Source organism: Pyxicephalus adspersus, chromosome 12, assembly GCF_032062135.1.
Source record: "Pyxicephalus adspersus chromosome 12, UCB_Pads_2.0, whole genome shotgun sequence".
NCBI classification, from domain to species: Eukaryota; Metazoa; Chordata; class Amphibia; order Anura; family Pyxicephalidae; genus Pyxicephalus; species Pyxicephalus adspersus.
Window position 1 is genome coordinate 5035052 of NC_092869.1, and position 62064 is coordinate 5097115.

Below are 62064 nucleotides of genomic sequence, written 5' to 3' on the forward strand. Positions count from 1 at the left end.
TAACTTTTAGGTCTTAAGGGAACCCCCTGCTATAATTACTATATCCACAGCTCACAGTATATTAGTGTGGTGGTCTATGGGAAGAATGCCTCTTACATTGCTTGGCCAAAAAGATAATTGGTGTTGGTTCAACTAAACTAAAAGACACAAATTACCCATTGCTTAAGGAACCCCTAACAACCTCTGGAGGAACCCTGGTTGAAAAACACTTGTTTATACGGATGTATTGTCAGTAAGGTGGTGACCACATATTCTGTATTTGTGACTGTAAACAGTTATGGCTTCTGTAGTGGTGTTCGCACTTGGTCCACGAGAAGCCAAACCTTGTGATAGAGAACAGAAGACCCAGCAAGAGCTGTCCATGTTGAGAAAAGCTGAAGCTCCGTTCTCTGTTCTGTTGTCTGGTTACGTTGTTAGAATGAGTTGGTTTCACTGTAGGGTAAAGTGTCTTCATGGTGAAGGATGACATGGGTAAAGGTAGACATTTCAGTAGGCTTCTGTGTTCTTTCTTTTTCCAAAAATAATATTTCAGGTGCCTCATGTATGGAGTTTATGGCTCTAGGACCCGTGCAGTACAGACTTGGTTAAAAACCAAGCATGGTTTTTGTGACACATTCAAGATGTTTTCCACTTTTAGATATCTCTGGTAGAAACCATTTATTCACCAACTCATGCTATTAGCAGGGGAACCAAACTTAGTTCCTCCGCTAATTAGCTCTAATACAATTGCTGGCATACAGCTTCAGAACTTAACCAAGTCTGGAGACTTTTTTTTGGTGTTGCAGACCTTTTTTTTGGCCTTAGAAACTCATATTGGCCAAACTTCTGGGTGGCTTTGTTGAAACAGATAACCAGCTGTAGTTTTCGGTAAGACCCAGCAGAAGCCATCAAAAGTGGAAAAGCTCGTTAAGATAGGTGTATGAGATTAACAGTGACCAAAAACTTGAGTCTTGGTCATTTGTTTAGTATCTTGGCAGGTAATACATCATGGAAGATATAGTCCAGTGACAGCTGAAGTGTCGGGAAGATTAGTAATGGCTGTTTTGCATCCCAAAGATAAGATCCAGGGTATTACTTCCAAATTATCAGTGACAACCATTTAACTGACTGATTGTGGAACACTTGGCCATTGTCACATGACACATTAAGCCTATTGATTACCAGGTATTGAGGGTTTCCTAGCTCCTACAGAGGGAAAAAAAAGGTTGGGGATTGCTCGTTTTTCCAGTGGTATTTTGTTGGAGAGCTCTTTTACTGTTCTCCTTGCAGAAATGTTCAGGGTTTGCTAGTTCAAGAAAAAGGCAAACAGACCTCAAAACATTATGAGCCGTTTCTATTTTTCAAGAAAGATCCAGTTGTAGGTGAAGGGGGCAGATCTAACTAAAATCATTCCCACCATTCTTATGCTGACCTCAGGCAGATTTAGACCCATAAGGGGGAACTTTGCAAGAATGTAAAAAATAATTAATGCCCTTTTAACGTCTGTATAGACAGCCCTGTGTTTATACGCTTTAAAAGAATTGTGTGTTTCTTTAAACAACGTCCCTCAGAGAACATGCTGGGCCTAGGCATTGGACTGAATGGAGGTCTTGTTGTCCTCTATAAGTTGAGGGACCTGTGGTCTCAGTTTGGTTGAGATTCCTGGAGATCTGGTCTGGATTAATAAAGTAACAGGCGAGCCCCCGAGTCAATTTCTTTTTTTTTTTCTGCTCCGTGTCTGCTGTAGGCAATAAACAGCCTACAGTCCTTCGGAGGTACAGAATTTTGTTTAGCTGCCTGTAATTTTGTTAAAGAGCACCAGTCATAGTAGGCAGTATTCTGCCATGAAGTCCACCAGAACCTAACAGATTTATAATGATGTAAACTGTGCTTTTCTCCTGCAAGAAGCAACTCTTAAGTCTTTGACATGGCTCGCTGAGGCATTGCAGGGAATACCTTTAGCTGCCAGTGGCTTGTCTTACTTACAGACATATGATAAAAAAATTGGCTTTCCTTACAGAGAACCACAGCATGGCCTATAGATGCTATGATTTTGGCCTTGTCACCTCCTGAACTTCCCTGATGTTCCTTTAGTTTGATGGGTGGCTTTAGTGACCAGTGGATTGGTTCTGAAGGTCAGAAGGGCAGATTTAAACTCATTGTTTACAGGAACTAAGTTGACATGTACACATATCTTCAACTACCTATCTCTGTAGATATATATGTTCAATTTCCACTGCTGATACTCTGAATGAAATGGAAGTCTCACAATTTGTGCCTTTAGAATACCAATACAAACAAAAACCAAACCAGTTGAACTTCTCGTCCCTTCCAGCCTCTCCACACCGAGCCTTTGATCTGTAATACTAAAGCTAGCCAGTCAGCTGGGTAACCAGGCAGTAGAATTAGACATTTATCCAAGGAAAGACAGAGGTAATATTCTGCCTTAAGGTTTACTTTAAACTGGGGAATGTATGCCCTGCAATAATTTGACTGTATTCTGAGAATAAAAAAAAAATCTGTAGGAGTCCAGCAATCGAAACCATCATTCCAAAATAGAGCCAGGGAGTGGTATGAGTCATGAACTGGGTCAGGTCTTGTTGTGTTTCTTTTTGCAGCTTTTCCATCAGAGTTAACTATTTTAAGCGTTATTTTCTGGGGATTGTGTTACCCGACTCCTGGGGCTGTGGTAGTTAGGAAGCAGATTTCACAGGAAGACGTGCTAAGGATGTGGAGGTGTAAAGTTCACAGGATATTCAAAGAAGCCGTGCAATGTTCGCTAGAGCACAGGCGGGATCGTGTGTTTACAGGAGGCTCTGTTCTACAGGATGAAGGCCAGGCAGGTATACACCAAGGCTTGTCATATGGGTACAGGTCTTCTAAAAGATGGGACAAAAGGTTGGACATCTGTTTTTTTATTATGGACATCAAGGCTCTAGGACCATTTTCTCATTGGAAATCCTTCCTAAAACTTAGGGATATAAATTAATTCTTCCTTTTTTCCCTAACTTTTAGAAACCTGATCGCGTCTCATATAACACCATACTTGTGTTTTGTTTCACGGTGATCAGGTTTCTAAATGTGGATGAAGAACAGAGGTACCGTAATACCTTGAAAGTGGCAATTCATATCTCCAATCACTTGAATGAAGTATTGGAGCCCTTTCAACATGGCTAATTTTGTCTCACAAAAGTGGTGACCAGGCTGGTCTATACACTGTTATTGGAAGAGAAAGTGAGGAAAATCCATAAATTGAAGGTTACTACAAAAATTGAGTGAAGGGGAACTAATCCTCTAAAAAGGACTTGTATTTTTGCATGACTGCTGGAAAATATTATCTATCTGTTGGGCCTTTGGGCTAGGAAAATAGAAAAATCTTCTAGGTGGGGATACAGATGGCAATAAAGGGTGATAAGTTCTAACCATTTCCTCTAGGTTTTACTTGGCGTTACCAATATGGCGGTTGGATAAAGACCAGAAAGCTGGTTGATTACAGAATTCTGCATACACATGGCTCCAGAGATGTTTTGATAAATTTGTTGCTGGAAAATCATGACCTGGAACACATGGAAGTAGTGATGTTTTATGGTTGACCAAGACCACCCTGGAGACCCATCAATGGTCTTGTTTGTCCATGACCGCGCACAGGAAGTTCTAGTCAGGCCCAGTCAGTCTAATACTCATTGTTCAAGCCAGTAAAAATATATTGGAGATTAGAATAATCTTTTCTGAATACATTTGACTTGTTAAATTGCTTTTTTAAGACACTTTGGGCCTATCATGAAAGAAGCTGGCTGGAATGGATTTCCTAAAAATCGTTTGCAAATATTTTCAATCGTAGTCCAGATCCATTCCAGGTTTACAAGATAACCCCGGTTATTCAGTGATAGTCTATCCTCCCCAGTCTTGGAAAGATTTCATAAATCAGCCCCTTTGTGAATCAGAGGTGCTGTTGATGTTGACCTTGGTGCTATTTCCCCTTTTAGGGCCACCATTTTGAACCTTCCTAAGGGGCAATACTTATGAATTGAATTCCTAGGCACGTCAACTAAATCAGAATGGTACTGCTTTCTCTCTTTTTTTTTCTTTTCACGCAGGTAGCATTTTTCCCCTCAAATCTAAAGATAGAACTGCAGGTTTTTAATTAGCAGCTGAAGCCACACAAGCATTATTAGATCCAGCGCCGTCGTGAACAGGTGTTAGTGTGAATTCCAGCACTTGCAATGAGGGCCACGTGCTGATGCAACAGATTCACCGACTTGCTTTGACCCTCTTTTTCAGGGCTGGGTAGTTTTGCAGCCATGGTAAGAGGAGGAGCTAGAAGACCTAGACCTGAATGAGGCCCATGTGCAAAATTCAGAAAGCCCCACCTATCAGAATTCATATGAAGATCAGTACACTGGTTGCATGTTATACATTGTTGTTGTTCATTGCACTTCATGATTACTCCATTATCGCTTCCTGTCCTAATGAGTGGTGGTCACCAGGTGGGGATATGTGGCCAATGGCGTCATGGATGACTGTGGACAATGGTTGCCTATAAGTCTTGGTGTTCCAAGAGCAAGATCTGCTTTATCTTGACTCTGTTTAGATCCCCTTTTTTCTGGATATTCCTTCTCATCTTTGTGTTTCCATCTGCCCATCTCCAAATATATTTAAACAACATCAGGGCAGGTGGAATTCCCTTATAAAGAGCCCATCGGGTGTACAGACCCACTAATCCACCTACAGAACCCAAAAGGTGGAAACAATTCCGGGAGAAAGTAGATCTAAACTCACCTTCAAACTCTCACACGACAGTGTTCACCCCAGCCCCTTTTAGCTGGGCACACTACCCCGCACTTTTCAGTTACCAGCTGGCTGATCCAACAACATTGTACAAACAATACAAATACAAGTATTTGTATTGTGTATCATATACTTTTTATGGCAGGGGTAGACTAATAGGGTTTTCATTCACTTTACCAGTCTGGCATCTACATGTCATAAAAAAAGAAAGTTTTGATGAATATATCCTTATTCCTAATTCATATTGGTTGCCTCCACATCAAATAAATACTTCTATATCTAATCCTTCACATTGTGTCACATTATACCGTACACCCTTATATAGGAGTAGCCGCATCCCCTCCATGTTGTCCCATCCCTCTGCCGGTCTCATAGATTTGTCCCAGCTGCTTTTCCAAAACACATTTCGGGAATCCGACCTGTTCCAACTTTTTTTTTCTTCTCTGGCTTTTCCTGGCCTGAGAATCTACAGTGGGTCGGCTATTTTTAACTCTCTTTGGCTATTTTTGGGACGGCGAGTGTAAAATTCCTCCTCTGGAAAACAATGGACCGCAGAGCGAAGAACAATTTGTGGAGACGGCGGTGGGGCTCTTTTTTTTTTTTTTTTTTTTTCTTGGCGTTCCTTGGCTGTCCTCTTCGCCACGCACACACAGACACACAAACCCGCGTGTTGCTATGATAGTGCAGTGACTCATGCGTTTCGCTTTAGACAACAAAGAAAGTTTCCTGTTTTGAACAGGACTCCAAGAATCCTCCCTGAAGGGTTTCTAGCTGGGGAAACTCTTTGGACTGTAAGTTGTGTTCAAAAGGGAAAGTCCTCGTTTTCAGGGTGTGCTTCCTGACCAGTTTACCTACACCTGTAGTCCAGGACTTTGTAATTTGTGTTGAAATTATCACTTCATCAAATGCCCATAGGATAGAGTGACAGCGGAGGAGCACAAGACCAGGACAGAATGTTGTCTCCACTAGGGATTTAATAAAAGATTTAAAAAATATTAATGATCACTTTTGTAATGACAATGGAGTGCAACTTTCTTTAAAAAAAAATTCCTTGGACTGCCACAGGGGGTCTTGTTCAATCACTTCCTGTTATAGGGTGACAAGGGTCACCTCCCTGCCTGTCCACAATGTTGTAGGATAACTCATTTCCCACAACTCTTTAACCTTTTATAGAGCTCTGTGCAGTTCTTAGGTCTATAATACATGGGCTGATTTCCACTTCCGATCTAATTTCTTAACCAATAAAATGATCAGTTGTAAGTGAATACAACAGCTGACCAATCGTAAGCAAGTAATTTTTTTGCACTAGGAATGGAGGGATCAGACTTTAAAAGTCATGTCTACAAATGATTTATCTTATCTGATCACTTTCTAACCCAGAAACGCCCAACATTGTATAGGTGTGTGCCATGTTATGGGACTTCCCAAGGTCTATTGCCAATTGGACCGGTCGATCAAGTACAGAATTAGCTCTTAAATTGCCTAGTGCAAATTCTGTACTCAATTAACCGGTATACAGAATAGTTGGGTCAGGAGTAATTAATGGACAGACCAATCAGAATCCATATCTGTCATGTCCTACCTGATGACGGAAGAGTTTAAAGTAACCCACCACCTACAAATATCAAAATCCTAAAACAATAGAAAAAAATATCTGTATACAATTATCACCAGTATTACCAACTGACTGGGTACCCAACCACCATTTTTTTTATTTTAAATTTGTTTTTGCTGTGTTATGTTATTCTCTTTTATCATCAGGTCAGACATGACAGATATGGATTCTGATTGGTCTGCCCATTGAGTACTCCGAGCATAAACCCCAGACCTAGCTTTTCTATTTACCCATCTCTGAACATAAAAACTCTTTTAGGAAATAAAAGACAAGCATATTTTCCCGAGGTTTCTGTCACCATCAGCATCTTGTATCAGAGCAATAATAAGGCAGATAAACCATGATTGATTTTTAAACTGTTAAAAGGCTTTGGGGAGAGTTTGTGCCGGGGAACGATGTGGCGGGTTTTGGGAGTGTATCCCCGGGGGAATAGGATTTAACAAGGCTGAGCTCTCTGTGATGGGAAACACACTTTTCACATGCTCTCTCTTTCCTTCTCCCCCCTCTATTGCAGAACTGAAGCCGGACAGAGCCCTCCACATCTGGAAGCTGCAGGCAAATGACATGAACTAAGAGGACAAAAAACGGGGGGAGTTTTTTTTTTTATTTTTATTTTCGGGTTTATTTTTTTTTTTTTATGGTCGCACCGTGAGGACCTGAGCATATTCAAAGACGGGCAACTTTTCTGAGCAAGAGCCTTCTCTGGATTTTTAGGAACCATGGGCCGGAAAAAGATCCAGATCCAAAGGATTACAGATGAGCGGAACAGACAGGTGGGTGCTACTTCTGCTTTTGATGCAGGCTTGGTGCAGGGCTCCTGCTGCTTGTAGATTTATCCTAAAAAGGGACCTGTCAGGGTGGACGTATGGCAGTGAACTTTTTTATTTGTAAGCTCCGTGGCTGTCCGCTTTCTTGTGGCTTCATTAGTGTCCGAGTTGGAGCTTAAAATTCTGCCGGTGAAGCTGCTTTTTTGCAGTTCGGTGAATAAAAGGGGTGATCCTGGAGTTGTAGCTTGAAGAGCTGATCTCTAAGCAAACATATATACAGGAGTCGAAGGATTTGTATTTCGGTCCTGTTCAGGCAGGATGACAACAAAAGAAAAGTGGGGTCACCTCCCCGTTTCCCGTGAACGAGCAGCAGCAGACTATAAAGTTACCTCCTTGCAGCGTTCATACCTGAACCTGACCTTTCTGGTAGGACCTCCAGGGATTATTTATTTTAAAGTCCACAATTATGAGATGTTTAGAACTTGTTTTTGAGATTTTATTGGTTGGATTTCCATACTTTTAAGGCCCTGACGTTGGTCACTATTTTTGCACAAAACACTAAGACAGGGACTGTCCCTCCGATGTGGAGACTGGCATGGTTACGCTTAAGCCTTACATCAAAACAAACCCTCCCTTTTTTTTTTTTCTTTTTTTTTTTTTCCTTTTTTTTTTCTTCTTTTTTTTACACATGTGGTAATTACCCACTTCAAAGGAAATGCGCGGTGAGCATCCCACATAGTAGATACCACAATATTACTATGGTTCATTATATATATATATATATATATATATATATATATATGGGTGGTTTGGTCTTATCAGATGCACGGCCGAGCATACCAAGTGCCTCGGTGAAGATCAAAATGTGTCCACACCAATCTTTGTCATTCAGATACTTTTATTCTCCATTTATATTTAATGGGAAGATAAAGTAAAAAGATGACTTCTGCTGCTTGGGGGGTGGGCAGGTGACAAAGATGTTGGGAACAACACTGCAGTCAATTGGTTTCTTTCCAAATGGGTCCCCATCTGAGTTCAGTCGGTCTTGGATTGTAAGGTCCTTTGCAGGTCATATTCCCGAGAATGGATCTAAATACATTATATATAAATACATACGTGGCCTAAACAGGTTAGATCTGTGTTGCCATCAAATTTGCACAGTCAAGATGACAGTATCTGAGCATGGAGGTGTCCAGGAGGGGTGACCCTTGCACCAGACAATTGGGTTAGACAACAACTGTGGTCATACCTGAAAAGCTCTTTTAGCAGAATGGGTACAAGTTCCCACAGACAAACCCCAATATCCTCTAAAAAGCCTTCTCAGAAAGGTGAAGGACATTAAGAGTCCTCCATGAGTCCTCCAGAGACTTCATGTGGTCATAATTTTGAAGTAGGATGTCCAACAAGCTCGTCAGGATGTGATGGTCAAGTGCCTACAAGCCAATGTAAAGGGGGTAAAAAATATAATCACCTCATGAATTTGCCCCATACCGTTGGTCCTAGATGCACCAGAAATCTGCTTGATAGACCCTTCTCGTCCATTCATTATTCAGTCCTGTTGACCTCCCATTTTTGTTGCAGCAGATTTTGGATAATCAGGGTTAACAAGCAAACAAGTTTGCCCGAAACTATAATACGTTCAAGATGTCCACTGTATCCCCCATTTAGACAAATCAACATCCACGATTTGTTTATAAGAAGCAATTACGCTTCCACATGTTTCCAAAAAGCGGTTTCACGTCAGCGGCTGGCGCTCAGGTACTGTATGTTCTGTAAAATGGAGTTTGATTTATTTAGTGGGGGGGGGGGATCATGTGTCAATGTCTAAAATCAATGTGAACCTGTATTTGATTACCTATAATTCTTCGCTCTACTGAATGTAATTGTACAAAGTCCCCCCCCCCCCCCAGCTATCCTTAATTTTTTATTAAAGCATATAATTATTTGAGGAAATATTTTCCACTTGGCCGGCAAGTTCCTACAATACGGACCTTAATGTTGTGTTCCCATGTGTCAGTTCCCATCAGGAGTAGATATATTCCCACCGTCCTTTTCCTTACGACCGATGCTAAATCTTTGTTTTTATTACATGCGCCTGTTTTTCACAAGGGATGTGCGAGACTCTACAGGAAATATGTAATTCTCGAGCAAGCTGCAGTTTTCAAGCACCGTATATTTTTTTTAAACTTGGATATGCTTTTTTAAATTTTTTTGAAATGTATAAATTGGAACGGCACTTCAAACAGAGACTTTGTAATGTTATATATAATATAAGCCTATATTCTCCATTATTCGTTTTTTTACCCAAGTATTTTATTAGTGCTCCACTTCACCCTTCCTTTCTTTCTTTATAATCTGGGAACCCCTTATATTTTTGATTGGAAGTGCTGCTCCAAGACACATCCAATGCCATCTCCTTGTTGTCTACCCTATACAGAAAGCCAGTGTATAAAATATAATTTCTTAAACACTTCTCATGACCACCAATCAGATTCCAGCTTGCTCTGGATGTGTGAATGTAATTGGTTGATACAGCTAATGGGGTCAGGGGCTGATACCCGACCTCAGGGAATTAACGCTCCCAGTGACCCTGGATGGGGATCTCAGGGTTCTGCCCAAACTATATTACCCGGAATTCAGAATTAAGGACTGTCCATAGGTTTTTTGACTGATACCTTCACAGTAAGGCTCACATGAGCAGTGGAAAGCCACATGGTTATCTGTTCCCAGGCACATAGCAAACTGCTTGCCCAGGGGAAGCAAACTGTACCACAGATCAGTAGATTTGCATTTGCAGTGGCTGTGCGGTTCCTTTCCCTAAAAAATGAAAAGCAACCACACAGGCAGAAGCAGCTTCTAGGTACCACGCTGCAACCCCACCGCAATCGTGTGCACAAAATTGTCCTCAACTGATCCTATTTGGTTATTTGGGAGCACGGTGGAGCCTGTAGTACAATGCTGTGATCTGAAATGGCACCAAGTCCCTTCTCCCTGCATCCCGGGGCAGACAAAAGCAACCTCCGGCTCTTGAATGGAAGCCCCCGCAGTGACTGAAAACAGCCATGCTGACAGGTTCACTTTCAGCCTTAAATTCCCATCGTACCACAATTCCAAGCAAATGCCATATGTCACTGTTTTGGGATTTTTTCCCCCCGTATTTCAATTAATAATGCACAGGCGACATTTAATTTTATTATTTTCTCCCGTCATGAGGTTTCCATATGTACATAACATATGGAAACCACGCTGCTACACACTTCCCTGAATGGCAGTATGGTAAAAAAAATAGACTTTGTCACCAGAGTAGCAGTAAAATCTCATCATGCACCATTCCCCAGGATATCACAGATACATTTTTTAGGGTTCTTTTAAAAGCCAAATTTGCTACCATTGGGGCCCATGGGGTCAGCATGAACTTTCGCCATTGTCCCTGCAAGGACACTTTACTCCATCACCCAATGACAGCTGAAGCCGTTTTTGTCACCACTGTCACTCAGTAGTGACTTCCTGCTTGGTCACAATCACCAGGGCCTTAACAGGAAGTCCCCGCTGCAGAGGAAGCCCGGAGAGACCAATGTAAACAAGAGGCCTCCTGACAGACATATCGCACACTGACAGAAGTTTAGGGGTCAGTGGACAAAGCGGGAAGCATGGGGGGGTTGTTAGTAGCTATTGTGCTTTGCATTTGCAGATTAGCATTGTGTGGGAGAATTATATTGTAATACAACCTCCCACGTAGCCTGCAGAACGAGCCCACGGCGGTTGTCCTTGTCACTACTGCATAGCTATTAAAGCTCAACTTCCTTCTGCCTTCTGGTATTATGGCTGACGAGTCACATGACTAAGAGTGGTTTGCGGTGCCAAATGGGCGTATAGAAGTCTGTGTCTATAATTAGAACTTTTATCAGGGTCAAGGGTAACAAGTACATATTTACATTGTTGATAAGCTTAATAAAAGACTGATGGCCATCAAGTACAACAAGGAAGGTGAAGCAAACCATTTCGGTGCAACTGTTACCAGTTTTGCCATATAACAGCCTGCACCCTCTTCTTCAGGGGGACTTCCTTGCATCAAAATAGTTCAGAACTATAGCTTTGGTTTCTGTCACTTTCAGGATAAAGTAGAGACTTAGAAGATAGTGGAAGGAACCACAGATGGCAGTGGGGGGCCAAGGGGTACCCCATGCACAAAACAAGTCTGATGCAGAACTAATTTTAGGTGGCATTAGGTGGATCCTCTTGAGGATCATTGGTGCTCGGGGACATGCCAGACCATATCTTCTACACAAAGAACAAGGTTCATTTACTACAGAGCGAGGGTCCCTCCCTTTAAGGCAAGGTTCCTTCTCATCAAGCCAAGGTTCCTCCTCTGAAAGCCAAGGTTCATTCTCTGAAGGCTCAAGGTTTCTTCTCATCAGGACAAGGGTCCCATTTTTCAGGGCAAGGGTCTCTTTCTTCAAGGCACCAGTCCCTCTCTTTGGACCAGGGGCCCACCTCTTTAGTCCAGGGGTCCCTCTCTTTAGACCAAGGGTTCCATTCTTCAGGGCAAGGGTCTCTTTCTTCAGGGTCCCTCTCTTTAGTCAAGGGGTCCCTCTCTTTAGACCAAGGGTCCCATTCTTCAGGGCAAGAGCTAGGGGTTCTTTATTCAGAGCAAGAGTCCTTCTTTTTACCAGGCTGGCAGGGGACATACTTTTTTTGTTCAGGCAGTGGTGGCTTAAAAAAATCAATGAACACTTGCATCAATCCGGCAATCCCGTGCTCAGCCAGGTAATATCAGACGCCTTGCAGATCAGTGGTGAATATTGGGTGGTATGTGACTCTCAGTGGCAGTGTCCTCTGTGCCAGCAGGCACCAAATTAAAAGAAATCCCTTCCATTTTATTGGCCAGCTGCATGTAAAATATTCCCATAACATCTTGTATTCCTCTAAGGTCATGAACTCGAATTGTTTTTGGACGGCCTGATAAAATTGTTTTCATGTTTTTCCCCCTTAAAAGAGAAGAAAAGTGATTTTTTTCTTTTTTATCTGGATTGATCTGAAATATAAAACAGCCGAGGCGATTTGTGCCAAAACAATGCTTTGTTTTTTGTTTTTTTTATACACAAGGCCGGCCTTGATCATCCAAAGAGCCCCTGAGCTACACATTGCTTTCCCACAATCCTCTGCTGCCGTGTGCAGTCTGCAACAGTATTACGCTCCCTTCGAAACTCAACAGGGGCGTTGATTGGCGACCGCATTTTCCAGCTCTATGATCATGGCACTGATGGTGAAATGAGGCAGCAAGCAGCTGTTTCTTTCTGTATTGCGTGATGTCAGCGACCGGCTCGTTAATGACACGGCATGGTGCCAAGCCTCTGCATTCCTATGGACCGGCAGGCAGGGATTGGGTTAACTCTGGTTACAGATAATGTCTGTTAATTCTCTGTAAGCTCAGCAAGGCAGGAGGTTCCTCATACCTTCTACCCCAGTAATGCTTTAAAAACAGATCGTAAATATCATTGCCTTCCAGTTAAAGGATGGGATTTGGGTAAAGGGACACAGAGAAGAAAAAGAAAAGTGATCATTTTAGAGCTTGGTAGGTGCCAAACCTGTATCTTCTATTTCATGGGGACTTGGCAAGATATCTGCAAGTTTTCAGGTTTGCACACCCAAGGAGTCCAATTATTTAACCATTCCTACTGGATGTATTTTATATTTGGAGAATGCAACAAAGGCTGGAACACACAAAGATGGGAATGGACACCCAAAGTTCCTAGGCGGTCAGACACAGAGTCTGGAATTATGGCAGGGTGATCTGGGTGAGCATGCAACCCATGTAAGATACCAAATGTGGACTCCAAAATATCATAATTTGCAACATAAATAGTTCATGAGTGTGCTGCCCAAAACTGGCAGGACAGTTTGCAAACTGATAGACATCCCTGACGGAATGCCCTTGGCAGTTATGAATAACGGTTGGCTAATCCCAATGTTGTGTGGCCAAACCTGGACCTGTTGGACATCCTGTTCTAAAACCATGGCCATTCATATGGAGTTGATCCCTTTTTGGCTATGTCATTCTGTACTTACCTGGGAAGGTTTTCTACAAAATTTTGTGGCTTGTCTGTGGAAATTATGCCCATTCAACCAAAAGAACATTTACAAGGACAGGTACTGATCATGGATGAGAAGACTTGACTCAACTGGTTTTCCAATGCATCCGAAAGGTGTTCAGTACGCAGTGTTCAACCAAACCGGGTGGGAGGAAATTCTAGGCAGGTGGCAGCCCCTGTATTGTGACCCAATTTTTAAGTAGGCACCCAATAATAGCCGGGTGGTTACTGAAAAGTGCTGGGTGGTGCACCCTGCTAAAAGGGTCTGGGGAGAACATGGAGTAGGGTTTAAGTTAGGGTTTTTACGAGGTTGGAATATTCTCAAATGTCTTTGTTGTATTGGCAATACACTTCCATGGAAAAATCTGAACTCATTTGCAGGGGCACCTGGATCCTTTTTGCTTTCAAAGTTTGTTCTGGTATTCTTTGTTGACCACCCAGCAGCCATATTTTTACCTTATATTACCCAGAAGCTTTTGCAGCACACCTCTCTTGGCCTATGTCTTATTTGCAGGCCCCAGGCCATCTACACCTCTCATACAGAGAATTCACACCACAGGAGTATTTTAAAGCCTCAGCAAGCATACAAGGGCCTATTACAATGAAGTGTTAATATAATTCAGTAATCCCTCCTAATAAGCGGCTCAGCATGACAGAGGCTTTTTTTTTCCAGGTCTCCATCCCCCCCTCCTCTTCCTTTCTTTCTTCCCAGGAGGAGTGAGTGAGATTGCATGGCAGAGAAGAGACATTAATTAGCTCAGGGCCTGGCCTGGATACTGTTATCACACAAAGTGGATCTGTAGACACTCTGAATTAAAGAGCCGCCCTTATCTTGTTGACGGGGAGATGCGAGGAGGGCTGAAGGGGCAGAGCTGTGCGCCCATGTGCCACCCTGCCTGCTGCGCAGGAGAAGGGGGTGGTAGGAAGGAAGAGGAAACTCTGATCAATGGCTGAAGAGGAAGCCTTCTCTAAATACATTATTGTCACTTTTAATACCCATCTACAACATTTCCTTAAATTAAAGAAAATCAGCTGCCTTTGATTAGGATTTGTAAATATCCGGTTACAGTCAGCTCCAAATATTTCCATAAGAAAAATATAATGCTCTTAGGCTACGTACACACGTCAGATGATTCTTGTCTGATAATTGCCTCAGGGGTGATATTGGACGAGAATCTGGTCTGTGTACAGCGCTTGCTGTTTCGTCGTCTGTCCTGGTGGATCCACGAACGAAGAACGTTCGTAATGAAAGTGAAGGGGAGAGAGCGCAGCAGGGTGCCGCTCCGTCATTCTCCCCTCTCTATAGAGCAGAATAGTGCTCCATGTACATCCTTCGTTCATGCATTGTGCAGTCTTTTGTCCTTGGAAAGGCTTGTGAAAGATCCTTTCCAATGACAATTATTGTACGTGTGTATGCAGCCTCAATGAAGAAAGGGAAAGGTAACCATCCCCTTTGGTGGCCATACTAAAGAAACATCTGGGCAAGTTTGCAGGATGAACCAGCTATGTTTCCTATACCAACCCATCACCTCCCCACTTCTCAACCTGCTCCCTGCTGTGTCGTGTTATCTCTTCCAGACCCCTCTGGTCTTATCTTGTCGCACATTCCTGCACGCCTCCTCATTGTCAGATTCTATCTCCCATCTTTGCTCATAACTATCGAGAGCCCCTAGGAATCTTGTGTGCGCTGCGAAATTTGTCAGAGCTATATAACCGAACACAGTAAAGAGACAGAAGGCTGATGAGAAATCTAGGCATCCATGGGAGGTTAGGTCTTAAAAATTTGCTAAATATGCCAATATACCAATATGAAGCTTCCTAGGTCTATACTCCGGCCTTTAGATCTGGGGTGCAATGCCTAAGAGGCCCTGGGAATAGGGTGATGAGAGGGTGATGGGTTATAGGCAGCTGGCATGGATGCTGCAAGAGAATGCAGACCCAGGTCATGTGAAAATGGAACTCGGCACATGGCTCCAATGTCAGCTCAAGGAGCAAGAGTGCAGCAAATTGTTTTATCCAATATTACAAGATTACACAAAAAGCATAGTAATTTATATATTGTGAGGGATGTAATCTATACACATGAATTGTGCACCAAGTATCCTAGAATTCTGCACATTTATCAAGCTTGCCACATTCCAAGTAAATGGAACGCTACGCCTTAATTTCAATGTAGCATTCCGCATACTTGGAGCACAGCATTTTGCACAGTCAGAGCGTAGCGTTTTGCACCCTTTGAGCATTGTATTCTGCACTTTTGCAGCTTGGCATTTTGCCTGGTATTCCATAGATTAGGGTCGGAGTACTGTAGTCAGTAGTATTCTGTTGTGTTGCGTACTAAAGGTTTAGCATTCCGTATACTACAAAAGGTTGCATTCTATAAGGCTGGGGTTGCAGTATTCCCCACTCCAGGACCATAGTATTTTATAGTGCTAGGTTGTAGTATTGCACAACAATCTGTATGCTAGGGGTATATTTTATACACTTGCAAGCTAGCATTCTGTACACTAGGGGGGGGGTAACATTCTGCGCACTTGGAGGGTAGTAAGCCAGGAGCATAGTATTCCCTACACTGGAAGTATAACATTCCCTTTTTTTAGAAGTATTATGTTTCATGCATTTAACTACTTGTTCCTTACAACTGTACAAAGTGCATTAACCCATTACAACTGGTTGGATCTCACTTTACTGAATTTGGATGACCGAAAGGAAAATTCTGATTGGTTGGTACGGATTACAGCACATATTTTACCCATTAACAGGAAAATATCCATGAAAATTATGTTAGGGACATTGCCAGCCAGATTGAAGTCATGTAACTGGCCTATGACTTGTCCTATTCGTATCTCAGCGAGCAGAATGCATTTTGTCTTCTTTATTATTCTGCGAGTGTTTAGGACTCCAGACGAGGCTCCGGATAGGAAGACCGCCTCTAGAGGCAGCGTCAGACAGGCTCCTGACTTGAGATTATGTCCAGACACTGCCAAGGCCTGAGCGGCCCTCTAGATACCATATATCTGACAGGTGATGGATTCAGACACTGGCTGACATGGGAAAACCTCTTGGCTGGGTTTATATGGAGGTGTGAAAGGGTCGGGAAGGGGGCCATGGACCTTAAAAGATTAAATTATCAAATGGGCTTGCTGTGATATCGGGGACAACATAGAGGTTACAGAGAGAAAGTAGAGGTCTCTTTATTGGTCTGCGCATGTTGTCTTTGCATCTGCAGGAACCCACAGTTGGCGGTTGGATAAGTGTAACGGGGTCAGGGGGAGCCCTTTATAGAGACCCCATCACCTACTTTTGCATACAAAATCTAAACATATTAGAATAAGCTATTTTTGATTACCTTGCAAGGTGCCTTCGAACCTATTAGCACAGCCCCCTCCCTCCTTGCACGCCATACCCCTCTCCTAATCTGGTAAGGTATGTATATTGGCTATGCTGACCCAGCACCTCCACCCCTCTTACCCCCCCAACAAAACTTTTTATGCAACCAGGGAAAGAGCTATACTTTAGAGTGCCTTTTCCCAGCCTTTTGAGAAACCCTTAATGGTATTTTAAGGGTTTGAGGAACTCCTGCTTATTGGGGGAAAAAGCCTTAGGGGGGTGGCTAGATGGACATCGAAAAACTGAGTCATGTGGTTGGCTGTTCCAAGTGGTGTTATGGTGGTCCTTCATGGATCGTCATCACTCTGATGGTCAGGAACTTGTTCCTCCAATGTTCTCTGAAGCATACCAACAGGCTTTTCTTTTCTTTGGATACTTTCCTAAATACAATTAAGCAGCCATGGCCTGAGTAGAAAAGTCTGTCTCCTGTCGGAACACAAAGACATACCCCTGCAGTGATCTCTCTGCAAAGATCGAACCAGTCCCCAGCCAAATCAGACCTATAAATCATGCTCCATGGACAGCTCTTGCTGAGGTGTTGGACCTCCACAGGGAGACTACTGCTTTCATACAAAATATCATCAAGCTTGCCACTGTTAAAAAATGGGATCAGGAATCATTCACCACTCTGCACTCTTTTTTTAATTTGATGCACTCAATTTGATGCAATATTTTTCACTGACACAGTTGGGCTACAAGACTGGAAAGAGTTAATTATCTTCACAACACGACTTTATGGCCTTCGGCGGCCTTTGCACAGTGGCGTCATAACCCAGTGATGTGACGAAGCCTGCATTGTGAGGTGGCAGAGGAACCGGGGGTGGGGGGGAGGCGGAGAGCCACCAACGCTCTGTCTGAGGATAATGGTCCAGCAGAGTAATTAGCCCAGATAGCGTCCATTATGGATTTAATCAGTACAGCCTTTTAGAGACAATTGGCTTGATACCTTCTGCTTCCAATGCTATCGCTGGCAAGGTAGCGAGGAGGAAAAGTTGTTATTTTAATGATAAGAGAAGCCAGCGCCAATCCAGAGCGACTTTTATCTGCCAGATAACGCGCTGATTAGGACTCTCGCAGGCTCTCCGGGGACGTTTTCATGGCTCCTTGCCTTATAAAGAAAACCGAGGCCTATCAGTAGGGAAACTTTGTGTGTTATGTGTTAGAAACCTAGTAAAAATATTTCTTTTTTTTTAATAAACATTCATGGAAACCTGAGGGAATTTATTTCGAGTGCTGCTTGGATTTATAGCCGTCAGGCTGCAATTTTGTCGGGTCAGATGAGAATATTAATAAATGGGGTTATATAGCGCCAACATATTACGCAGCGCTGTACATTAAATAGGGGTTGCAAATGACAGATAGATACAGACAGTGACACAGGAGGAGAGGACCCTGCCCCAAAGAGCTTACAATGTAAGAGATGGGGGAAGTATCACAATAGGAGGGGCATATGGAATGGTGGGTGAGTAGTGGGGGTTTAAGAGACAGAAGAAATGGGTAGGTGAGTTTGAAAAAATGAGTTTTCAGTAGGACCAAGCTGAATAGGATGAGGAAGACCATTCCAGAGAGTCGGGGCAGCTCTAGAGAAGTCTTGTATCCGTGTGTGTGATGAGGTTATGAGTGAGGAAGTCATTAGTAGGTCATTGGAGGAGCGAAGAGAGCGGCTGGGGGAGTATTTTTCTATCATGTCAGAAAGGTAAGTGGGAAAAGAACTGTGGAGGGATTTGAAGGCAAAGCACAAGAACTTTAATTTGATTCTAAGATGAGATGCGAGCCAATGAAGAGAACTACAAAGAGATGCAGCAGAAGAGGAGCGGTGGGAAGGATGGATGAGTCTGGCTGCAGCGTTCATAATAGATTGTAGAGGAGAGAGTCGGGTTAGTGGAATACCAGAGAGGAGGAGGTTACAGTGGTCCAGACGAGAGATGATAAGAGCGTGTTCAAGTAGTTTGGTGGTCCCTGGAAACAGGTAGGGGTGGATTTTGGAAATGTTGCACAGGTGTAAGTGACAGGAACTGGAAATGTTCTGAATATGGGGGGTAAATGAGATGGCCGAGTCAAAGCTGACACCAAGACAACGTGCCTGAGGGGAGGGATGATGAGATTCCTGCAAGTTGGGTCGAGCAATGGTACAAAGGCCAGCACAGCCAGAGAAAGGTGGTTAGAGCAAAGAATAGAGGAGAAAAGAACATGTAGGCATATATGCACCATTCTGACCATGACTATAAAATATCCTAATGGTATCATTAACATAAACCCTTGATGAGCAGAGCAACAGGTGAGCTTTAACCCCCCCCCCAGCATACATCCACCTTATCTTATCCTACCGCCCCCCCCCCCCCCCCCCCCCATTCCATTAAGAAAATGTCCACTATTGTGATAGAGCATAACACGGCACCACATGGCACCACTCATTTCTACCCCATGACAGTCCTATCTCTTCGTATACAAGAACATACAAGCTGTGGAAGCTAAATGCACGTCGACATTCACCTCTTTTATACCAACATTTTATAATGTGCTGATGCGTTTCGCATGGTCCTAGTCCATCTCTTATCACTCATCCTTCTTTGGTCCTGGTGGGCTTACAATGACAATATGGGTGCCGCCGTAGAAATATTTGGCATAGCCCCATTCCAGTATTTTTCTACTTTGTTGGTAATGGCCTTGTTAACACCCTAAGCGGTCAATGCCCCGGAGAGATGCCAAATCCTCCGGCTTACTCTAAGGGAGCGTAGAACATCGCACTCCTCTTGCTGAGTCTGTGACATCTGACTGCTCTCCACCGATCGATTCCTCCACAGGGATCAAGTCACCCAAAGCTCAGCGTTTTTTTTTTTCTCAAGTGCTAGAGTCGGAGGCAGGATAGTAACAGAGCCTCGTCTGTATAGAAAGCGGTCACAAATCTCGGCCTGCCGTAATATTTGTTCCACTGTCCACCTTGTTTTGTGATTACTCTGCCAAACCTTATCACCAGAAAGGTGCTGATTGGACCATCAAGGCATGGTAGTACACAGATGGGGTCAGCTTTGTAATGACAACAGTACACCGTACACATGAGCTTTATTATTTACCCTTTTTAATAACACTGGGAGCAAGCATCCAGGCAGTGAAATTTAAACTGCTGCCCCCCAGGCCGTGACGGCTGCCAAATTTCTGCACTTTTCAATACTGCAATGTAATGTACAGGCGGGTGTGGTCGTGGCTTAACGTCACTTAACATCCTTGCAGCCCGGAGAAGGTGGTTGTTTTGTAGGCAGATCCCTGTTCACCCTTCCATCCCCGGCAGCTGGCAGTGAGTCAGCGGGCCGGTCCCCCCCCCACCATCGCCTAGCACAGCCACGCCAACAAGTATACCAAAGCTGGCACCCTTGTCTAGTAATTTCCTCCTACAAGCCTTTACTCACTGCATTTTCTAACATCTCATTACAGGCGCGCAGTTGTGCACTCTTCCCCGCCGCAAGATTAAAGGGAGCAGGGCGCTCATTACTTGGCGTAGGGGCGAACACCTATTTATATAATTCTCGCTCGGGAACTCTCTGAAGGCCCCGGGAACGATCAAACACAACATTTTAACTCTATTAGGTGTAGGGTGTGGGTGGAAATTTGTTTACCGGCAACGAGTGTTAAGAAGCAAATAAAAACACCTTTCTCCGCCGTCTGAGTGCATTATTGAAGACGGGCACGGAAAATCGTTTGGATTAACTGTCACAGCCCCGGTGCCAATGCTTCTACCTCCTTGACTTTAGTTTGCAGAGGACTAGTTGATGGCAGGGACTCTTGGTCTGAATTCTGTGGTGCAATGCATATGGGAAGTCGAAGGCAAGGCAAGCTAGGTGGGGGTTGTCAGGTTCTCGGGCACAGCGGGCGAAGGTGCCGCTGTTTAATTAGCACCATCCCACCGCGGTCTCCTATGTACCCATTTGTATTCTGCAGAACTTCCAGTTAAAATGTCAGACCCCAGACAGACAGGTGTGCAGAGGGGTGATAAGCAAGTGTGAAGGAGAGGGGAGAGGTGATCACCCTCCTCTGTCCAAGACGCCTAAAGGGCGCATTATCCAGGGACTGCGCTATACAAGTTCCTCCTCTGATAGCAGCCAATCAGAAACTAAGAGGCCCTGTCGCCAGACTATTACAACAACAGTCTGTATATGAACATTTACAGTTACCTGTAAAATTTCTACTTGTACAGATATCCAGGAGCCCCGAGAATGTTGCTGGGTGCCATTATCATGGATTTGATGTCCACAGCCCCAGCAGGCTTACAGCTGTCACTCAAGTGGAAATCTCCATTCTTCTTATTATTATTATTATTATTATTAATATGCAGTATTTATATAGTGCCACAATGTTATGCAGTGCTTGCATTAGGGGTTGCAAATGACAGACAGATACACACAGTGACTCAGGAGGAGGAGAGGACCCTGTTCCAAAGAGCTTACAATCTAAGAGGTGGGGAAGTAGCACACAAGAGAGTCCCGGCTGTGTGTGTGAGGAGGTTATGAGTGAGGAAGTCATTAGTAGGTCATTGGAGGAGTGAAGAGAGTGGCTAGGGGAGTGTTTTACCATTAGGTCAGAAAGGTAAGTGGGACAAGAACTTTGATTTGATAAAAAAGGGATTTGAAGGCAAAGCACAGGAGATTAATTTAATTCTAAGGTGGAATGGAAGCCAAGGAAGACAACTACAAAGAGATGCAGCAGAAGAGGAGTAGTGGGAAGGATGGAGTCTGGCTGCACCATTCATAATAGATAAATATTAGATAAATCCTGTTTAATAATAATAATAATAATAATAATAATAATTGCAAAGGAAAGATTCACCTTCAATCATTGTCTTTCTAACTTCCTATGCAATAAACTGAAATGTCAATGTTCTGAATAACTGAATAGAGATGAGAAAAGGGAGAGTTGTCTGGAGTCTGGATCAGGAGAGCAGGCTCTCTAGCCTGTTGGACAACACTGCTCCTACTGTCCAATGAGTGTTGTCACCCTGGGACAGGATGTGGATTTTTGGCAAAATCGGCACCTAAGAAGAAAGCACAGACAAAAACATGTTGGATTTAGATTTCTCTATGGCACATAAGAGACGCTAAGGAAGAGTTTTGTCTAAGATCGGAGTTTATTCTTTAAGTGCTCTCTGCTCCGCGAAGCGTTTGTTGACGTCGGCGTAAAAGAATTTTAAGCCGTAACATAAAAGATTTGATCCCAACACTGTGTTGACAGCAGCCAGTGTGTTGAGCAAAAGACACAGAATCGCAGCTAATGATTTAAGGTGTTTGTTCAAGGCCTTAGTCACGTTCCTGCTGGCTGCAGCCTCCCCACATCCCTCAGAGAGGCTTGAATGTCATTGTTTGACCTTTCTGGTGTCACTTTATCTGCCAGGGCCTTGGCTGCCCCCTGGACACAACCAGCCGACTGCCAGAGCTGGGAGGGGGATGTAAAACAACCGTGGCGCTGGTGGCTGGGTTAACTCCATCTTGATCCTGCCAGTGATGAGATCCTGCACTTAGGAGAAGAGGACCTTTCATGCCTGGCTAGAGAAAAAGGCATTTGAAGCTCATTTTGTCTTCAGCTTTGTTGGCCAAAGATGGAAATGGAAAAAAAGGTACACAACCCATGGGTGCCTGGATTAGGTGTAGTGGGCCATACTACGTTTAAAGTGGAAGTGGCGCTATTTTGCAAAAAGTTTTAGCAGGCTGTAGATCTTCCGTTGGGTTTGTATTGATGTTTGTTGAGTGTTCCCTCACTTCAGGTGTTGATAGTAGGCCCACATCTATATTAAATTATTATAAAATTAGTTTTTCTCCAAATAATGAGCAGGAAAACCTAAGGTTTGACCCAACCTCTCCAGAATCCAATGATTGGTCAGTAAGGATGCCCATCGTATGGATAGACTAATAGTCTACTGGTCAGTTTGTCCACCAGTAAAAGACAATGATAGAGAACCATATAGTTTGAGAAGTTTGGAGCCCAACTCGAAGTAGACGTTTTAGCTTGGGAAGGAGTTGAAATTAGTTAGTGAGCCCATGGAGGGCTTGACCCCACCTCCTGCCACCTGTGCAGGAACTGATGGGTGGATATCAATGGAGCCTGGGGAGAAGAAATGAGGAACCAACAAGGAGGGTTTTTATGAAGGTCCCCATGGGTCACACAAAGTGGATCTGCCAAAAGTTGTGACAGGTTTTGGGAAGGGGTGGAAAATATTTGCTGTCCCTGATTTGTCACCTCCACCTATACAGGTCTTACCCATACCAATATTACAAAAGATGGTTCAGTACGTGACCAGTTGTCCTGTACGTGACCACCCTCATGTCATTCTTCAGGGGACACGGCCTCATCCCAGTCTTCGGACTCTTAACCCTTGGCCTGCCTGGCGTGCCAACTCTCTTCCCAAAGCCGCTACTACTGGCGAACAAGTAAACAAACACATTTTTAGCTGCTCAGGCGGCCGTTGTGCTGCCCGTGTTGCTCTGTGGTTTATGTGGTTGCTTATAAAGTAACTAAATAGCATTAATAAAATTTGTGGTTGACCATCATTTTTTCCATTTTTTTTATTCACATCAAAATGGCACTTGGAACTCTGCATAATGAATACATTTATGGAAGCGACCGATGAATCTGTATTTGTCAGCATATTTCTGTCGCAGGGCCCTTGGGCCAAACATAACAAGTGGTAATAGTTGTGCACAGCCTAACAGCGGCCATTTTCTGATGGTAATGGTTCAGTGAAACAATTAGGACGTGACTTGCTGACATTGAATTTCAGTAGGGTGGCAGCTGTGGCCACATCGGGTTGTTGGCGATCTGGCGACTAATGGAAATTGTAGTTTACGGGTCTGTGATTTATGGGGTGTGGTTGTTGCTGGAACAGGAAAAACAAACAACTTCCCCAAGTGAAAGATATCCTATCACTTCCTGTGCGTGGGACTATCAGGATGTTAGGGTACATCTCATTGTTGAAGTAAAACCCCCAACCCTTCCCTCTTCTGTTCAAATCTTCCTTCACCTTCCTAATCCAAATCCATGTGCGTCTCAAACGGTCCCCCTTACAGACACTGCATATCATAGTGGGAGGGTTTCACTGCTGTCAATCAAGAAAGCAATGGGTGGGGAACTGGGTGTGGCCAGTCACAGTATTAGCCACACCCCTCCAGCATTGTTTCATCCCACTGTAGTACAAGCAGGCACAGCCTACATGAAAGTGACAACTCTGCTGTGGCTTCAAGAGCAGTGTGGCATCGTTGTCACCCCCTCCCAGAATTTAAAAGGACTCCAGTGTCAACATCAACGTATTTGTGGGGCTTTAAAATGGGTGCAGGTTCAGATTTAGGTATATTAATTTATGAACAACAGTTTACCTGCAAGGACAAATACATTTGTCCTCGATGACCACATTTTTTTTAAATATTAAAATATTTATTAGAAATAAGTTACAGAGACTTTTGCCTTTTAATATACTTTTTAAGGGAAATGGAAGTTTTTTTTTTTCTTTTCTGCACCTGCTGACTAAATTCATGGCCTTGAGTTGAGCAAGTGCTTTGGCCTGCCTGCTAAGCAAATGAAGGTATGTTGTCACCTGAGAGACTTCCTTAGTGCTGTCCTAATCCTTTCTCCAGCTGTCCCCCTCCCCTCATCCATATGGCCCGGTGTGCTGGGTGTGCGCTTCTGTGGCTGAAGTTATGAAACGCGTTCGTGCAGCAGTCTGCTCCATCTAATTGTCCCTCTCTATATTTAGCTGCTCTGGGTTGGGAAAGATAGTGGGGGGTGATCACTGTCAATGTCTGAGATGTCCCCTCCTGTGTCTTTTGTAGAGGTCAGAAGCGGATGGGAGATGCTGGGATTTAGGAGCTTTACTGTCTGTTGAGCACGACCAAAAACTGTTAGAGGTCGTCAGCGTGTTGTCCAGACTGCAAGATATACAGTTCTGTTCGGACTGGCTTATGATTTCTCCATAGCTAGGAAGGTGGCACAGATGATTAATTCATGCCCTGCTCCATGTGCTAGGAAAAACCCAACGCGTTTTAGGGACAGCACTACCCCCCACCTCCTTCTTCATGCCTGTACAGAAGAAGGCATCAATTTCTGGCGGTGTCAGTCACTGAGCCATTTTTGACACCCTGGTTTCAAAGTTTGTACTCAAAGCTTTATGCAGCACTCACTCTACTTAAAAGACTTTCAGTAAAAACTTTGCTCTTCCCGAGTGAGCACATCCCGATTTCCTCCGCGCCTCATTGGCTGCACATGCAGACACACAAGGCAGGATCGCTGTGTACTAAGTGCAGGAGAGGCGAGCCGAAGACCCGCTCGTAAAAATCCTAAATGCATCTAATCGCCATTTGCACTCCACTTAAACGCTGCCAGGTCAAAAGCAACAGGAAACCATTAGAAGATTTAAGAGATTCCGCCAGTGCCATTTAATGTTGGCACCGCCCGCGCTCCCAAATAAATCTTGTGATTCAGGGGGGCCTGCCTCAAGCACAAGCTTAAGTTACGGGTACTTTGTTTTTAATTTTGTTATAAAAACCTTTGGTTTTTCCCTGGATTTTTGCACAATTAGCTTCAGCCCTTGCACCTATTTACAGGTACTTCACATGTACATAAACACCAGCAAAGGCCCGGTGAGAACAGTAGACTGTGCATGTGCAACGTGTGTCAGCAGGGCCACTTGCAATCTCGATTTATTGAGCTTGAAACCAAGTGACAACCTAATTGGAAGCCAGGGATGAGGGTTGTCACCCTATCACAGGAAGTGCCTGAGCAAACACCTTATAAGGATTTATAATTTCAATGACAACTGACTTCAATGACTTTGAAACTTTCGAGAGATTAAGTTTACATAGACCACGAAGCCCGCTGCGAGGCTAAATGCATTAGCGGCGGCTCGGCTACGTTCTCTGCCCCGCTGCAGACAGCGGTGTATTTATTTTAAGAAGACAGCGCTTTAAATTGCCACCCGGCGTGTAAAAATAGCCAGATTTACAAAATCACATACAGCGAAACAGCTGCACGGCATTGTGCCGATTCCCCCCAGTCAGCAGAGAAGGCGAAGGAATTCATCGCAATTATGTACGTTGTCCCATAGACGACCATTTTATTGCTGAGGCAGCATGCAGCCTGCCTCCAAGTCTTTTTGGCCCCGGACCCGGCGTCGGAATGAAGCTCCTAATTCATGTTTAATATACTGGGAAGGTGCCGAAGCAGAACGACGCACGAGGCCCAGGCGAGCGGCTCGAATTAGCCATCTCCCAAAATATCCCTCCGTGCAGACAGCAGCATGAAACGATTATTTGTCATGGAGGCCGTAACGACAAGATGTTCTCTATCGCCAGGTTAGGAGCCATCTGCCTGTAATGGTTTGTTTAGATCGCCACCATAACTGCGTATGTATATACAAATATACGTATGTGCGCCTTGTGTTTACATACGCGTTTTACATTGGTATAGAGAGTGGTATGGCTGACTCCTGTGGTGATGAAATGGGACTATAGGGCAAACAGGCCATGTTTGAAGTATTAAATACAGACTACGTGGCCTGGCTAGACTTATTTATATAGAAGATATAAATTTACCAGAACCCATAACTTACAGCCTATTGCCATTTTTATGGGTATATAGAACTTAATGGGCCTTTGTAACGTCGACCTTCAAGGATACTAAGCCCTTCGTTTGGACAGATAAAATGAAAGCCCCCTAGTACATGATCCAATGTAAGAGGCCATTGTCACCAGCAGACTGGGCCGACTTAGGTGTTGGTTCACAAGAAGACAGCTCTGTCATTAACACTGGTTTGATTAAAGCGTATACTTGTACTCAAAAATATACCCAAAATATTTCATAGTTTTGGTTATTGGAGAATTGGTAGGCCATCGTGCCATGAACATTGGTTTGCACCTCATAGACAAATGTTGCTAAAGAACACCACTGGTTTCGATATGATAAGCCTTGGGTATCACAAAAAAATTGTCTGTCTGTGCTATTGATATATATTGTATAACCTGGTTTATTTTTGAGTTTTTTTTTTTTTTTTTGCTGGCCAGTATTTTCATCTGTCATGAGAGAAATTTGGAGGCTGCCCTTGGGTGCCTCCTGAAGATTCTGGTGCCCTGGCTTTTACCCTGACCCTCAAGGTTTAGTATTTTTGAGTCATCAACCTACAGAATACAAACATGAAAAGTTGGGGGAAAAAGTAGAACTTCTGGGTCTGGGGTCAATGAATGAATGCTATGCTAGCCAGACATCCAGCATTTTCATACGGAGAGGTCCTCCAGTGGCATCCTCCATGTTTCCCTCATGACTGGGTACTCCATTGATGTAATTATGATATAAATCTTGTCTCTCATTTATCTGATTTTCCTGTTTTTGTAATATATTGATTTTTTTTCTAGTCCTCTCTGATATGTTTATTATGGGTGAGATCTGGTGGGCCGACTCACCGACTGGCTACATAAAGTCCAACTCCAGCCATGTTTTTGTTTCTGGTAGAGCGGGGAATTGTTACATTTTCTGTCTATGATTCTAAAGAGGGGGTCCCTGTACCTGAGATGGCGGAATGGGTTGTCACATGACAGACAGAAATGTTTTTATGGCAAGAAAAGCTCAGGTTAGTTTTTGGAGGTCGAGGGAAAGGATGTAAAACAGAGTCCAAAATATTGTGATTGATTAATCAACCCGTTTCATGGGCAGGAGTAAACTCCCTTCTTCAGGGCTTACAATTTGATGAGGAGCCAATGGCTTCTGTAAGCAGCATGCTCAAAGCACAAGCCAATTTGATTTGCAAGACTTGATAAAGGGAGCTTTCTGTCCCCAAAACACGTTAGTCATTAATTACAAAGATTAAAGATTTTATGGACCTAGTGTGGTGCTCTGAGAATTTCTGTAGCTTCAATTATAATCTGACAGAATATCTAATCCTTCTCCACTCTACCCATAACAAAAATGATGAGTTTTGGCTTAATTTTGACTTTAAAGGGCCACTCCATGTTGATCTAAAAGGGCTGTGGTTAACCATTCTCCCCCACTGTTGCAGAGTGTGGAGAAGTTAAGCTTTTCCTGGTTATGATTTCAGACGTTAAGAAAGAAAGGTTTTAACGGGTGCGACAGCCCCGAACCAGACGGGGATGACTCCATTGACCAGAGCCCCCTCATGGAAGACAAATATCGCAAAGCCAGCGAGGACTTGGACATACTGTTCAAACGTTATGGCGTAAGTACCTAACTCTCTCCAGCCACTCTTCATCTCTTTTTTTCTTTTCTGTTTTCTCTCCCTATATACCTCTCCCCACCCAAAAAAAAAAAAATTATGAAAATCAAATTGGGACAAACCTTACCTCACCCTACCCCGATGTGAAAAAGCAGGCGCTGAACAAGAAGCACAGAGAATACGAGAGTCCGGACGCGGACGAAGTGTTTGCGCTGACTCCGCAGACGGAAGAGAAATATAAAAAGATTGACGAGGAGTTTGATAAAATGATGCAGAATTATAGACTCGCAGTGAGTACCGCGGGGGAAGGAGCTACAGGCCACAGCAGCACTGCAGGCTTCTGGGTTATGTCCACATGGTCAAGGGGGGGAGCTTTTCCATATTTAGCAGGCAGAAGAAAGGCAAAGTTGATATATAGGCTTCAATTGTTATTGTTTTATCATCTTCTGAGTGTCCTATTCCGTGTTTCATTCTCTGTGGCTTTATGTTGGTGTTTCTTCATTTCAGGTCCCCAAGTGTCCTAGTGTGGATGTTCTTGTATCCCAAATCCCATTGTTAACATGCCATTGTTTTGGGCTCAATATTGTCAGTGCATCATTGTGTGGACCCCTAAGTGTCAGTTTGTCAGTGTTCTGGCCTGTTGGGTGTCAGTTTTTGTCTTTTTGTAGGACCCCAAGTATCAATGTGTCATTGTACTGGTATCCCCGATTGTTCTGTGCCTCCCAAGTCTCGGTGTGTTTTTAGTCTTTGGTCCCCAAATGTCAGTGTGGTGTTCTTCTTGAACCCAAAGTCTCAATGTGTCAATGTTCAGTGACACCCACATATCAGTGTTTCATTTTTCTGGAGCCCTAAATGCCAATCCCAGTTTTAGGTCTCCAAAGTTCAGATTGTCATGGTTCTGGGCTTCCGGGTGTCGGTGCATCATTGTTCTAGAATCCTTATATGTTAGTGTGTCATTGTTCTGTAAAACCCAAGTGTTTTGGGAGCCCCAAGTCTCAGTGTGTTATTGTTTTAGGTTCTTCAAAAGTCAACGTGCCATTGTTCTAGGACCCCAAGGGTCAAAGTGTTATGGTTCAGGAACCCCCAAGTGTCAACGTGCCATTGTTCTAGGTTCCTCAATTGTCAACCTGTCATTGTTCTAGGTTCCTACAGTGTTAAGATGTCATTTTTCTAGAACCCCAAGTGACAAAGTGTTATGGTTCCGAAACCCCCAAGAGTGTTATTTGTTCCAGGACCCCAAGTGTCAGTTTGTTTTTGGATCCCCCCGATATTCATGTTTAATTGTTCTGAGACCTCATGTGTCAAAGGTGCTGTTGTCCCAAGACGTAAAATGTCTTTCAGCAGTATTAGCATGCCAATACTGTGGGACCCCAGGTGTCCTTTTCTACCACCTGTTGTTGTTGTTGTTGTATCCTTGTCCTGGGACCCCCACATGCCACCATGTTTTAGTCTTGTCCTGTTATTGTGAAGGTACAACATGTATTGTCTTTACATTTAAGATGGGAGCCTGCAGTGCTGCTTACTGGAGATTGAAATCCTAACCCTTTACTTCAGGAGTGGGCCTGCTACACACAGATTTGTAGCCCCGTCCCATGGCGGAAGGGTTACAAGTCTAAGGAGTGTGTTTTTCTGCATGGCTGTGCTTCATGGCCTGGTTTGCTCAATATTCACATGAGGTGCCAGCATAGATCAAGTGGACCTTCAACTTTTGCAAATCCTGAGGACATCCATTTTGTATGGTGAACCAACATTCAGACATCATGTGTTCATGTCAGTCCTTATACTCCAATAATTTCATTAACAATGGTTTAACTAACAAAATGGCTGTTGCAAATAGCAGGTCCACTTTAATATGTAGGACTAATTAGGCAACTGGAAAAACGGCCCATAACAATAAATGGCCATAGCGTTTACCCTAATGAAGGAAACCAAATTGTCCCAGTCTGTTTTACCCATGCCAACCAATCTGGTTTCCTGTTTCATCTCCCCGTGCAATATGGAAGACTTTGATTGGGTTAAAGATGATGGTTGGGCAACACAGATGGGGCTTTTAGATATTTTCAGGGCCCAGTTGAGTCTCCAAGTTTTCAGGCCCATATAATGACCCGTCTCTTTTTTTTATAATAAGCCCCCCCCCCCAACCAAATCAATAACGCTCACCTAAACCAGTAACCGGCTTATTAAGAATTGAGTGTGCTTGACTTGGCTTTCCTCTGACAGTTGAAATTCGTTGACTAGTTTCAATTTTCACTGACAATTAACATTCACTTACCACCCTTGCATAGAATTGTGTTTATTCACTGACTCCACTCTAAATCTTGACATCAGAGCGGAGGGGGATCTTAATTACGGGGAGCGTCTCGGATGAAAAGGCACCCTGCAATTTGAGCGTATAATTTCTCAGATGTTCTCCAAAGTCATAACGCATGAATATTTAAAACTCGGTGTGGGATGTTGTTATAATAATTATTATGATAAGTCGAGTTATCGGACAGGTTGCAGTGGGCGTGTAAGTTTGAGCGCTCATCCTTCATATTGTATGCTAACTTTATTGGCCGTGGGGTTTTGGTGAAGGACACAAATGTGAAGGACAGGATTGACCTGATCCCTTAACAATAAACGTGAAAACATACAGGTATGGCCAAAAGGTTGAGTTTAGATGCTCCCAGTGAAAGGGTAATTAATACTTCAACATTGAAGACCATCCATTAGGTTCCTCCAGTAGTTTAAGGGTCTCTTTAGCTTTGGCTGATTGACCTCCCATGTAATGGTGTCTGCAAAGTTCAATGCCATTTGGTAGAACCAGTAGGATGAATTCAGTGAAGCTTTTAGCTGTCTGGATGGATGGCATTTGACTAACACTATAAAGGGCATTCTTCCCTAATTATCACCATAACAGGGGCCTTTTTCTCACCAACCCTCATGGACTAAATGAAATCAAGGGTTTTCAGGGATTCAAAATTTGTTTCTAGGGTTCCCCCTGGGTAGAAAGTTATAAAAAACAGAACTGGATAGTTTTGGTCTCAGTGCCATTTGGTAGGGACAGTGACATGAAACCAGTGATCTGGTTGGAAGGGTGGCACTGTGACACTGCAATGGACATCCTTCTATAATCACTATAATGGGGGCAATCTTCCCTGAGACCCTCATCGAACCTTATTTTATCAGGGGTTCCCTGAGACTTGACATTTGTATCTAGGGGTTCCTCTAGGGAAGTATTTCTCAACTAGGGTTCAGTGGAAACCTGAGGTTCCTCCAGAGGTTCCTTAAGTAATAAGCTAATTGGACCTCCCAGGTTAGTTTAAGTGACCCCAATTATCTTTTTGGCTATCTATACGGGTGATCTTCCCAATGGCCAGCACTGTAGTAATATACTGTAAGCTGTGGACATAGTAATAGCAAGGGTTTCCTAGGACCTTTTGTGTCAAGGGTTTCCTGAAGCGGTCCAGAAACGCTGCTTTAGGTTTGGGAAAGGCTGGTCAAGACATTTTATAGAACTGTGCACATCCAACCATGTGGCAACAATTTGGGACCAATATGTGGTCCTAAATGACTTCCCATCAACGTGACACCAAAACATGAAATAAGAGGAGTGGTTGTCAACAAGACAGGAAGAGACCGACTATAATTTTACCCCTGCACCCTAGTGAAAGGTTATCTTTAGGACAGTTGTGGTTCATTGTCACAAACACATCCATTTCCCATCTCCCTGACAAGGAAGGTCTTAATTTGTTCAATCATCATCCAGCCAAACATAATAAAGAGGGGGAGATGGATACAACTGGGATTGCTAAGATGAATCAATGGATCTCCCCCGTTAGTATTTTCTTATAAATTGACATAACACAAGAACGTTTGGTAGAGCAGCAAAGCCAAGTGTTAATTGATGAATCTGTTAACATTTGGTAACTGTGCACGCAGTCGTGGTTCTGCTAATGCGTAGCATTTTTGTTTTTCATCTGCTGTTCTTAAAAATATGCAGTTTGTTTTTAGCTGCTTACCACGGGAAAACCAGCTTGTAGCAGCCTGATCAATGTTTTTCAATAGACTACAAAGTTTGCAAGTATTTTGTTAAAGTGAGTCTGTGTGGATAGAAATATGGGGGCTGCTGTCATTGACTTGATTTTTTAAAGGTGCAGATTTCGGTGCTGTGATTCTCCTGACTATACTGTCGAGTGTCCTGAAAAAGCATGCACCCAGTGACATCTGTTAATGATGAACCACTGGCTTGCTGCTTATTTAAAGTGACAGTCAGCACTCTCGAAGCTCTGAAACTACACCTTTTAAAAACGTTGCTGCACTTTTGTTTCTGTCCTTACAAATTTACTAGTTTCTAACAGTAAATTGCTCACCAGGATGCAGTTAATTATTTAATGCCAGGTACAGAATGGCTGCTTTTGAGTTCTAGCACAGTATGCAGCTATTGTATTCTCATCACTCTGTGTCTTTAGTCTACAGTTCCGGCTCCCAATTTTGCCATGCCAGTGACGGTCCCTGTGAGCAACCCGAATGCACTGCAGTTCAGCAACCCTGCCGGCCCTCTGGTCACACAGTCCCTGATGACTGCATCACTCACGGACCCGCGACTCCTGTCTCCACAGCCGCCCGCTCTGCAGAGGAACACGGTGTCTCCGGTGCTACCTCAGAGGCCAGCCAGCGCAGGTGAGGACCAAGCTTGGGATAAGAGCCATGAAATGTCCTGTTCTGGGCTTTTAGTCTAGGTCACACTGGATACTTCTTCCTTGAGTTACAGAATCTAGAACAATGTTTTTTTGGACCTAATCACCTCTGCTGAAGGAGCAGCAGATCCCTAATTCATATCTCTCTATTCTCATGCCTCTCCCCCTTTTTTGTAAGCACATGTGCACAAGAGGGCACTGATTGGCTCCTAGTATTCAGAGGACTTCTAGGAACAGGTTTCACTTTATAGAAGGCAGTCCGTAGGTGTGTGTACTGTGTGCTCATGCAATCGGTTATAAGCTTTACTCACCGATTTCTTTTGTCTCTGTAGGTGCAATGCTCGGTGGAGACCTAAATAACTCTAACGGAACCTGTCCAAGTCCTGTAGGTGAGTGAAGTGGCCTTGGATGCCTCAGACTTGGCACTATAGTTTAGGAAAAATCCATCATAGCACATAACCACCATTCAGAATCTTATTCCCATTCTTGCATTTGATATAAAAGGCAGGACACAGTCACTGTTGATAACCAGAACCATTTTCCATGGGGCACATCAGTCCCTGGGCCTTCTGTCCTCCATCAAGTCTCTCTTCTTCTGGGTGGTCCGGGTGAGCTGAGGTTTGGACAATGAGGAAAGCAGCAGGGTTTGCTTCTCTCTCTGGCACTCTCCAGACCAGACCACTGCCAGTATACACAGGACTCATGCGGCTCTAGCGCTCTGCACTTTCGTCGTGGGTAGCCACGTGACCCCTTCCTTGTATTTTGCTAAACTCATAACAGGATTATTCAGTACAGCAGTGAAGATGATGATGTGTGAACTGTCTTAGCTTATGAAGATTAGTTGGATTTTAATTTTGGGTCCAGTCAGTGAAAAATGAAATGTGATTTTTGGCGACAGGTCCGTTTTTATTGAATAGATTCATCTGTATTCGGCTTGGTCTAGCCAGGACAAGGGGGATGGTTTGTACAGAGCTGTGTGCTCCCTTGTAGACAGACAAGATCCCAGTGGGACCTATATGTACTAGGCAGGTCATTTTATAAGGTCAGCTATATAAGTGATGAGTCAGTCAGTGATTTTGGAAGTTTCCGAGATCTGTAATGACAGCTAAGGAACTTGAATTTACTGGAGAGGTCAGCAATGACAGGTTTTCTATTGATCCTGATTCCAGCTTGGGCCAAAGGAACACAAATCCCCCAGCAACTCAGGGTGTTGTATTTACCCAATCCTCACTAATCCAGACCTTTTCTGGCTTTAATGACATTCAGCCCTCTTCCTTTAAACCCCAAGTGTCAATACCCCAGTCCTCCTCCTTTGACTGGCACAGGGCAGCACCACATCGGCCTGGACCTGTGACGAGGCTAGTTTAAAGACAAATAAAAGAGTGTATATTTTTTTTTGAGGGGTATAGTTTGCTCCAGTTAGAAAAAGGAGGGGGAATATAGGGATGGGGCAAAATTAGAGCCCCCTAATGTTAGACTTTAGGTCCAGCAGTGCGTATTTAATGTACTTCTGGGTCTATTCGATAACCTGTTTGTACGTATTTCTCTTAAATCCAGATTTCTTTGAAACTTGTAGCCAAAATTTAGGGAGCAGATGCCACTGTTAGAAGATTTCTGCTTGTTTCTTCTTCTGGTCATAGTTGTAAAATTGATGAACTGGGCAAAAAGAGAGAGGAAATCTTCCAAGGGGGCAGAGAAATAAAAGCTGATGGTGGAAGCCTTAACCTTCCTCATTCTATCTAAAACTTTTTGTCATTAGATACAATTTAACTACATGCATAGGATAAAGGAGAACACACCTAGGGTGGGACCATGCAAAGTTCCCAAAGTGGGCAGGAAAAGAACCAGGCCTGTGGAAAGATGGCCTTGTTGGTGTCTCCATCCATCAGGCCGCCATTTTTCCTGAGTGTATGCCCCTTTAAATAAGCTTTTCCGCAAATTGATGTGTGTCTCTTTCTCTCCCAATTCCATCTGCAATAGCATACATGCCAGTATTCCCCAACCCACCGGGACCGGTAACTGACGAGGAGAGCTTGATATGAGAACAGCTGCGTTAATTAGCAGGTCATCTCCTAAACACTCTAATTATCTCTGCCGAGTACAATGGATGTAATCTGCAAAACGGCACTATTAGCACAGGAAGGGCTGGAAGACGGGCTATGCTGTTCTGCCTGCTGGATGTGTCACCGCTGTTTGTTTCCAGGGCTCCAAAGTCAATGAAATCAATATTATTATAGAAGTACATCGCTGTAGCATCACCCGACAGCCCTCGGTGGAGAAAAGTCGCAACGCTGTTATTGCGAAACCATAAACACGCAGAAACAGAGCTGCAATTAGTTTTTCTTTTAATTCTCACACCGCCAGAAACCTGTAAGCTGGCTACACATCTCTGTAAAGCTTGCCATGAATCTTCAAATCTGCTTGAACAATCTGCTTTAGATTAAAAAGAACTAACACATGATTGGGTATCGATGGAACGGATTCAGCATTATGCAGACATAAAAGTCATTTTGGTTGTAGCTCTTCATGCTCACTGATCCGTTTATAATGTTGAGCTGTAGTAACTGCGTGCAGCTGAAGGGTTAATCCTTGGCTCTCATAGTCACCCCCACTCTTGAATATAATGTTATTAACCCCCTTCACGATTATAAAGCCCCTGTTACGGTGGATGAATGCAGCGAGTAATCATCCTGCCTCTTTGATTAATACGATTTCATTAACATCATTAGACTCGGCGTCGAGCGAGTAGACCCTCCCCCTTCCACTCGCCTGCTGCCGATGCTACGCCGCCGTCACGGTGTTGTCCAAGACGTTCAAGTCTCCTCTCCCTTTAATCAGATTGGACACCGACGGGCATGTGGCCCTTCAGAGTTGTCATTTAAATTTCTCCTGGCAGTGAACTAGTTTCCCAGTGTGGGGAATCGTGAAATCCACTGAAGCAATACCAGCTTCTGCCCAGCTCTAGAAACATCCTGGGGTGGGTGAAGCGAGTCGAGAACACCATTAGAGTCATGTCATAAAGGTTACACTATATTGAAAAACTTAAGGTCAACCTTTGCTTTGCCCATTCAGGCCAAATTACCAGGTTCATTTCACACTGAGTGCCAGAGGTTTACCCACAGCGTTTGACTCGTGCCGCCTATTTCTTTCCTTTTCCCAGTCTAAACAGGAAATGGTCAAGGAGGCCATGTTTACATTGAACAATGGTCATCCAAAATCTCTCAGATATTCAGCCTTGTTTATTGAGGTCATCCAATACTATTATTAATAAACAGGATTTATATAGCGTCAACATATTACGCAGCGCTGTACATTAAATAGGGGTTGCAAATGACAGACCAATACAGAGAGGAGGAGGAGAGAACCCAGCCCAGAAGATGTTACAATCTAAGAGGAGGGGGAACCAGCACACAATAGGGGCCATATTCTGGCCCTGTATATTTTGATGGTCAAATTGTTGTCCTTTTTACTAGGGTGGACCATAATAGGGTCGTAACGTGGCCCTGCATAGGCGTTTAGTCTAAAATGCGTCATTAATTTAGCTTTATATCCAAAATGTGGTTGTGATGTGGCCTTGTTTGTTGAGATAGTCTAACATTTTTCCATAATCTGGCCTTGTTTATTTAGGTAGAGCTTGTTTTGGGCAGGCCGTGTCTACAATGGAGGGCCCAGCCTTATGCATACAGTAAAGAATATATTGCATGAGAGCAGCGGTGGCGGCCTACATCCCCATCAGCTGTTTCAGATTCTGGCCAGGCTAGTTCTATGAATGTCAGAATTGACGTCACCCAGCATTCTCGGCATTCCTGCTGCCCGCTTCAGGAAACTGGAGTATGGTTCTTGTTGGAGTGCTATGAGGGAGACGGCCATGCTGCATACACCAAGCCTGGGCCTGCACTTCCACTTTCCCCGTCATACAGACAAGTTACCCTATAGACAGACAATTCTTTCATTGTGACACATTTACATACCCAACCTATTCTCATAATGTTCACATTAGTAATTTGCAGAGCTTAACAATAACACTTGCTTTTTATACTGCAACACTTATTTGAGGCCCCTGTGGGGCATTTTCCCTCATTTTGTCTGACACCCCCAGTCTTACAGAATTGACACCCTGTATTTATCAGTTCTGTTTATGTTCCTTTTTTACACAGCTCTGACTTTTCAGGAGACCCACTCATAAAACTGCTATATTGTCTAATTGCGTCTAAACTGCGATATCTTCTAATTTAGGCAACGGCTACATCAGTGCACGAGCCTCTCCGGGCCTAATACAGGTTTCTAATGGCAACAGCCTGGGCAAAGTCATCCCAGCTAAGAGCCCTCCGCCTCCCTCCCAGAACAATCAGCTTGGCAGCAACAGCCGCAAACCTGACCTGCGCGTCATAACCTCACAGAGCGGCAAAGGATTAATGCACCATTTGGTGAGTACCGAGCCCCATTAGGGCATTGAACCCCTTCATTTGCAGTATAAGAAGTTTGCAAAGTTTTTAAGTGGCTTGACTTTGGAAAAATCTAAATATAGATATGATGCAGAAAGGGATTGAGGAATAGGGGTCACAGGGGTGCAGTTTCAAACAGAGGACCCATAAAAGGGATTGGATGTCCATTGGACCCAGGTTGTCCATAATCTAGGTTGGATTACCTTGGGTAATTCATCAGCAATGGTGCCTACAAAGGGCAAGATGGGCCACCTATGCTGGTGAATTGGTTCATAGAGTGGAAGGCACATGGAGAGGGCAGCACACTTTGGCTTTCGGGGACAGAACCTTCCCCCAGCAATGCTTTGTGGTCTAATAAAAACTAATTCTTGTGCCCTGACACTACTTTCACATATTGAGGACCACTACATTCAAGAAATGGCCAGCATGAGGGCTAAGGATGAACCACAACCCATAACTGACTGCCACCGCCACAATCATACCTTTCCTCCTAGTATGGTCCAGGCAATGACCCCTTATAAAGCCAATCAATGAGCACAACTGTGAAAATGACCTCCAGAGGCAGTGGGGACATTACAGTTATAGAAGGGTTGGAACCTGTGTCAGGTTGTTACTTTTCTAGAACAGTTCACCCTCCATGTTTGCCCTGATACCAGGACCAACAATGATGGGATATCCAAAATGGTATGGTAACCCATACCAGAAAGTATAATGAATTACTAGGAACACCTTTCTTGGTGACAACTGCCTAAAAGAGGATTCCAGCTCACTTACTGTTCTCTCCAGGACAGGAAGTGCAAAGAAATTCTCTATAATGTAGTACAGGCAGTAAAACTAACCTGAAAGTGTAGCCAACTATTCCCTACATCGTTTTAATTAGAGAAACACCATTTAACCATTTCAAAGGCTATATGGTTTAGTTTTCCCTATTTAGGATATATATGTCTTCCTATTCTCTGGGTTAAGATTTCATCGCCAGAATGGTATTTTAGGATTTGTGTTTCCATGTAACCTGCACTGTTGTTATGACAGCTTTTTGCAATGTCTATATAATACATCCTTGAAGTGTGTTTTCATTCTCAACTCTCCACGTTGTTTGAATACTGTGTTAGACAATTCATGTGTTTGTCCCATGAAGCATTTCCTTATTTAATAAGCTTTGTTTGGTGTTTTTTTTTTTTTTCTTCTTTTTCTCTCTGCCTTTCAATAATCTGCTTTTTGCACCCAGACGGAGGAGCAGTTGGAGATGGTGAGTTGACTTGCTTGCATCTCTCTCATGACTGTGAATTCTGTCCGCTTTCAATGTTTTTTTTTTCATTGCTTTACTATTATAAGCATTCATTCAGCCATCTTGTACTTTGAAACAAATCTTTATTGACAACAACAAGGCTTTTTTTTATAACAAACTGCACCATACAAATGGATAACGCTGGATAGAGAAGAGAGGCATGGGTGTAATCATGGCAGACCTAGGCAATTCTGGCACCAGCATATTGTAGAAGCATACTTTTATATTTTACCTATCCTTTTCTACTCCTTGCATTGTCATATGGGGATCTAAGTTTGTGCTACAAAAGATATGGACGATTTATCTCAATGGTTTACAGCTTTCTTGTGTCCCAATTGGATAAACTGTCTTGGGGATTCCCTGGCACACAATGTATGCAAACCATAATAATGAAATGGAGTAAATGAATTCTTCTTGGGGATCCTGCGAGTTCCCATGACAGACGCAGAAGCAGATTCATGATTTGTGTTCAGTTTGCATCTTTTAGGATGGGATCAACAGGATTCCAATCCAGCACATGGCATGGCTAATGGGTCACTCATGTCTTGCCACTTCCAACCACCCACATTCTATGCAGACGGCACAGTTATGTGACCGCTGTACAAGGCTTTATTTATAGAAGGGTCACTGCTTAAAGGCAAAGTTTTTCTTAATAGCATGGTGTGAATTCTAATTATTGACTTCCTGCAAACTTTATTTAGCCCAAAATGGCAGCAAAAGTTTTGATAATACATTACGCTCAGCGTACTGGGCCCTGAGCCCGAAGTAGCGGTCAGCGTTCCACACTTAGAAACCTGTGACATCACTTAGGAATGAGGCCTAATACGCAGAGCAGGATGCTTTATCAAGAACATTGGCTTTGGGGGTCAAAATGGTTGCCAAGAATTAGACAAAACCCTCTGATTCTCCTGAGAATTGCATGTCAGCGCCGCTTACATCACAAGCATGAGAGGGCCTTGCGAGCGTCTTTCTGAAGGCTGGAAAATCACATGGCTGCAGATGAGGGGGAGGTAAAGGCAGCTCATTCTTCCAGAAGCATGTCTGGAGGAAATGGCCCTTCCAGCTGCCCTTTTTTCACACCGAGGATGTGTGACCTAACCCAGCTTGTGATGATCCACAGCCATGAAAGGCTCATTGTCTGCTGCTCAGAGGATGAGAGAGGAGAGGAAACATCACAGCCTGTCTCTCTTAACTCCCTCTTTCCGCAAAGGAACTGCAAATAAGACTGCTAAATAAGAAAAAAAAAACAGTCCTGGCTATAGGCAAGCAAAGAATTTATCTGTTGGGTTTTAAAGAGGACCGGTCATCAAAATGAATTTGTAGTATAAACTACTTAGTTTTTTAAGTTATCAGCAGGGGTCTGGATGGCCCCCATAGACACCCCAACATAAATATAGCCAAATATCCGCTCACCCAGCCATCTCTCGCTTGGTTCATATATACCAATGTAAGAGTGGCCATTGCAATTCTTACAAATGTCCATTTCCCCACTGTACTCGTAAAATTACCAAACAATATGGCCAGCTATGCTAAGCCCCAACAGTCCAAAACTTTACCCTTCAGGATTTCCTAAGCCTTACAAAGCTTATAAAAACCAATGGACATGGAATTCCTCAACAGCAGCAATTCTCACACATAGATCACTATAGTGGTCCTCAGCAGGGGGCTGGGTTGTCCCACGTGTGACACCATGCATCTTCATCACCAACATGAATGACATTCTCAGTGATGCCGGAGGGCAAAAGACTTAATTTTCTTTCCATTGTCAGTAACAAGGGCCCAAGGGAGCCATTGGCTGATCTGGGGGAGGTTCAAGCAGCTTGGACACTGAATGTCCGTAACAGTAAATTCTGTTTTCTGTCCATCACTTCCTGTCCTGGTCACATGGTTGACCCTGGGAAAAAAATTCTAATGTTCAGATATGCCTATTGTTTAATTGCTAACCCTAGCAAGGAATGCTCAGATCAGTCTCATAGATTGTGCATGGGGCCCTTAGGTTGACCATAAACATTGTATGTATAATAGAGGGTCAGAAATATTGTATTGTACATTCATCCCTGTGTCTCTTGTCTTACAGAACGCACAGCGGTTAGGTGGAGCGTCGCAAGCAGCTCATTCTTTAACCACCCCGGTTGTTTCCGTGGCAACGCCCAGTTTACTGTCCCATCATGGACTGCCTTTCTCCGCCATGTCTACAGCATACAACACAGGTGAGCTGACATACAAATCAAGTTTTGTCGATAATGATTTGTATCTATGGTCTAGCTTCTCTTTCTAGAGAGGATATAAAGTTCATGGTAATTATAGGCAATAAAACAAAACCTGTGCAGGACATAGCAAGAGGTCCTCTTAATCACCTGTGTGCTCTTTGAGAGGTCTGGAAAACCTATGGTCAAAGCAAGCGGTTCATTTAATTACCTATCTACTACTCGGTGTTTTGTCCAGAGTGACAGCCATGATGATTTTGTGTATGTGTAGCAACAAAGGACTTCATTCTACTTTGTCTGCACCAAACCCATCTTTTATTTTATAAAGGTAACCGCGATCTCATTGCAGCTCCTAATCACAAAGCAGAGCTGTGGGAGGAGCTTACCAGGCCCCACCCACTAGGAACTTCTTGCAGAAAAACTACAGGAAGGGGCGGATACAAGACCAGTCACCCTGCAGAATAGGAGAAAGTAGCAGTGACAGATCTTTATCACAGGAAGCTCCTGCACCAAGCAAAGTTAAATTCTGGGTTACTGCACAGATCTGGAGGCAAAGGATTTGAATAAGAACACTCATGCCTCTTGTATTTGACCATTTGCCTATCCCAGAGTTTAGGTTTAAATGGCCAAATATAACACCCCATACCGGTCACATGATGGGTGGAGAGAAAGTTCTCAGCCTTGTATAAGCTGTAAACAACTTGCACTTTGTATTCCTTAAAAAGCATTCACCACCTTGGAAGTGTCCTATTAATATAGATCATCAAATGGGGTGGGGGTTGTTTTTTTTTTTTTTACTCATAGTGAAAAGAGATCCAAACTAATAATACAATTGGAAAATGAATCGCATTGTGACCAAATTTCCTGTTTCATCCATGTAGGATTGTCACAAGGGTGACCTATATTAATATTGAACCTGTTAGGGTTTTGGGAGTTTCACAAACACCCATGGAACTGGCTGTGGATGTTGACACGATGGGTGGGTGGCTTTCCGACCCGCTCACTGTAGATTTGTCACAATCTGGTTTTTGATGCAAACCCGGACAAACCTGTTCCTATTTTAGAAGATACCCATCGTCAGGTGCATGTGAAACCGTGTACACCCAAAGAAAGCAGAGCGGGAGGGAGCACAAAGAAATCACAAAGGTGTCACTAACTGCCCTGGATGGGATTTTACTGAATGCTATTAGCCTGTAAATAAAACACATTATGGATTCATAAATCTTACATCCCTTTCTGAAAAGCTCAAGTCCAAACAACAATGGGGATACATAAGTGAATCTGAGGATACATAAATGGATCTGGTTTACCTACCAGAAGACTTGTATTCTCTAAACCTCCCTGGCGGTAAAAAAAAAAAAAAAATGGGTGAAAGCGGTAACCCCGAGCCACACCCGGGGTAGCTGAAAACATTAAAAAAAAAAAACACTTATCTGGTCCCATCGGAGTCCTCCAGCGTCCTGCCCGTCGGATCCCATCCTCGGGCCGCATCCTTTTCTTCTGATCTTTTTCCGGTGTCTGCATTGACGTTCCCGGTGACGTTGGTGCTTGCTGCAGCGTGGTGGGAAATTCAAATTATTTTGTAATGGATTCAATACAAAATAACTGTATTGAATCCAATACAAAGTAATCATTTTATAATATATATGTTATTATATATATTTTATTTGCTACTGTACAGTTATATTACAGGTTTCATTTTTTTTATGCAAGCACCTTTCCTTGACCCTTCACTGCTGCAGCAGATCATCCCAGTCTGCTGATTGGACAATAAAGGTACAGCAGAATCCTGATAAATTCACCTCTCTGCTCTCTTCTCCTATCCATCTGTAGCAAAGCCTGGCACTGAACAATGGCTCTCATTTTCCTTGCAGGACACTGATACCAAGACATTTTCAGGAGTTAAACAATATTTTTTTTATTAATTAAAATCATATTTTTAATTCATAAATTTATCTCTACCAGGTTTTTACCTAGTTGTTACTGCATGTGTCCCGGCCTTACCATATGCAAGAAGAAGTTTAGGAAGGGTTACCTTTGCTCCTTGCTGTCTTCAGATTATCCTGTTTCTGTTGCTGCAATCCTGTCTGCCTTCTTGCAATGGTTCGGCTACCCTAAAGACATAAAAAGAATGTATTTATAGATAACACGGTATAGGGACTTCTTACCCCATCCTGAACACAAAGATACGAAAGAACTGTAACAATCCCTACGTTTTCCCCTATGCCAATGAGCTTGGATCAGATTGGTTTTTGCAGGTTTATAAAAGACTGAGGTTGCTCTCGCCCAGGCCCAAGGATGACAGCGGCGTGAAAACGACTCGCATAACCTTCACATGGCTCCCTCTGCTGGCCAGTCTCTGTCTTCACATGCTGGGAGTTTTATGACCTGTGTGACCTTCCCACAGCACATGTGTCCTCCTGTCACGGATGGCAAGTCCTCCACGTGGTTATTTCTCCAACCGTGTTATTAAACAGACTGCTCACTTATCTTATTATATTTTATCTATACAGCCTTCTCGGCTGTTTATTTTTATCTCTCTGTGCTTACAAGCTAGTTTCGATTGCTCTCTGAGACAAAACCCGCACATAAAAAAAGGAAGGAATGGTTCTGATTCACTGGGTGGCTCTGGTTTAAAGGGAAATGTGTTTTTAGGACACTTCTATCCCCCTTAATAAAATTGTTTTAGATCAGCAGCTTTTATACTGACAGGTGATGCTGTGTTTTGCATACTGTTTAACCCTTCTGGCTGTACTTCCTTTTTTTTTGGGGGGGGGGGGGGGGTTGATCATTTGCATGCAACCTAAATACAAGAATTGACGATCTGCTGTAAATTCAAACTCTGGGAAAGTGTCAAAACTCCCCTTGCAGTGGGGGATCTCCCCTGGTGTCCTCACAATGCAAGACTGCTGGTCCTGCATTGTACAGGATTATTATTATTAATAAACAGGATTTATATAGCGCCAACATATTACGCAGCTCTGTACATTATTAGGGGTTGCAAATGACACACAGATACAGACAGTGACACAGGAGGAGGAGAGGACCCTGCCCTAAAGAGCTTACAATCTAGGAGGTGGGGGAAGTAACACACAATAGGAGGGGCGATAAGTAGTGGAAGGAAGTATTGAAGGTTGATTTTGAAAAGATGGGTTTTGAGGGCTCCTTTAAATGACCAGAAAGAATGGACAAACTGAATAAGAGGAGGAAGACCATTCCAGAGAGTCGGGGCAGCTCTAGAAAAGTCTTGGAGCCGTGCGTGTGATGAGGTTATGAGTGAGGAAGTCATTAGTAGGTCATTGGAGGAGCGGCTGGGGGAGAGTTTTTCTATCTGTTCAGAAATGTAAGTGGGACAAGAACTGTGTAGGGATTTGAAGGCAAAGCACAGGAGATGAATTTGATTCTAAGGTGAAATGGAAGCCAATGAAGAGAACTACAAAGAGATGCAGCGGAAGAGGAGCGGTGGGAAGGATGGATGAGTCTGGCTGCAGCATTCATAATAGATTGTAGAGGAGAGAGTCGGGTTAGTGGAATACCAGAGAGGAGGAGGTTACAGTAGTACAGACGAGAGATAAGAAGAGCATGTACAAGGAGTTTGGTGGTCTCAGGGGATTTTGGAGATGTTGCGTAGGTGAAAGTGACAGGACCTGGAAATGTTCTAAATATGGGGGGTAAATGAGAGGGCAGAATTAAAGGTGACGCCAAGACAACGTGCCTGAGGGGAGGGCCGAATAACAGTGTTAACAGTTTGAAATATGTCGGGGAGAGATTTGGAATTTTAGGACGGGGGGGGGATGGGGAAGGGGGGATGATGAGTAGTTCTGTTTTATCCAGGTTTAGTTTCAGAAAACAGGATGACATTCGATGCCAGCAACTGAGCGACAAGGAAAATGCTTCGGGGTCAGGCTACATTTAGGTTAGGATACATAAAAAGCTGACCAAAGTGTCTGCAGACTTTATTCTGTGCAGATTTTTTTTTTTTGCTACTTGTGTCTAGATTGTTATAATGCAGCCAGATTGCACCGTAGCCCTGTAGACTTGAAAATCCCCCTTGTGTTGCTCTTTTGCATTGTAGATGAGAATCCCCGAAGCCTCGCGGTCTGTCATCCAGGGGCCGGAGGTGATCTGTACTCATTATGAGCTCTTGGCCTCTGTGTGACCCACTCATGCTCTTCTCTTGCAGAATACCAGCTGACCAGCGCAGACTTATCTTCCCTTCCTACGTTCAGCTCTCCGGGAGCATTGTCACTTGGCAACGTGTCCGTCTGGCAACAGCAGCAGCAGCAGCAACAGCAGCAGCAGCAACAGCATCCACAGCACCACCAAGCGCAGCAGTTGATCCCAGTGTCACTAAGCAACTTGGTGTAAGTTCTGCATTCCCATCAGATCTGTTCTGTCTGTTCTGGTTAGTTAAAGGAATGTTCCACCTGTATTACATATTTTCATTATTGCTATCCTGCACCTCTCACCAACACTGGCAACTGGTGGTGGAATCTTTTATTGAATTTACCTGTACAGGTGAAGATCAGTAATGTAAGTGGTCTGCGGTCTAGGAGCAGAAAAGAGTGAACTGTGGGGTCCAGAGGTTTCTGGAGGACCGGGGCATTTGAGAAAGAAAGACCTGAAGGCGTTTACACTGGTACTACTACGCTGTTACAAAATCAAGAAGGATTTCTTTATTTTTTAAGGTCACTTGGAGGAATTTGTATGAAGGAATTCTTCTAAGCAGCACGTGTACCTCCTCTTCTGCAAGTTATGTTGGCCATACAAGGTTTTCCAAGTGACTACCACAATTAAAGTAAACTGTTCTAAACTTGGCGTATCATTGTGCAAGCCCCTTCCGTTTTCTCTTGAATGCCCCCGGTCCTCTGTCAATTTAGAACACTACAGCTCACTCCTTTCTGATTTATCCCAGCTTCCTATTGGCCAGCTGACTGACCATCACACTCAGGGCTAAAAGAAGAACAAGCATGGAATTCTGCAAAGAAACTACACTATATGGCCAAAAGGTTGTGGACACCTGAGCTTCACATTTATATGAGCTTGTAGGACATCCTAATCCATAGGCAATATTATTATTTAGTGTTTCCATATCAGTCTCCATTATTCTGGGAAGGATCTCCACAAGTGGAAATCCCTTATATTTTTTTTTTTGAAGCTGACAATTTGGCTAGAAGAGCATTTGTGAAGTCAGATACTAATGTTGGAGGGGAAGACCTGGTTTGCCGTCAACATTCCTATTTGTGGTGTCCTATAAGGTGTTAGGGTTGTGGTCAGGACGCTCAAGTTCCTCCAAAGTGGTCACACCATGTCTTTATGGTTCTGGTTTTCTGCACAGCCATGCTGGAACAGTGAAGAATCTACACCAAACTGTTACAAGTTTGGAAGGACACAATTGTCTAAAAAATCTTTGTATGCTGTAATAATAACAGAACCCATTATGGACAGCTTAATTCAATAATGTGTTAGCTCTTTGGGGCAAAGTCCTCGTCTCCTCCTGTATCTGTCCGTCATTTGCAACCTCCATTTAACGTACAGCGCTGCATAATATGTTAGCGCTATATAAATACTGTTTATTAATAATATTAATAATAGTAATAATGAGGAATCCACATACTTTTAGCCATATAGTGTAAGTAGTGATGGTCAGATGGTAATGTATGTCAGTACTATGTATAAGGAAGAAATGGGGACCATATAAGACCAACAAAATAGGTCTGAACCAGAAAAAGATACAGTACATGATTCTGTAGTTCTGATCTGAGAAGCTATGCAGATTGCAAAGAGCCAAACATTTTCAGGGTATCTGGGCTCTAGAACTTTCCATTATGTGGAAAGTAGGTACAGATGATTACCTGGTTCTATGGAAAATATCCAACTTTTCCATTTCAGTTCCTCTTATTGTAGCTGTGATAAATTCACACCCTTTCAGTCTATGCACGTGCGTACATTAATCTGTGCCGGAAGAAGGAGTGAATAGGATAAGATCGTGTTAGACAAGTCTAACTAGAAAAAAAAGTGCTTTCTAATGAGCGCCCATCCCGTATCACCTGGTGTCCGCCCTGCCGATAACTTCTATGGTAGGCGTCTTAGAGCCCTGTGTGCTGACAACTCTAAAAGTTCTGAATTTTATTATCTATATTATACATACATACAAAGTCTTTCTTCAGTCTGTTTTCAGTTTAGCTCATCAAACCAATCAGATTTATTCTGCACTGGATGTACCTGATTGGTTATTGTCAACACAGACTGTCTGAGAGGTGGTATGGGTCCTGACCTCCTTTGCATGACACAAACATTGCATACCCAACACCCCTCTAGATATGATGTATGATAGACATATATCATAAAAGAAAACAAGGGCTGTGAATTTTTGGAATTCTACCTTGTACCTTACATAGCTATGATTTATGTTCCCCATTAGGTAGCAGTAATACCGCCATGCTGTGCCTAGAATTTTATCACAATGTGCCTGTAAAGACCTGGGTGGCGGGGGGAGCAGTCCATGGCAGGACACCGACCAATGCTTATGTAACATCCATTGTGCACTCCGGCTTGCAAACACATATTTAGCTCTGTTGGGATCTCGCAGCCGTAATTATTAAGGCGCCGCAGAATTGTAGCCGCTTTGGACCATTTCTGCAAGTTGCCTGGCAACCAGCAGCATTTAAGTCACTCGGTCACTTTTAGATACTTCGAGTCGCCGGAGGCGGAGAAGGATAAATGTGGAAGGTAGTGCCTAGCGGGTGACTCTGACCTTTTTATAGTTATTACATACAGCAATGCTTAAGACTAAAATAGAAGTTCCTAATTTTGTTTCTAACCAATTTTTTTTTCTCGTCTCTTTTCTTCTTTCATTCTTTTATCTGATCTTTCTTTTACCTTATTACGTTTGTTTGTCGCTCTTCCGTTTCGTCAACCTTTCTATACGCAGGTCTGGAGGTCAGCTATCGCACACTGCCACATTGACAGTCAACACCAACTCCAACATCAACATCAAGAAGGAGCCGACGTCCCCTAACCGAGAACGGAACACGGGCACCCCCTTGACGTCTTTCTCCCACCAGAGCCGACATGATGCTACCGGCCGCTCGCCTGTCGATAGCCTGAGCAGCAACGCCAGCTCCTTTGAAGGCAATGACAGAGAAGACGGAAGGCCCGATTACACCTCATCTCTCGGGCTCCTCAGACCCTCGGCCGAAGCAGAGGGCGAGAGTCAGTCTGTAAAGCGCATGCGGCTTGACGCATGGGTAACATAACTGCTCCTCTGCAGTGCCCCGAAGCTTCGTTCTTTTGCTCTCAGAGCCGAAGGATGAGGTGCTGCTCGGGGGGGTGGGCAGACGGGGTTGGGTGGGTTAGTCACCAGTGAGGTCTAATGCTGTAGGGTGGGTACCTATCATTAACTGCCTGAGATATAGCTTTAGTATTTGGTAGGCATTCTTCCTAGTCCAACGCTTTGGGCAATGTCTGCAGATGGCACCAGACTCCATGGCTGCATTAAGAACCTTGCTGAGTACAACACCAAAAAAAAAAAAAATACCCCAAACGCTTATCCTTCTCCATCTCATTGACCGCACAGCTGCTATAGTACACCTCCACCTCTGCACCACGCTGACATTACACGCCAATCTTTCCCTCATCTTCTGCGGGGCCACTCATAGTCGGGGCAGCTTTCAGTTCCACAGTGATCAGTCCAGACATGGTGGACTATGTCATATATATGTAATAATGGTTAACCATAACGTTGTCAAGTCCTTCGTTGACAATCTGATTTGAGCTGCAATGTAGCTGAGTTTTCATAGAAAATCCTCGATTCCTTTGTCCTTTCCTTCAATTCAGTTCTCAAAGTCCCGAATCTGGAGCCCTCCCTACACAGGAACTGCCCCGGCCTGCATGAGCCAGTCAGGCAGAACGGACCGTCCACATGCAAACTCAGCCTATAACCACCAAACATATCATACACAAAAGTATGTCTGCACTGTAACCCCCTTACCAACACCACAAGCCATGGAGCTCTCAAAAATGCAGACATTGCCACCGTTAAGACAAAAAAAAGAAAAAAAAAAAAAAGAAATATATATAATATATACATATATATTTATTCTTTTAAATGCGGTATTCTTATTTTGGTGGAACGAGCTCAGTCTATGATTTCACTTATTGAAAGGAGCCTCAGACAAGCATGGGATGGCTTGACGCACGCGGTGGGGTCTTTACAGAGATCTCTATATAGTGCCCATTTACATACAGTGGGAAAGCAGCCTAGTTTGCCCCCACCATTTTTAATTTCGTAAGTGAAATCATACATTTTTTGTTGATCTTTTATATTTTAAGCTTCTTCTATTCTGGAAAGGAAGGCTTGGAATAAAAGGATATATATGCTTACTGGGGGTCCATGTGCAACCATAGCAGCCTGGTCACTGCCACGCACCAAACGTGACCACCCCATTCACATGACACATTTTTGCTGCTTCTTTAATATGTCGGCCCTGATGTGCTCATTCACTCAATACGACTAAGTTAATCTTTGGCTTGGACGAGGACAATCAGATTATTCCAAGAAAATCCAAAAAATTGGGGAAACATTAAAACACGTCAAATTCTTTTCACCAAGGTATATGGACACTTAACATAGTGCTATGCAAAATCTTGGAGAACTGGTTGCCAATTTTGTTGGCCCTTTGTGGGGTGGGGGGGGGGGGGGGGGGGGAAATGAAAAAAATTTTACCTTTGTACAAGAAAACCAGTCTAGGAGACATTTTCTCTTTTAATTATTGAAGATCTCAAATTTTCCAATTCAGGAAAACTCAAGACAAAAATTGGTTGTAGTTGTGCATTTTGCTGCACGAAAAAAAAAACTGCTGGGTCGAAGAGGCCTACATTATTAGACCAAATTTACCTTTTTTTATCTTTATAGCCAGATAATAATCCAATATTAAAAATGAAGGCTTTACATCTGAATGATGAATAGAAAAATCATTTAAATAATATAATAATAAATGTAGTAATATTAATAATAATAAAGGGTTTATTGACATTTTTGCCCCATAAAAAATTACATGGTTATCGTTAAACTAGCAGCAAAAATAATCCAAAATTTGATGACATTGACAGAAAAACGTAAAATTGTATCGGCATGACCGGTTGTTATGGTATAAATGGACATTAGGATAATCCAATGGGCCCTTGGCTACTTCATTAGGTTCTTAGAGAACCGTATGTTTTTAGTTTTTTTTTTCACACATGTAAATGAAAAACACGTTAATTTTCAAGACAAGGAAAAAAAAATGACAATCTTAAAAAAAAAAATATATATATATATATATATATATACTCCCTGCACCCTGTTTTTATCTGTATAAATATTTGTTTCTGATTTTTAATATTATTTCTTGTGCTCATTTGTGCTGTTGACAGTTACATTGTGAATATTTTTTTATATTCGTAAAATTTTTGCGTTCTGTAGAGTAGTTATTATTGTTCAGTTTCATTTTTCGTTTCTATTTTTTGTTTTATTTTTTTGTTTTTTTTCCCTCATTTTATTAAGGGGTGTGGCAGAAACTTGCACGACACAAAACAATTACAAGTTAAATGCTGCAGTTTTTAGAAGAGTGAAGAAAATTAAAAAAAAGGAGCATATTTATTCTTAAAAGGCTAAAAAAAAGGTGTAAAATGCATGAAGTAATATTTACATAAAACACCAAAAAAATTTACAAAAAAAAATGTCAAAAAAAGATGTAACCTCAACAAAAGTGTAGCGTTTAAAATTTAAACAAAAAATAGCTAATATATTGTGTTTGGCTGGTTCGCTTTTCTTTTTTTTTCTTTTTTTTGTTTTTAAATGTTTTTCATTAGTTTATTTTTTTGGACAATGAAATACAATTGTGTATATTTTCATATAAGAAGTATGCACTGATATGTTTAAAAATGATATATTGCTTTTTAAAAGTGTGGTTACTTACCAAAGTCTCTTGTCTGTGCTTTCCCTTTCAATATCCTGACCATTGGGGTCTTTCATTTCAGGAACGCATGCATGGGGAGGGCAAGGGAGCTTGCTTTTTTGAGTGTTGCATCTTCTCGCCAGAAAATGGATATACCCACCATACGCAATCTCATCCTTCAGCCATTCATTTCGCTGCCATAAAAAAAGAAGAAAAATATAAAATTATGATTTGTATACAGAAATTTTGTAAGGTGGCTCACAGAAATTTGCAAAGTTGGAAAGCCACAACACTTTACACGCTGGAAACTAATTTGCTATAGGGGGTGACAACATTCCCTGTGCCCTTATTTTCCTATTTTTTCCCCTACCATTAAATAGTGTACAATTATACGATAATACTCGTACAACAATGTCCTTTCATTCTGAATAATATTTAGTCTGCCCGAGATACATGATTAATTCTTGTAGTGTGCCATTCTACACAAGAAAAAAAAAAAATATATATTATCTATATATATATATATATATATATATATATATATATATATATATATATATATATATAGAGGGCCAACGTCTCCCAGAACAATTGGTTTGGGAGCGTATGAGCTAAAGCCAAAAGATTGGCTCTGCATATCCTGATGGGTTAAAAAATTATATTAGAAGTAATCCTCACGTGGAATTTTTACATTTTAAGATACAGAAAAAAAATTGAAGTTGTGAAAATAAGTCCAAATTTGCCCAGAATACCCTGATTTAAAGAATATAACCCCCACGAGTGATAAGCCAAAGTCTGCAAATACTTAGACATAACTCCAAGTGGTTGTTTTTGGAGGATAGTCCCCGGGTTCTGTTTATAAAGCCGTGAATCTAACATTCACCAGACCTTCTCTGGTGGGGAATTGGACACAGCCATTAAAAACACACGGACCTGGAAAATCATCACCAAACAATGTGGGATTCACTTTATAAACAGCCTCCTTAAGAACTTTAAGACAGACTGGGCTGTGGTTTGTACTGGGTCTCAAAACAAGAAATGACCACTCTACTATCCTACAAGACACTAAAATCCTGGTAAAGAAAAATTCTAAAAAGCCAATGAAATAATTGTATATAAATCCTTCCTTGGAGTGGCACCATCTTCTCACACATCCTTCGTTGGGTTTCCAAAATGGTTCAACTGGTCTGGTTAACTGGTTTGCCTTTTATCCATTTAACAAAACAAGGCTAAAGCTAAAATATAAAACTCAAAGATCACACAGATACTAAAAAATGTTAAATATAAAGATTAGGACCTGCCATTCCCATCATTGTCCTAGACCAGGGGTAAACCCTATGTATGTTGTTTGGGTCAAATATAGGCATTTTATTCGTGTTAATTTTTACAGACCGGATGTTTGGTAGATCTCCATGAAAAATATGGTGGAAATATTTTGAGTTTTTTTTAAAGTATAGGGATTTTATGTAGAGTATATTATTATATCTATTTCCTATAATGGAACATTCTGCTTTATATGCCTTATTGAATCTATGAAGATCAGCTCAGTAAAAAAAAAATATAGTTGCCTTTTCTAGTAGCTCATGTCTTGAAATGATGCTACATAATGGTGCCCTAACCACTGCAGGGTTTTTGACTCTTCCAGATGGGTCAGATCCCTGCTCCCCCCGTCACCTTCATTGGTTCTTCCCCTTCTTGGTACGTCCTGTAGTGACAAACAATCCAGCAGGAACAACCACTTTGTGCAGAGGGGGAGGATCAGGTATTCATATACCCAGAAAAATGGAATACCTGTAGGGGCCAAGATATTATATGCTAGACCCAAGGGGGTCAAGATATTATATGCTAGAAAGGCATGGGGCTTCTTTTACGTGAAGTGACCAAGTAGGCAAATTTAATACTAGGACAGAAAATGATGGGAAATGGAAGATTCTGTTTGGTTTATGAGATTTTCTTCTATAGAATCTTCAAGATAGGAAGTGAAGGGAAATCTCCCCAACACAGACAGCAACCTACTCAATCAAAAACGAAAAAGTTATAGCCATACAATAAAAATTTTTGTAGCATTCCAATCGTAATATTCTAATCTCGGAGAAGTGCCACATAGTAACACAAAAATACCCTACCAAAGAGGAACAAATGAAAAACTTGCAAAGGATGGTGAACCATGAAAGGGAAGGGTTAATGAGTGTGGAAAATTAATAAATAAAACCCAATATACTGATTTTATTGTAACATGACTGTTCATCTCAAACAAAGGCTCATTATTTCCTGGCCTATATCATTTAATTCCAAAAATGTTAAATGGAAAAAAAAAACATGGAAGCCTTTTAAGCATCTTGTCCAGTGCCAACAACCACCATACTTTCTACAAAGAATGCCAAAGGGAGGGCCACCACCACAACTATTGCCTACATGTGGCTTCATCACCTACGACATGTCAACCTTCACTGGCATCTTCTACTCATGACATCAAGGTATCATTGCCACCATGCGGTCAAAACGGGTTTGCAACGACTATGAGTTGGATGGAAGGGACAACATTAAGAACCAATGGTCAGGTGAATTTGGGGTTTATGGAAGAACCATAAAAACGGGGCTGGTTACAGGTCAGAACGAAGACGGTTTCCCTCAATTCCATTCATTAGATTTCCTTATATTGCATGCTACTTTACGGGGATTAAATAATCATGGATGTATGAGCCTTTGCCATCCTCTTCTTCAATACATTGTCTTTAAAAGGATACAGCTCAAACAGGAAATGGTGGAAGCCATTTTGAACCATCAAGGTAATGCCAATCGGTTGAGCTTTGAAGCTTTACAAAATGGCTACCAATAAATTGAACATTTTGTTACTCCTGGAATCCTTAGGATAGGTAGATGATCGACATGAACACTCACAGACCACCCGGGAACCTCTCTCATATTTGCCCAATGTCTGTTTCCCATTTTACAGTCAACCACACCCTCTTATGTCATCTGTCACCATCATGTCACCTCTTCTACATGCAGGACCTACGTGTATATAGTAACAAGTACAGACATGTTAGCAAATGGTTATAGTACAGGGAGATGTTTTTTTTGTTGTATTGATATGAAATGAAAATATATTTTTGTCAGAGTATATTGTAATAATACTGACTTTGATCATGATGGTAACTGTACAGCTTCTTAACGTTCATTCCCCCCTCCTCCTTCTTTATTACACCCTTCCCTTCACCCCACTTTCCCTCTTCCTTTTACCAATTCTTTCCAGCCCTTAAAAACCTCCTTGAAGTTTAGTAGATTTGTAGTCGCTGAAGGAATTCATTATATACTTGTAATTAATGTTTAATAAAATAAGCAATAGATCGTGAAAGCAGTGTGATTTCCACAACAAACCCATTTGTTCAAAATGGCGGTCAAATCTGAACGGTGATGGAGCATTGCGAACGAATAGATATAATATTTACAGTTAGATTTATATCCAGTGCCCAGATTTTGATATCTAGTGTAGTGTTTAGTTACTCTTTTTTATTATGAGGGTTGGTTGATGCATTTAGAAGATTATGAATGATGTGGTGGCCGTATGACCACCCATACATTTTTTGATGAGGCCAATGCTTATAGGTGTGAGCCTGTTTCTACCCACTGAAAATTAATATTTACCAATTTTTAAAGGATTAATATTATAGGGATATGGGAATATTCCTATTATTTTTTAGTTTTGTATTTGGTTTGGGCCACAGTGAGGATCTCCAATTATCATGTTCGAAGGGTTTTATTAAATTGCCTTTGCTATTTTGCCAGACATTGAATAACGAAGAGTTAATAAGTTTCAACTTTTTGGGGTATGGGCAAGCCAACAACTTGATACTCCTGTCTTGAAAGGGAGGATTTTATGGGCTGTCATGACAGCATCTTCCTAAACTTCCTCCATAATCCCCAAAATGCGTTGGGTATTAATCTGGACCATACCTTTAATTTAGATCCCCCTTTCGTGCAATAGCTAAAATGCATTTTCTTAAACTTCCTCCTTAATCCCCCAAGTGCATAGGGTATTAATCTGGACCATACCACTAATATGGATCCCCCTTTTCCTGCAGTAACTAAAATGCATTTTCCCAAATTTCTTCCATACTCCCCAAAATGCATTGGCTTATGTTACCTGGACCATACCATTAATTTGGATCCTCCTTTTCCTGCAGTAACTAAAATGCATTTTCTTAAACTTCCTCCATAATCCCCACAGTGCATTTGTTTATTTATTCTGGACCATACTATTAATTTGGATCTCCCTTTTACTGCTGTAACTAAAACACATTTTCCTAAACTTCCTACACAACTTCCAAAATGTGTTGGTAATTTAATCTGAACCATCCCAATTATTTTGGCTCCCGCCTTTTTTTGCAGTAAGTAAATCTCCTATATTTGAAGTATCTTGTTGCAGTTTTTGCCTCCACTGGGATGGTTTACCTACCACTGGGAGGACAGACCATGTGTAACCCTTCCCTTTTCCATCTAAACCCCCTCAAAAAGTTGGACTACCATTAAGTCTTATGATCCAAATGGTAAAATTTTCCTGCAATGGGTATGAAAGGGTCACCAATTCTTAAGGTACATTGGCCAATTTGTCATTGCGTATAGTAATTTGTTCTGGTGTGGCAATAAATGGCTGTGATCAGATGGGTAGGGTAGGGTAGTATAAAGTTTTGGGAATAGGGTGGGGTTTTGCAGGATTGTATTTCAATTGTTAGGTTATGAGTAGGGGTACCATTAAGCCTTATGGTTAGGGTAACCAATATGGATAGTTTAGATATTAAAGATGTTTAGTAAAATTTTTGTAATTTGGAAATCCAAAAATTTACAACCCCTTTTGTGCAAATGAAACAGGCCATCTGTATGCCCCAGAGGACAATGGAAGCACTTTGCATTTTCTAACTTTTGTTCTAGATCTTTCATAGTTAATACAGACCAAATCCCCATCCGTAGAATCCAACCAAATAGCGCTGGCCGATAGTGTACATATCTCAGGATCGTCCTAGTAGCCCTTGTAGAAGTGATGTATATAATGCACTATAATTAAGCCTCCTTTATATGATTTAGTAACGTGGCGTAGGACCCCAGGAGGTAGCCGTGACCTAGAATTTTGGCTCGCCCCCTGCTTTGCACTTTTTTTGGTAAATTAACACATGTACAGTTGTATACACGCCCTTCTAGACTCAGAATCGGTAGATCTAGGAAACTTTTTGCCTAAGTGTGTTGATAAAGTGTTTTTTAACAATGTTTTTGTGCTGCACCTACTTGAGAAAAGTAAAAATTTGGCGTTTTTTCCCCTATACTCTTAAAGTAAGACTGTATGTAGCTAAAATTCTTAGATGAGGTAAGGTCAGTTATAGTAAAAAAAAAAAAAAAAAAAAAAAAAAAGCAATTTTCTATGTATTTGTCCATCAGAGTAAAAAACAAAATGGCGGATTTTGGAGAGCGTATAACTTTATATTTTTTCTATTATCACCTTTTTTGGGTTGACCCAGAATTTGTAAGAATGAGTCAAATTTGTAGATAACTGGAAAAACCAATATACACCAGTCGCAGAAATTGTCAAGCCCTTGCACGTACTCAGTTTTGAGGGATCCAGCATTTTGTGGTTGCCATCAATTATTATGAGGCTCAACAGTCAAGGCTTCTTCATATGAGATAAGATGGTTAGCTGGGCATGAGTTAAGCATGCTCACCATAGACATCAATATGCTTAATTACTATAGACCAAGTTGGCCTGAATTAATAAAGATCTTGAAGACTGGTAAAAAAAGACTATCACTGAAGAACCTGGGTGATCAATCAAACCTTGAATGGACGTGGTTCAGGACTGAAAATAATAGTAAATTATCTTTTGCTGGATCACCCAGGTTCACCCATTATAGTCTATTTGGATAAATCAGGCCTGGTATGGCAATGAGCAGTTACACCATGCTCTGTCCTTGTTTTGAAGGAACATTTGTGATCATCTGGACCAATCCATTTGGATTGACTCTACCCCCGTAACAATTTGTCCGTTAGGGGGTATCCTCCATCGAGGCCCATTAACCTGTGCCTATTTCCAAACCAGAACACTGAACATCTCACATCCTATGGGCAGAGTATGATGGGGGTTGAAACCCAACCTTCGAAGAAGTCCATAGACATGTTCTCTTAACTATGCCAGGATTATATCAAGAAGGACAGGAAGGAGGCCGGACTAAACTACCAACAAAGGGGGGCAGTTGTTTCTAGATTGTTCAAATGCTACGCCCCCTATGACATGGAGTATCTATAAATATCTGTAGATATGAGGTTGTCCCCTATAAGCCTAATGATGGCCAGATAGGTCAGATGTTCTTTGAGATCTATGAATATGGTTCTATGTATCTACAGTAGCCAGTGTTATCAGCATAGCCCAAAAATGCAGGACAGACATGGATACAGATGTTCTATGGCCCCACTAAATACCATGGCCTCCCTACCTATGCCTTACCATATTTCTGAAGGTGTAATATAAAGAGATGAGTTCTAGAAGAAGACCACAATCTAGACATAGACCACAAACACATCAAAGCTCTTAGGTTCCTCATGTAAAGTTAAGAAGAACATTTGATAGCTCATTCTAAAGGTTTGGCCTTTGATCTCTTTACCTTTTTTATTTTTAATTATTCTAAGGACCCACAAGCAGATTGCCCCCCCCCCCCCCATCTTTTCCCCCAGACCCTCATCCTTTCTTTCCTTTTACTTTCCCAGCAGCGAAACGCCATTGAGGCGCCTTTTATTATTTTTTTTTCTTTTTGAGTTGATTTATTCTACTTTTGTTGTGCTGTATGGTGATGCATTATTGTATATTCTAAACGAAGAAAAAAAGTTACACGTAAAAATGAGTTTTGTTTGAAAACTCTCACTATATTTGTTGTAAAAAAAAAGCAGACAAAAAAGGTTTACTATTAAAAAGAACAAAAATGACAAGTCCTGGATTTGGCCTTGCTTTCTTTTCGTATTGAGGTTTTGGGTGGTCTTTGTTTCTTCTTGTTATGTGTGTTTCGAGTCAAGAAAATTTCTGATTGGACAAGTTCCTTGTCATGTGACTTAGTGTCCTATCACCAGTCATGTGACAATTTTGGCGGGCTCCATTTCCACTAGAAAGAAATTCATTAAAGTAAAATGTAGAAAAAAAAATACAGCGGTTTAATACCTTCTAAAAAGTTCTTTGCATTCAATGATTTTTTAGACAGCAAAGAACCTAAGTCACTGACATGGAACGAGCATGTGGCCAGTTTAATTTTAAAGCCCCTTTCCAAGTTCATGCTGCAGAACATAATACAAAAATGGACAATTCCACTGATCATGCTTTAAAAAATTTATCTTTGAAAAGTAGATAAGTGTCTATGTTTTGTATTATGTTTTGAAGCATAAACTGTAGAGAACCCCACTCCTGTTTATCCTAAGGATCTGGGAACCCCTGATTGTAATTTAGAAGAGGGATTCCCAGACACGCCCACTGCATGGTGCTATATCTCCCATGCACAATCCTTAATGTATCAATCTTTGTAATTTCTTTGAATTTTACATTTTTTTACATCAAATGAAATATAGCAAGTTGAAGAGAAGCGGCCCTGGGGAGCTGAGAAACCGACACGTACACCACACAGAGGGTCGCCCTGAAATTTGGTTATAATTCAATGCAGAGAACTCCAATAAAGCCAACTTGTAACTATTGAAGAAAAAAAAAGGTTTAGGCCATAGAAAATATAGTCATAAAAATAAAGGTGGAAGGTGTGGGTGATCGAGGTGGTGGAGGAGATGATTGGGGGGGGTATTTAGCAGAACCCTACTATCTAAGCTCGGGGCCAGGGCTTCCATCATTCCTAGGATGGAACGCAGACATTTCTGCTCCAGGATGCCCATATATAAGGAGCACCTTGGATGAAGAACAGATTTGTGTCCCGGATCTGCTAGGTCACTGGTCTACAGCCATCTTGGTTTAACGTGCAATAAAGGCGCCCAGCCAAACAATGGTAGGAAAACACAAAAGGAAAGTCTATACCCGTGTCCATGTGCCCTCTATGTACTGCGAGGGGGAGAGGCTCAGATGAAAGCAGGGACACCCAGAATTCAGGTTTGTCCTGCACCTTAAATCAGCAAAACAGTAGACACAACAACAATGCCGGTTTTATACAGCGAGTCCAAAAAACTAACAAACCAGTCTGAGTCTGGGATCAGCCCCAATACATACACTTCAAACCTGAGATCTGTTCAAATAGCATTCACTCCAACCCAATGCATGTGCTGCAGACCCTAAATCTTCACCAATGCCAGCACCCCATGCCTTAAATTAGCCCCAAGCGTGCACCCTAACCCTTGGATCAGTACCAATAAATGCATTACAGACATTAGAACGGCCCCAATGCATTCATTGCAGACCTCAGATTAGCCCCAGCTCCTTTGAAGAAACGAGGGAAGTGAGGGTCCCATGCTTTGTAATGGTCAGCCTAAAGAGTTGGCATTTGATGCCAGTGCAAAATGTCTAACGTGTTGCCAACTGCTGATTTACATTTCATGTCCGCTCCTGATTAACAAGGCACCCCCTAATGGGTTCCCCAAGAAAAACAGCACATGGACCTTTTTATGCTTCTGTTAGCCGTCAGCCTTTCACCCAGCAGCAGGAACCCACATAGCAGGGAAGGGAAAAGATCCATTAAACCCCGTTCAGCTCACATCTAGAAGGACGGGGGCACAGGTGACTACCACGTGAGATGTGGCATGGAACAAAGGCTTCACCCCACCCAGAACTCCACAAAGCCACCAAGCTCCATAATACAAATACAAAATAATACAAATACATAATAGAACTTATTAGGTCAACAAAAATTGGTCTTCTACATCCCTCTGTTCACCATGTGCAGGTAAGAAATCTAAGTGACACCAATACACCATACACAACCCTACCAGCCCTGTGCCAGATACAGAAACACGATTGCATAAAGCTGCATTATTGTCCATTTTCTGTATTGCGCAATAGGCTCAATAGGCCAAGAACACAAGGATAAGGATCCTTACGGACAGCTATTCAGCTATAGAAGTCCAATGAGACTTGAAAACTTATTCACATGACTATACACAATGCATGCCAAACAATTCATTTCTTCTAAGATCACAATATTCCCCCTGACCTGGCCTTAATCTACTTCCCTCCTAAAAAGCAAAGGCATTATCTTTGTTCAGGCATCATCCAGGGTCACCATCTACTTTCTGAAGACGACATCTAAGAAATGATACAATCAGGTAAATCCTTCTGCCTGTGCAGCTCCAAGCTGTGCTCACCAATGCCTGACACAGATCGGCCCCTCATTACAGAGATCTATCTCCTGCTTTGGGTTTGTAGCCCTGATGAAGGTGCAGTGTCTCCCGAAACGTGTCGGATTTTGTTTTCTTTGTCATGTGATCCTAAAAGAGACTATTGATTGGACTGATTTCACCAGGCTAGGTACTCACATTGATTCCATTACTTGGAATGCCCCCACTCTGGGGACACCTTGTTTGTGAGTGACCTCATCAGAGCTAATGAGGTTTATGATTATGAGCTCTTTCTTTTCAAGAATCCCCAGAAATTTCTGGGTACTTTAGGGGGCCCTTTAAAAAAGTCAGTGTACACCTTTCTATGAAAAATAATTGAAGCCGTATTTTTTGGTGTCTTTAATGCTCTCGGTGTATATACGCCAGTGTGCGTGTTTCCTTAGATTGGCACTTTAACAAGTTGGAGGCCTCGTCTTTTATTTGCTGTATTTTTTCGCTTCTGTAGTTCCCTCGCTTGGTGAAGGGAGGTTACTGAGTCACGCGGAGATGTCCCCTGGAGAGAGCCCACTAATGGAGCCACTGGAGGGACATTAGGAGCAAATTACAGGTGAGGACCACTCTTCCTAAGCCGTGCGGTGTAACCTGTAATAACGCCGGCTCTCCAGGGCCACAAGATCAGCGAGAAAATTGCTGCAGTGGCAGCCAGGCGAGAATTATCTGAAGGAGATATAAAAGCCGTCACATCAACGGTTTCCCAGGAAAGAACTTCAGAGGCAGCGGGGAAATCGTTCTCGTTTTCTCTGGGCTAATGATGTACAAATGATGGCGGTATTTTAGGTAATCGTCAAGTTTTATTAAGGGTAAAAAATGCCCGCAGGGGCAGAGATAAATGAGCCTTCCTGTAGTGCAGATTTTTACCTGCTTTGGTTGTGTAAATACCGAGTCCAAAGGGAATGCTAAGCAGGAGGGGGGTTTCTTGCCTGAGTAGTGCTCATGATCAGTGCGGGTGTTGGTCACGTCAGTTCTGGTGTAGTAGAAGTACCAATAAAAACCATTGCATGTCAGGGGTGAAAAGAAAATTCGGGGGATTTGGGGTATGCTGCTGCTTTTCCTGGGATTTGCACAATAATAATAACACTTACAACCCCCTTCCTCCAGCCTATGACTGGACAGTGAATGGAGAAGCAGCATATTGATGAGCTCATCTCTCTTTTCCACTCTGCTCTCTCCTTCTATCAACATGCTTCTGTATAGTTTTAGAGATCCCTCTTTATAACCTTTTCATACAAAGTTATAAAACTGCAGAATGTCATCGCAGGGCACACGTTTGTTTTATGTTCTGACAGCAACTTCAGCTGCAATATACTTTTTGGGTATTTCCCATCAAACCCAATCAGGTATGACACCATGATTAGCTTAAGGAAACCTTTCCAACCTCCTCTCTCTTCAGTTACAAAGATAAAGCATGTAGCAGAATTTAGTAAGTCTAGTTCTTCTAAATCTACAACCTGCTCTTCTTAAAGGGTTAACAGCTGCTAGTAATGAACTGGTTAATCTCTCCAGGGAATTCTAGAAATGTAATATAGTGCAATATCGTCATTTACCTCTAGATGGCACTCACTGATTGCCTATCCATATTGTAATACAACTGTAATATAGACTATTACCACTAGAATGCGCTCTTAGCTTACATAGTATATACAAATTGTAATACAAGTCTAATATATCGTATTATTGACATTTTCCACCAGAGGGCGCTCAGTGATTACATATCAATATTATAAAACACGTATAACTTCATGCATTTAAGATAAATTCCACCAGAGGGCGCTCACCATATTGCATATTTCTTTAATCAATTTACTGCAACACAAAATTTAAAACAGACAAGTCGTGGGCCAACCTTGAAATTTTTTTCCTTCTCATTAGATATAAAACCTTTTTGATATGGAAACAAAGAGGTTTTGCTTATCTTATGGTAAATGAGTGGCCTGCTGCTGGAACTCCCTCTTCATTGAAATAGCACCGCTACTACAATTCCCGGCATTACTTGCGTCTATAAAACAGTCCAATGCGGGGCCACGCATAGGCAAGGAGCCCCCTGCTCTATAGATGCGAGTGATGCCAGGATTGTAGTAGTGGCGCTATTTCAATACAGCGGAGGGCCAGCTGCAGATCATATTTAGGATTCCTTTGGGGGCCAAAAAAAAAGACGTTGCGGGCCAGATTTGGCCCATGGGCCAGAGTTAGACACCCCTGAGCTAGGGGTAGGTAAAAGAGACAGCAGCCTTGGGGTGCTCTAGAGGGAGTGGGGTGTAGAAGGGGCAGGAATAGTTACTGAAAAAGTTTAGAGCTCTTGGGATAATCTTGTCC

The 62064-nt window shown here is 42.5% G+C and overlaps 1 protein-coding gene and 1 long non-coding RNA gene across 4 annotated transcripts in view; both read left to right on the top strand.

Moving 5' to 3' along the window:
• The window catches only part of LOC140341948 (uncharacterized), an 82791-nt gene extending 75688 nt beyond the window's left edge, over positions 1-7103 (top strand). Inside the window, exon 3 of the long non-coding RNA XR_011922960.1 lies at positions 6897-7103. This is a non-coding gene — a long non-coding RNA (uncharacterized lncRNA). The remainder of the gene's footprint in view (positions 1-6896) is intronic.
• A 19662-nt stretch (positions 7104-26765) lies between these two features.
• Positions 26766-49143, top strand: MEF2D (myocyte enhancer factor 2D). 3 transcript variants are annotated; one of them, XM_072427911.1, is made up of 8 exons: positions 26766-27834; positions 32283-32493; positions 32843-32899; positions 36747-36937; positions 38184-38204; positions 40321-40453; positions 44634-44814; positions 47385-49143. In XM_072427911.1, the coding sequence occupies exons 1-8, from the start codon at positions 27775-27777 to the stop codon at positions 47707-47709; spliced, it is 1179 nt and encodes a 392-aa protein (XP_072284012.1). In that variant the 5' UTR covers positions 26766-27774; the 3' UTR covers positions 47710-49143. The 3 variants fall into 3 exon arrangements, with proteins under 3 accessions (XP_072284012.1, XP_072284013.1, XP_072284014.1); XM_072427913.1 differs by lacking the exon at positions 26766-27834 and adding an exon at positions 27965-28121; XM_072427912.1 differs by lacking the exon at positions 38184-38204 and having other exon boundaries at positions 26801-27834.
• The last annotated feature ends 12921 nt before the right edge of the window (positions 49144-62064 follow it).

Coding starts and splice junctions, on each gene's coding strand:
- MEF2D (XM_072427911.1), top strand. CDS start 27,775: ATGGAAGACAAATATCGCAAAGCCAGCGAGGACTTGGACATACTGTTC. Junction 27,835..32,282: donor TACTGTTCAAACGTTATGGC/GTAAGTACCTAA, acceptor CTGTGTCTTTAG/TCTACAGTTCCGGCTCCCAA. Junction 38,205..40,320: donor CGGAGGAGCAGTTGGAGATG/GTGAGTTGACTT, acceptor CTTGTCTTACAG/AACGCACAGCGGTTAGGTGG.